The sequence below is a fragment of the Phasianus colchicus genome, chromosome 11 (genome assembly GCF_987193195.1).
Source record: "Phasianus colchicus chromosome 11, bPhaCol1.hap1.1, whole genome shotgun sequence".
Taxonomy (NCBI): Eukaryota; Metazoa; Chordata; class Aves; order Galliformes; family Phasianidae; genus Phasianus; species Phasianus colchicus.
The window spans coordinates 17,176,618-17,246,563 of record NC_143446.1 but is presented as its reverse complement, the minus strand read 5'-3'; the positions used below and the strand labels follow the sequence as shown (position 1 = coordinate 17,246,563).

The window sequence follows — 69,946 nt, the reverse complement described above, 5'->3', positions numbered from 1 at the left end:
GCCTGACCCCAGCCTTCCACGTACATCTCAGCTTGCAGGATGTCAGCCTGAGCGAGCACCTCGCTCTCCCAGTTTTGAAGCACCTGGGTTTGGTCTCTGGGTGAAACTGGAGCCAGTGGGAACTTCTGAAGGAAAGTACCACTGTCAGGTAGAGGCCAGCTGAGGTTTCTTATCATTCTGCAAGAAAACCACTTCTGTGTGGGACTCTTTTCCTATCCAAGGAGCCAACCCAATGTATCTCTAGGCTGAACTGCGGTGGAAGAGAGGACCCCCATGTATATTGTGAGTCCAAAGCTCACCCTGCTTTGGGAAATGCTTTTTTTCTACATGATTCCTTGGTGAGTTGAGCTGTGTTGGCTGCTGCAACATGAATAGAGGCACTGTTTGAGCTGCCCAGAGCATGCTGAGGCTCTGCAGGCTCATCTGATGAGCAGCAGCTCAACGGGGATCCTGTGATAACAAGGATGCTGAGATTAGTTGCTCCTGCTGCTCGATGTCAGTGTATTCTTCGTGCCTTGAGGACAGTGCTTGATTAGTGAGAGAATTCCAGAAATGGCAGATTGTACTCAACTGGTGATGTAATTAGTAATGTAATTACAAATTACCTAATGCTGGAAGTATACTGTGGCTAATAACTGTCCAAGGCAGGAGAAGGATGCTGGCTCTACAACCAGTTTTAGTGTGTGGCAGAGGTGTGACTGCCTTTCTGGAAGCATGTGGGGCAGAAGAGGAGGGAGTAAGGACCATGGTGCTTCTGGGTTACACCCAAAGCTGGCACTTGGACCTTTTTCAGCATTGAAATTTTATAGCAGGACATTTATGCTTAAATGAGGACCCACTGAAACAAATGAATCTGGCCATATGCCTCCCGTGTTGGACTGAGATCTTGGTTTAAAACTCTAGCATGAAGAGCATTCCTGTTTCTAACAACAAAAATATTTTCGGCCTTATGAGAAAAGATTATGTGAGAAACATGGCACTTCTTTGCATAAATATTAAATGATCATTACCCATAAGTGTAAGCTTCCAAATAGCTGACTTGGTGTCTTTTTAAAACTAACATTTGTTATAACTTACTCCAAAGTTCCCAGCACATGGCTATAGATTTCTGTAGCTTCATATTCTTCCACCACTCAGCTGAGTAATTAAATAGCTGGGCTGGAGATTTTATTATCCAGAAAATCTGCAATTGAGCATTTGTTGCACAGAAAATGGACACATTTCTTTTCTGGATGCATTTGGATGCAGTAGGAATCTGAATCTCTGGTGATTTTGTTAATAGAAGTTTTCCAAGTGTTAAGCGATATCAAATTAAGTGAAATGGAACACTCTGTGGCTAAATAATTTCACATCTCTGTACAAACGGCTGCTTCTCTTACTGAAGGCTGGGAGTTGCAGGCTGGCCCCTACATTTCCAGCATGGTGAGTGAGACTTCAGCCCTGGGACACCTATTAAGGGTGATGAGTGTCAGAGTGCCTTGTACTTCTTTTCCATCTGTGCAAGGTAAAATGCAGGCAAAGAGCCTTTTCATTTCTTCATCTCTGCAAAAATGCCTTGCAGCTTGTTTTCTCCTGGCCTAGCTGGAACTCTATGCTGTTGACACTGTAGAATAATTTTTCTTTCAGAAATGATTTGTGTTATAGGGCCTGGCACCATAACTCCAATAACCAAGCAAATAACACACTGCATTAGGGGCCGGTCGCCCAGAATGGGTTTGACTCAGCCCTGTTGTTTTTGGGTTTGGAGCTGGACGTACACTGATTGCAAGGCAGGGAATGAATGCTACCCAGGACAGGGATGGATGTGAGGAGCTGACCTCACCCACGCTTTGCCCCAAGACATGGCATATTGAATAGCACAGCTCCAGCCCACCTGTCCACCAGACAAACCTCAGTGCCAGATATTTGTTTTGGACCATCAACACTTCTGCACTGCAGGAACCTGCCCTGATTTGAGGAGAGGAATGGCATCTTCTCATGCATGGAATGATCAGGTCCTGCTGTGTGGGAAGGTCTGCAAGAGCCACTCCTTGCTGCTCTGCATGCAAGAGAGGCCGTTAACAGCTGGCACTCAAAGTCTGAACCCAGGCATTAGCAGGAGGTGGCAGGAAGGAAATCATGTTATTACACAAAGCTGATTGACTTAGTCTTGATTTTAAATGGTGTGGTGTGTGGGTCCCTCTTCAGGCTTGATCCACAGATCCATATGTTAGAATCACTAAAGGACTTCTGTGGATGTCAGCAGTCTTGGGCTCAGGCACTAATGTGATAATGGTGCCTTTGTTGCTCGGGGTACTTTCTCAGAACCTGGTTTCTATAATGCAACTGCTTCAACACAGCTTCAACAATGCAGAAATACCTGCCTTGATTTGCTTAAACTGCTTTTATTTAACCTGCCACTGAGCTCTCTCTTGAGAAGTACACTCCGTCAGAGTCCTAGCAGGGCCTCGCTGCATGCTGGCATACAGCAGGCTTCCCTTGCAAACCATGCTGGGGGCATCTGGTGAACGCCAACAGAATGGAGCCAACAGGAGTGCCATGGGTTTCTTCAGTGGTTGGAGCCCTTGATGCCACGCAGGCTGGTGCTCATTGCTCTTGGTTGTGAGAAGGCCCAGCAGCATGGACCTGCTTTGAGGCAGGTTTGCTGGCAGACAGAAGAGGCATTGCCTGGGACCTGCAGGAGCACTCATTGCATGCCCTGCCCACTCCCATCTCCTCATGTCTCCCCTTATTTGCAAGGGTTGGTGCTCCTTCAGTAGATCCAGCCATTAAACACAGCCCATGTGCTATAAAAGCAGACCTTTAAAAGCAGACCTATAAAACCACTGCCTCTGCTCAGATGTCTGAGTACCTGGAAATCTCTTGTGTATACAAGCTTTAAGGTTTGGTGGTTTCCAAGCCTCCTCATTCACTCTGATTTCTGTGTTCTGTGGTTTGGGGAGTCCCTGTCTTGGCTATTCTGCTTCAAAAGAGACATAGGAGAAAATCTGCTTCTTCCTAGGCAGAAACCACTGGTCTGTTTCCTCCTTTGAAGAGCAGCCACTGAGATTTAACAGTCCTTTGTTATTACTGCTGTTATCACCCGCTTGGCAGCAAGAGAAGAGTGCAGCTTTGTTCCCATTCTTTTGCCATAGCACCTACCAGCACACTGAGCTTTGTTTGAAACAATCGTGGTTTGCATTGAGAACTCTGTCTCTGAGGATATTTTTAGGGTGATAAAATTACAGAGATGATTTGGGGCAATGAATTGAATCAAAGGAGTGGCTTTTGGCTCCTGTTCCCTTGCCAGCATCTCGTGCTTTATTTATAGCCGCATGTATGTGCGTGCATTGCTACGTGTTCACCTCTTTCCCCAAATCAGATGAAATCTGCCTGGCACAGATGATATCCAGACTACGTTTCCTTATTCATCAAAGGACCGTTGCGTCATGCTTCATGTCTAAGTCATACCTAGAAGTGCATGAAGCGCAGCTTTTTGAGCTGAATTAAGATCAAATGAGTAGGCGGTGCAGCTCCAAGCCTTTGATGTAGACAAACCAGGAAAGCTCTCTCCATGGCGAGGAGCCATGCACAGCTCCCCAACAAACTGCTTAAACAACTAATAGCTTCCAAAGGTGCTCCCATGAGCGCTCACCCGCTTTCTGCTCATTCAGAACCATTTAGCATGTATCTAAGACCTTTTTGCTCTGCTTCCATCAAGCTGCTAAAGGAGTGGTGATAAAAATTAATAGCATGACAACCAGCTGTGTTTGATGACCGCCACTAAAGCTGGCCAGGGAGAAAATTATATTTGGATTTTGGCCCTCTTGTTATAATTGGGCTTCCAAGGTACTTTTCCTTGTATACATACCTGTGAGCTTTCACCTGAAGTAATTGTTTCTGTTAGTCATTAGAATCATGGAATCACAGAATGGCCTGGGTTGAAAAGGACCCCAATGATCATCTTGTTTCAACCTCCCTGCTGTGTGCAGGTCGCCAACCAGCAGACCAGGCTGCCCAGAGCCACATCCAGCCTGGCCTCGAATGTCTCCAGGGATGGGGCATCCACAACCTCCTTGGGCAACCTGTTCCAGTGCCTCACCACCATCTGTGTGAAAATGGATGCATTGCAGCTGATGATTGATCTGTGGTGTGAGCTGCATGGCTGGGGATCTGGCCTGAGATGTGCAAACCAAGAGCATCGTGATCAGCAATGAGTGCTGAGGGCTCAGGTTGAGCATAATTTCCAATGTGTTTTAGATAGAAGGGGGAAAAGAGAAGGAAGGAGAGGCCCAGAGTGGTGTGGATGGAGGGGAGTAGCTCAGCGTAGCTTTACGTGTGGGAACTTCAGGTCAAGGCTGGTCTGTAGGAGGGATGGGGCAGTGCTGAGTTCAGTTGGGCACGAAGCTCTTTGCCATTCTGAAGTAATGCAGACACACAAAAATAAAATCCCAATGCTGCCCTGACTTATGCTGGCCGTAGAGCTGCTTTCATGATTATCATGTTGAAAACTTTCATGTCTCAAGGTGTAAATGCAGCAGATAAATGGAGCCTTCCATCTCCTTCAGAAGGAAAAAAAGAATGACAACCATCATCACCAAAAACCTGGTGTGCTCTGACCAGCAAAAGGGATTTTTGCTGTTTTTCCTTCATGGAAGAGGTCTCTTTGCCTGTCTCAGTGATCCCTCAGGCCAGCAGCTCTGTGCATCTAGCAGGGGCTGCTTCACCTCTCTGTGCTTATCCTATGGAGCAAACAGGGCTGGATGAATGCTAGCAGAGAGGCGAGGCAGCTTTCATCTGCTGCTTCTCTGCCTCACTTGCCCAGAGCACTTCACAATTATAGGACTCAGACACTTAAAATAACATCTGGGTAAGGAAACAAAACAAAGTGTAACTTACAGTTCACAACCAGCTCCCCAGAAAAGAAAGGAGATTAACAGGTAATGACTTGTCTAAAGAAATCCATCTGTTTAATCGCCTTGAAACCTCAGACAGGCAAGGCTAGGCAAACGCACTGAGATGACCTCTTCTACCAGAGATGATGCTTCTTTTTTAGAAAGTATCATGAAACAAAGAGCTCTTTTGGCCCAATGGAACTTCCCTGAAGGACTGGCTTGATTTTTTTTTTTTTTTTCCAGACCAGCTCTCTGTTGGGTTTAGAGAAGGAAGGATCTGGTAGGAGGGTGAGGAGAAAGGCAGATAGATCCTCCTCATAAAGCTGAAGGCCAATTGCCTGGAGTCTGTCCTCTGCTTGAGCCCTGTAGCTTCCCTGGGGGTGAGAGAATAAACGCGAATAAATGTTAGAGGAACAGAAAACAGTAAGAGCCTTAGGCTGGAAGCCGTCTGGGAGGAGATACAGGGAGGTAGCAATGACTGCAGGTCCGGGTATCTCGGGTAGGAAACCAAAACAGGAACTTTCAGTGGACAGATGCTTTGCAGTGACCTGCTGTGTAGGAGACATCAGCTCTGCATGGGCCAGGAGCTGCTGGACAACTCTTGGCTTGTAGCTTGATCAATGCAATGTTTCTGGTAGTTCAGGTCCCAGCTGCTGTGATTCTGGTTCAAGCCAGCCCCATGATAACACATCCTGTCCCATGCTGTGAGGTTTGGATTCATCTCATTTCTCAGCTGTGGCTGTTCCTCCTAGCACAGAGGAGGATGCCCAAGTTAAAGCTGCTGAGCAAAAGTGCTCTCTGTACAATTCTATCAGAAGTTTCCTTGGTTGCCATGTTTCTGATATTATTCAGGCTCTGATGGTAACAGCAAGAGGTGCTGTAAGGTATTATGAGAGAGGACAGCATTGCAGCATCCCTTCCCCACTCCTCACCTTTGTTCCTGGGAGGATATCAGTGCTCTTTTGCAGCACCACTTGAAATGACAAATTATAAATGAGTCAATTTTTCAAACTTCAGATGCTGCAACGATTCAACATAAACAAATGCAACAAAAATAATTAAAGGTCAAATGAAAACTCGATATCGTTAAAGATCTGCCATCATATCCACGCAGACCCATTGTAATTATGATGCATGCACAGTAATAGAAGCCTAATGGTTGCAAAATGTTCTTTGGATTAATTGGCTTTGGCAGCTTACACACTCACATGATTTTCTACATTTTTGCCCATCCTGACAATCATTCTGTGCTCTAGGCAATCTTTGCCTGAGCTGTCTGTCTTTATAACCATCACATTATTCTGGCTTTTTGAACATCATAGTGCAGTAGTTTGCCTTTCAGCACCCAGTATGGTTTAATCATGTCCTTATTGTGCACCGTTGTGTAGAGGATAGTTGTTTCTTTCCTTTATAGACAAGGCAGTTTGCCCAGGGAAGGCAGTGGTGACCCTGGAGCCATGAAAAGTGAGTTGATGAGAGCTGTGGGTCTGCAGACAGAGAATTTGATCTCACTTTATGGCAGTACCAACACATGGAGTCACGACAGGAATAATGATACATCTTAGAATAAGTTAGGGAATTAATGCCACACCACAAATGGAGCAAGAGCTAGGAGAGTGGCTTCCAAACCCACTTCAGTTTAATAGACTCATTCCACAGGTTGCAGAAGCATAGTTGCAGCTGGGCAGCACCCATCCCCACTCCCCCAAAAGCCAACATGCTCACTGGGGCAGCTCTGGGTCAGTGAAAACATGACCCAGAGCCAGCACCTTCCCCTTGCAGTGGTACCACACCACATCCAGTCCTGCCACAGAACAGCAAGGGGATTTTGAAGCACTGTAATCCTGACTCAGCCAGTGCTACAGCCCATGCACTGAATGAGATGACACTTAAACATGTACTTAAGTGCCTTGCTGCATCAGGGTCCACATTGCTTGGAGTAAAGCAGGATAACTTGTAACAGACAGGCTACAGTATGGCAGATTAAGCCTGCCTTCCAAAGTTAAGGTTATCTGAGCAAATTGGCAGCAGTGTCAGCACTGAAGACAGCCTACATAGGATGAAGTTTTCAAGTGAATGGTGGAAGTTATGCTTTTTAACCTGCAGTCTGGGAGATTCTCAAATGCTGTTCTATGGTCCTACCAGTAAGACACAATCACATCAGGCAAGAATGATAGCATTGCTGCTATCTTGCAATATATCTTGAGAGAAATGAGCTAAAGTCTCCAAACGTATGTTCATGGAGGTCTTTGCCAGCTCTGCTTGTGCAAGTGACTGTTTAGCCCTGCATTGCATGGGATAGGGCGAGGACCATGCAGGGCTGAGCATCACTGCAGGAGTGCTCTGCCTCGCACGATCTGCATGCACACCAAAGTGTGTTGTCAGAGCCAGCTGAACTTTGAAAACTGGGCCTGACTGAAGCTGCAGCTTGAAAGCAAATCTCCAGGGAGAAACTAATGAACCTCTCATCTTTTTTTTTTTTTTTTTTTTTTTTTAAATATGGAAAATGCTGCAAACTACAAGCATTGTTCTGCTTGCAACTCCGGATGAAGGCTAGTAGATGGCCAAATCTCAGAAAAGTCTCTTGAATATTAGTTTGCTTATTTTGGTTCTCTCCTGCACACAAACACAGGGGTACAACTGGTGCTGCATTTTCCCTTTGTGAATGTTGCAGTGTTACTCTCAGCACTGCTAATCGGGGAATCATTTAGGATTGAAAAGACCTTCAGGATCATCAAGTCAAACCACAGTGTTTGTAGAAACTGCTCGAAGTTTTTTCTTAAATTCAAATTAAAGTCCATTGAGTCTAAAATTTGGGTTGTTATGCTTAAGAATACCCCACCCTGCACCATTTGGGCTTCTTCCAGCTGTCCTGCAGTTGCTAGCACAGCAGACAGCTTTGGGAAGGCGATGCTGTAGTCCCTCTCAGCATGTGTTGCCTTGAGAAATGCAGAAACCTTCTAAGAAACACATTCTTTTTCAGAAAGCACTGGAGATAAGGTCACATTTCTGACGCAGCCACACGTTACGGCATGCTGCCTGTTTGTGACAGTCCTTTAAAGAATGATTAAACAAACGTAATAGGCAGGCACAAGTACTGAGGCCCCATCTGTCTGAGGAAGAGTCGGAAGTTAATTTAAGTGACTTCTACAACATGTCGCCTAATTCCAGTGGCAGCAAAGCTAATTAAGATGGAGTTGGTCCAAGAGCACGGCGGTGTGTCAGTGGTTCCGAGGCTGCCACAAAGACACAATCAAACCCTTACGTTAACGAGGAAGTCGGGCTGGGCGCTCAGAGCCTGTGAGGAAGTGCTAAGCAGCATAATTAACTGGGTATCTCGGTGCCATTGATAACTTCATGAATATTTCATACTCTTTTCCCACCAATCTGTACTGACAACTTGTGACACGCAACTAGCTGGGGTAAAATGCACTTAGCATGCATTTGCTGTAGCTGTAAATTTATCATCAGACGTTATTTTCTTAAGGATGCTCCTCAAGGAGCCTAGCCAGCAACTCACCCGAGCTCCGAAGGCCAAAGAGCAAGCACAGCCCTTCTCTAATGACTGCTTTAACTCTGTTAGCACCGAGCCAGTCAGCCACGTGGGGCTGTAGCCCTTGTTAGAGAATGTTAAATGAGCAGGTCCCTGAGGAGGGGAGCTCAGCTTGGCGGGATCTTGCCTGGAGGCTGGGTGTAGCGATGCCTCCTCTTGCCCTGATAGGAGCTGGTAACTTCGTGCAACATTTGCCTGATGTTGTAGGGTAAGGGAGAGAGGATGTGGCTAGGGTTGGTTTGAGGCTGCATCTAACTTAACTTTTCCAGGATCTACAGGGGCCTGCTTTGTTACCAACCAGAAGTGACAGCAGTATCCAGGTGGTGGTGCATTGTATCTCCCAGGAGAGAGGAGCGAGGTCTGCTGTGTTTGGGTGCGATGCCGGGTCTGTGGGTTGCATGGGGAAAAAAATGAAAGAGAGGAAGGAATTGTGCACCTCAGACTGAAAGCAAGCTATATGCTTACGTAAACCTCCTGTTTTTAAGCCAAAGCCGTGATTCAAAGGGAGGATTTGGGCTAGCAGGAGGGAAAACGGATGCATCCCTGCTGTGCCTGGTTTCCTTGTCCAGTGAGCGCACTCCTCCCCCAGCCCTGCAGAGCTCCTGGGGCTCCCTGCGTCAGCTGTGCCCTGGGGAGCTGAGAGAGGGTACGGGGTGTGGAAAGAGGGGAGATGGCTCAGTCCTGCACCTGGAGCAAGCTGCCCCAAAGGCTCTCTGCCTCTGCATGCGCTCTCCTTCCTAGGGAAGGGGCAAGCATCCCTGGGGCCTCATGTGGCCCCCAGCTGGGACGGCTTAGGGTACGATGCCTGGGCTGTGGAGGCAAAGATGTGGGGGTGGCACCTGGGGGCACAGCTGGTGAGGATGCTCAGTTTTCAAAGCAAACTTGGACCGCCTGGACTGGCATGCACTTTGCCTCTCTGTGCAAAGTGATCGATTTAAAACTTGAAATGTGTTTAAATAGCACTTAATCAGAAGGGCCAAATGTTAGTGTTGCATAATTCATTTTGCCTTAGTTAACTTTTGGGCACCGTGCTGAAAAAGATTAATTTTGCATCTCTCCGTATCATCTGTGCAATAGGAGCAGCAGCAGCCTTGCCACAGATATTGCAAGCATGCTCTTACCTTTTATTCAGTTGAGTTCATTTTTATCTCTTTAATCGTAAAACTATAAAAACAAGATGATATTGGCACTGGTAATTGCGTAACAAACCATTGGGCAAGAAAGAGCACATTTAAAGTTGTGTTATAAGCAAAGAAGATTTGGGGGTATTAACGACCTTGAGTATTGAAACTGAGAGAGTGAAACAAATGTATGGGGTTACAGTGCATTTAAAATACAGGAGGGAAATAATAAATCAGATGAATAGTTGTAAGGAAATTGAAAATTGTGGGGAGAGAGTAGCAAAACTACACAGAGATTGAAGGACTTATGCCTCTTGCTAAGAATGGTAATGAGAATGTGCGATTTGAATAGGTCTAAACTGCCCTTGAAATATCATTATAACTTATTTGAAAAGACATTTACCATTTGTATGATTTTCCCAAATGTAATACATTTCCTTGCATCTTTGTTCCTTCAAAGCTCCTGAAATATGCCTGAAATAAACCCATATTGGAGTTGAAAATAACATAATGTTCCAGGAAGTCAAATTAAAAGCATTTTTTTAATCAGTGGGGCCTCCACAGGAAAGCACTGCTATGCAAGGAGACAGAGGCAGCGTCCAGGTTAATTTTCTTTTCTTTTCTTTTCTTCCTCCTAGAAATAAATGACCCAATGGAATGAGAAACATTGGTCACAAAACCAACCATCCCAGCAGTGTGCCCCAGCACATCAAAACACCGCACGTTAACCTTGTTAGCACTACTTTCTTTTTTAGCTTGCAGTTAGCTGTGAGCAGGGCCTGCACGCGTGCACTGCTGTGTTTGCTGCTGTTACACGAGGGCTGTCAGCACAGTGCTGGGAATGCTGGGGAGGCAGCGGAGAAGCTGAAGAGGTGAAGCAATTTAGGACACAACCCAAAGGTTATCCAAGCCGTCAGGAGGCTTCGTGTTGGTTCCTGCAGCCTTCGGCACAGGCACGGCTCCCCTCACTGTAACCACATCTGAGCCACTGCAACAGGCATTACTTAATAGCGCTGAGAAGAGAAACAGAAGAAAATTTCTTTGAAGATATGTGCCAATCTCCCAAGTAGCATTTCCAGCAAAAAGGCAACATAAGAGCTACCACCGCTGCAGACAGAAAAGGAAAATGCAGTCTTCTTCACCTCTCCAAAGCCGCAGTGCAACTGGTGCTGGTAAATGGCTCTGAAATAGAGGCTCAGACTTTCACCATTGCTTGCTCCATTTGTGAATATGTTCATCTTGATGAACTTAGAAGCAGTGTTGTAAATGTCTTCCAGTTAGCTGTATATTGGAGGTTATTGTAAGTCCCTTACCGAGGGAGGGTATGGTTTATTTTAAATGGTGATTGTGAGCACCGTTTTGTAAATAAAAACTCACTCCCAAGGCTGTTGTGTTTTTGAGGCAGCCTCCTGCCAAGGTCCCATGTGGATTGGGATTGTATGCAAAGATGCCATCTCTTCTTTTCAACAACTATTCCTCTCTGATTGTGTAAAATCCATAGTTTTACCTGGGCCTGAAGAGGCAGGAGAGAAGACAGTGGAAATACAGGCAAATGGAGGAGAGCCATTTGCCACCATCCAAACAGGTGACTTTTTTTTTCCCCCTTTCTTAAAGATTCAATGCACAAAAGTCACAAAAATCAAATTTACAGTTCCCTCAGCAGCCATAACTCTGCTTCTGGCAGAGCAAGAGTGAGGCATAAATATGAGCTCCTACCCAGCAGTACATGCTACATACGTGCAGGGAGCTAACTTATGGCTGCTGCGGGAGCCATGATTTTGAATGTCCTGACTTGTGAAGTCCAATATTCTGGGTAGTTTTTTTCCCTCCTTTTTACTCTGTGTAGTTATAAATTATATTACAGCTCTTGGTCTTCATCACGCTGGCACAGCAGTTTGGGTTATGTGATTGGCTGGAGACTCTTTTCTCCATGAGGAAGTGATCACAGTTATTATGCATAGAATTATCAAGGCTGGATCCATCTTCCTTTGTAGCACAAACTTTTAAGCTGAGCTGTGTCGCTCAGTTCTAACATTAATGATGGGACAGGGAAGCAACATTATTAGCAATCTACATGGGAGTGTAACCACATTGCACATGAGTGGTGATGCTGATCATACAGTAGGTATGTGAAGGGAATACATGTATGTAGAGATATGAAATGGATATATGGAGATATGCCTCATGTCTTTTTGATGTTTCACATTACCAGGTGAGTCTTTCCTGTGGATAACTTGCCAGGTTCTGATCGTGGATGTAAAACCTAAGCTCATACTGCAGCTAAGGAAGCATCTTTATTCTATCAGCTCAAAGCTAAAATATGTTTATGTTTCCAGGTCTGTTTCAACCACTTTTCTGTTGTGTATCTGCTTTTAGCCAGAGCTACTTGGTGCAAGCAGAGTTAGAGACCTTTGGGGCTAACACTAAAGGTAAGTTTTGATTGAAGCTGAAAGATCTTTAGCTGCATTAAAATTTATCCCTGCAAAGGACAGTGCCTGAGATTCATGTGTATAAGTGCTTTGCTGAATAGAGGTTCAGATATACTTTTTATTGATTTATGACCATGGTTTGTAAGGTTGAGCTTGTGCTATATCACTGCCTTAAAACCACATCCACATGACAGAGCATCATCTTTATATTCTGACTGCAAATCTTCAGTATTGAACTCCACGAACGTTCAGCTGCACCAGACTCTGTGAAGGCCTACGTAAGAAGGAATAATGTGGTATAAATAAACTCCATCTGACTTTTTTTATAACGCTTTGTGCAAACTTAACATGCAAGTCAGGTGTCACAGTGACTGTTGGAAAAATGTAATGCTGACAGTATTTAGTAATAAAATAATAATCGCTGCATGTATCTCTGATGGAAAGAGATTCACATCCTTTTGAATCCCTAATTGTGTGCCACACTACATTAGAGACAGATAGCTCCATTGTCTCCACCTTTCAGAGATGGGAAATTCAGAGCAACAGCAAGATGTTCTAGAAATAAGCCGGTTTAATGAAGCAGCAAATTAGACTCTTCTATCTCTTTATTTAACATGTAGTCCCTTGAATTTATCAGAGTTCATTACAGGGATGCAAAATAGAAAAGAAGCTGCAAAATTCATTTGCAATTAGAGCTAATGATTTTGAAAATGGCTTTTCATATTTTTATAGATAACGGCTATTATTCATTATTAAATTTATGTCACGTTTACTCTAATGAAATGACATTCTCTCCCTTCCCTTGTTTCTATTGTTTATGGCTTGGGCTCTATAAAAGGAAGAATCGTAAAGATGCTGTATGTTTCTTGCCAGCCTGTGACATGGCTCCTGATAGCTTACTTCTGTGACTCATGTCAGAAGAATGGTTTTAAAATTTCCTTCCCAATTTAATACTTCTATAGTACTTGACACATAACAATACCAAGTAAATGCACTGATCCATTCTTCCCCATAATTTCAGCTTCACAGGAGGAGTAATGGACTCAGGGCTGTAAAGTTAAGGGAGGAAAATACATTCAAACAGCAAAATGAAGACAGATTGAGCTGCTGCCCCTTTCCAACCTCTGTTCCCCACCCAGACAGCCCCTCACTGCTCTGCTGCCTGCCTTCCTCCTGTCCTTGCTCCTGTTGTTTCACAGATTTTTCATTAGGACAAGTGGAAAATATATTTGATATAGAGTCAGAGATGGGCAGGCAGAACAGAGCAGTGGATGAATTTGAGGTAAGAGATGGAATTTGAAAGAAGAGAGGGTCTCTCAGAAGTCATGGCCAGCCCTGTGCTACACACCTGCCCTGAGAAAATCTGATTTTGTTGTAGGTATGAGCACAGCATTCTGAAGGAGGGCTTCTGTCTTGCTGCAAGCTTATTAAGATGCTCTTTAACTGCTTAATAATAACCAAAGTTGCTGAAGATAATGTATTGTCAGTTCGCTTACCCGTGTAACATCATTTCTCTGCTTTCTTTAATGTCTGTATGTATTATTAATAGTTAACAGCCCTTTCTCTAGAATAACAGATATGGAATCACCATTTCTGACGTAGGAGGCGAAGTGAGCTGTTTATGTTATTTTTGAAAAGGATCTCCTGTCATGTTATTTCTAATGACTAACGCTGCTTTGCTCTGCTCTTTGTTTCTTTCCATCCCCTCTCCAGTTTCAGCCTTTCTTCTGTTTCTTCTTAATGTGATGAAACCTGAGTCTGAATGGGGAAAGTTCATTCGTAATGTGGCCAGCCCTGCGGTGTTGAGCTGAGAAAGTCTGCGGTTATCATTTCCTCCTCTGGGGCGTTTGTGGATGACCATTGCTGCCCTGAGAGCACCCGCCTGCTTGGCAGCCCCTGCCCAGTCTGCAGCCATGCAGCACGGCGTATCCCACCCACAGTGAGGCTTTGTACCAGCACCGCCTGGCTGGGGGTTACAGCCCCAGGGCTCAGCGCTGATACTTTTTGCCTCCCCATGCACAAAAGGCCAATGTGGGTCTCCCTGACTTGGTGTGCTACTACAGGAGCTTGATTGTAAATGTGTACAGTGAATGGCTAGGAATCAGCTGTAGCAATCTGCCCACAAAACTCAAGCAACACCAGAAAAACTCATTATTCAATGCCTTATTTCATGCTCTGGAAACAAGAGCAACAACCCCAGCCCTTCCTCCTCTTACAGCGGTGCGGTTTCCATCAGTCTTTTCAACTCCTAATGAGATTTAGCGCTGCGGAGGGATATTTGTGCCAGAAGGACCGAGGCTTCTGATCAAAAAGGCATTGAAGTGTGCAGAAAAGTTCCTACAACATTTGGAGAATGTTTCTGTATGGAAGAACAGAGTTAATGCCACCTTAGTGAAGGTTTTAGGAGCTGTCTCTCGGCTCCTATGTCAGGAATGTGTTTGTGGAAAGTCTGTGAGATCTTACCAAATGAACTCGTCAGAGATTCACCCTGTGCCAAAAGACACGTCGCCCCAGGGATGCTTGCACCAGTTCGTGGCCTCCTCTCCTGCCCCAGTGCAAAGAACAGCTCCTGCTGATGGAGCACAGGCTGCTGCCAGAGAGCTCAGCAGCATCTCGAAAAGCAAAACCCTCTGTGGCTCTGCTCCTCCTGCAGGAGATTAGAGCTGAAGGAGGGAGTGCAGAAAAAGTACATTTTCTGCTAACAAACAGAGCTGAAGTGACAGGGAAGTGGCACCGTGACACACACACAGTGTGCACCTTACTCTGCCGTTCCCCTGATGATCAGTGTTACCCGAGGCATTTTGCAGATGAGTGCAGTTACCTCTTATTCCAAGTAAGGATGCAATGTGAAATGCAAATACTCGAAGGTTAGGCTGCTGTACAGCGGTAATTACTCATGCAGCTATGCAGGAATAGAACAGCAGTAGATCTTTGAGTTTATGATAAAACAATCTCAAAAATATCCTGGCTGAAATCAAATGTTGTATACATGCATCTGTTTCCCCTAATTGTGACCCACCTGGATGCAGCCTGAGGCTTTGCAGAAGGGCCAGCAGCCCCCAGCCCTGACTTTGGCAGCAGCCCAGAACATCCTATCATTGACCTGATGGTCCCATCCTGGCTGCTACAGAGAAACACCAAGTGTGGGGAGTGGGAGCAAAAATACCCGCAAGCCACATCACAGCAGAGCTTCACTGGTTCAGTTCTTTCCTTCTAATTAAACCACTTTGATTGTTATCACAACAGCACAAGGGCCATGGAGGAGAGAACACGAGCACCTCAGGGCTGGCTGCAGGCTGCAGTGCCTGGAGCTGAGTGCTGGCACCACAGTGTCCCCAAGGGTCAGGTGGCACGGGAGCCACCATCAAACCCAGCCCCATACATTCGGATGATTAATTTCTGTGCCAGCACAGCCTTCACAGATACACCCGAGGCCCTGATCTTAATGAATCACATAAAATGTTATGCCCTTTGGAAAGGCAAATATAACCCAAGTAATTATGAGCTGCTTTCTTTTTTTTTTTTTTGTCTGTCTCTCAAGGTCCAACTTTGGCTATGCGATATGCTGCTGCTACATGCACATTTTGTGAATGAATCTTCACTGTTGGAGCTGTGGTGGGACATGGAGGGAGCTGAGATGCTGAGGGCACCCTCTGCACTGAACTGCCTGGGAGGATGCTGGGTGCTTGCCTTGATGGCACAGCCCGGCCTTTGGAGCTGCTGAAGCTGGTGCCACCCGTGGGAATAGCTGAGGATGGGATTTATTCTTTATCAAAGGCTTTATTCCCCTGACAGCTGAGCCTGAGCTGTGTGTCCACTGAATCCAGTCCTTTCATTTTCCCCCTTTAAGTTTCGAGCTCACACTTCTCATGCAGCGAGGGCAGGCTTAAGCTTGACTGTCAGTATAAAAGCCTTTTCTTTTCGTATCACTTCTCCTCCGCAGTTCAAACCAGCTCCAACCCCACTAATGTCAACTTCAAAGGCTTCACTGTGCTGCAGCCACAGCTTTTCCTGCGGAGCCCATCCTGGTGTCACCGATAGCTGCGTGGATGCCAGGCATCAGCCAGCATTTCTTTTGCAGGCATTGCTGTCCTGGCAGCAGCTGGGACAGGGCTGGGAGCTTGTCCTTGTGCACAGAAAGCCCCCAGAGCCTTTTTTTTTTCCAGCTGACGTTGGATCAGGAATGGAAACATAAATATGTGCAGCCAAAGTTCTAAGTTCCTTGGTTCCAAGGCCAAAGGAAAGCCCCAGCTCCCGCGGGAGGCAGTTTGTTCCTGGATGCTGCGGGATGAGCTTGCTCTTGCTGTCCTCATTCTGGGCAGCTTTCTGCTGGGGGAAGTTTAAGATGTCGATAAAGATGATAGTGCCTGGAGTGATTTCTTTAAATTCCTGATCTATTGAAACAAGTCGTATTTCCCTGGGTTTGTGTTTAACGTCATGTAATTAGGAGCATTCAGTTGGAGAATATTATGTGCATGATAGATAATGTTGAGGCGTTGAGTTTTATTTTGAGCAGAGTATCCTGTTTATGCTGCTAAGGAAAAGTAAAAGCCCCATCTATGAAAATTGCTTGTGCTTTTTTCAGATCTGTGCAAATTGTTGACCACGTTTGCTTTGAGCTGTATTCAGGAAGGGCAGAGAGAGAGTAGAGGAGGGGAAGTCTCAGCTATTTATGTTCATTCATATAGGAGGAGGATACTGCAGGAAAAGGTCAGCTGCAGGAATTCGGATCGGTGCTGTTGTGCAATGGAAGATGCAAAATGGAAGACCTTTTCTCATAGGCAATTATCACCATGATGTGAACAAGCATTTGGCAGCGTCCTGACCAAACAAGGGATGGGTATGGGTGATGATAGGTAAGTTCCTTGACACAATGCCTGTTAAACATAGAGCAGTTGCAGCTTAAAATGCCATCTCAGACAGGGTAGCAAAATGAGCTGGAAGTGTCCCAGCTCCAACTGCTGCCCTTGGCAAGACCAAGTGCAAGGATACTGTGATGGAAGCTGTCGCGAAGACTGAAATGGGAAAATGGAAAAGATTTCACAGTGGCTTTGAACATCCCCTAGAGCAGCCCCTGGAGAACCCATTGAGGAACCTTTGCCTTCCTGCTCATCACAGCATTCGGCAATGCCAAAACAAGGAATTGCTGGTTACATCACTGGCTGGGATTTAGGGTAAACTGAAGGAAATATTTCTTCATCTATAGTGTAGTCACTCCTCGTTGCTGCAGGAAGTTGAGCAACTCGGTTTAGAAAGAGCTGGTTTTAGAAAGAAATGGAGCACTACCTGCACACTGTGCTCCATGCATCCGTGAGTCTGACTGCACCAGTGGTTCATGCAACTGCATGCTGGGGGGCCTCGATCTGATGTCCCAGTGCTTCTCAGAAAAAGGACTCGAATCTCCAGCCGTGCAAGATGAGCCTGGCTGAGCTGTGGTCTTCTCAGTAAATCATAAGAATATCTGTTCCTCATTTATCTGCTGCACAGGCTGGCTGCAGGAAGAGCAGCATTAGGAAATGAGGCTCCGCAGGGACACGGAGTGGCGCGAGGTTAGGAAAACGTGATGGGCTGTTCCTTGCTGCTGCACGCGAACATCATGGCAGCAAGATATATTGGTCACCAAGGAGTTCCCGAATTAGATGGGCCATGATTGGAGTTAATAGCAATATGAAAGAGGTAACACTTGCAAAGCACAAATGGCAGCACTCCACCGGCAGCAGCCCACTGGTTGCTCACATTGTGCCTGCAGAAAACAACTGTGGGCCTTCTTCAGACTCAGCAGAATTTGGAGGAGGCTTTACTCAAAGAACACAAGCATCTTGAATGTTAGGGCTTATTTACGTCTTCTTGAACCCTATTTTCAATGCAGTGTGCTGAAAAGGGATTTGCTACACAGCACTTGAAAATGCAGCCTGTAGAGCAGGAGTGTGGCTGCTTACTGGCAAGTACCCAGCCCCTCTCCCAGGGCAAAGGGCCACTCACCCTGGTGATGCTACCGCATGTGTGAGAACGTGTTTTTGCAAGTATAGTGGCTGGACTGGTTTCCACCAGGATTTATCTGCTGCTATCATCCTAGCACAGGGTTAAAATAGAGCTGTAGTGTGAGTATATTCTCAGGTCAACAAGAAAGTACGCGATGCTCTCATTCAGTGATGGTCTCACTCAGCTGATCCCCATGACCACATTGCCTCAGGCAGCGATGCTTCTGTGGGACCTCTGGGGATAGGAAATGTTGGCTTTTGGTGAGCGGAGAGGCATGGAAAACATCATGGCCTTGTGCCCCTGGGCTTTACCCCCATCTGTGGTCCATCTCCCCAGATAGCTGGCTGCTGAAGGGATGAAGCACATCTTCCCAGCACGGCGCTCACCGCTGCTGCAGGGAGCCAGCCCCAGGCTGCATTGCTGGGGTTTTGCTCTCGTTTGATCTTTACCATAAAAGCAACCCATGTGAATTCCTGCAACAACGAGCTGCCCTTTGCACTAGTGGCTGTGGAAACGAGAGCTGGCAGGAGATCAGAGCGAGGAGGGTGAGTGGGGTCATTTGTCCTTTGTAGCATCTCGCCCGCAGGTGACGCAGGAGGTCGCACTCGTTCCTTGCAAGCTGGGTGGGAGCTGCACCCACAGCCTTCCACTGCCACCTCCCTGCCAAGCCCAGTGTCTCTGGGAGAGATGAGAAGATGCTAATCTCCTGGAGATGAGAAAGACACCACGGCTTTCCCTCATAGTAACCCCAATACACTGAGATCCAAGGTCCATGTCAGCGCTTTATTTTCTGTATCCTAACAATAACAGGAAAAAAAAAAAAAAGAAAAGCCCACAATAAAGCCCCAAAACTACCAAGCCAGGGTTTTAGTCCTTTTCCCATCCAAAGCTGTTCTTTAATGTGGGCCTGGGAAGGCAGACATTTGTTAGTTGTCACCCCAGCCATGGCTGGAGTGATTCAGGAGCATGTAATTTGCTCAGTACTCTGGAGTTCTTGGAGATGCATGTCACCAGAGAGATGTTAGAGTCCTCAAAGTTCACATTTAGAAGAAGGAGTGAAGTTTCCAGACTGGGGATGGCTCTGGTGAGGTGAAGCAGTTTGCAGCCGTCCCTGCAGGGCTTTCAGTGTGTGCTTTTTGCTAATGTGCCTTCTCGCTGGGATTTTCACCTTTCTGAGCAATCTCACTTACGGATGAAAAGGAGAAAAAGGAATTCAGTGGTACTGCAGCTCTGGCGCTGAGTGGAAGCCCTGCCTTTAAGCAGTGGTGGCAGGGAGAGAAAAGGAGGAGAAAAAGGACAGAAGTGAGAAAGATGGAAAAGATAGTACAAGAAAAAAATCTTGTGGTGGAGCTGAAGGCACAGGTCGGAAAGCAGGTGTGTCCTCTGGCCTTGAGCTGCCAATAAATGACCCATCCCTGGTGGGAGCAGAGCTGAACAGAGCATCCCAAGTCTGGCAGTGGCACGGCAGGAGCATCTCCATCCCCTTCCCACCAGTCAATTGCTTGCCTGCAATGAGTTGGGGCTGCCAGGAGGCTGTGCTGGTGTGCACTTGGAGGAAAGAAGCTTTCTCCCCAAAGCAATCAGTGGGAAGAACGAAGATTAAAAGAATGTTTCCCCAAAGTCCAGTGAGCTTCCCCAAAGCAACACTATGTTTTCTTGGCAAAAGGTCTGCATTTTTTAAAAAGACATACATGAAAGCTGCAGAAGGGCAGTGAGTCCCTGCCCGTCACATAAATCCCATTGATTCACTTGCAGTTGTGCCGCCCTGGAATGTGGAAATGCAGTGACACGAATGTAGAGGAGTAAATACGATCTGGGTATAAGTCAAAGGAGTCATTTCTCACGAGAAACAAGGAATTGGTAGTTCTGTTTGCGTGATTGCAGCTTTTTATTTTTATTTTTGGTCTATGCCACAGTTTCATGAGTAGACACTGTAATCTTCAACTCCGAGCTGATGGGAGGATGTGTGCTTTGCAATCAAAGTGATTCATGTGCTTACATGATCCAGCGCAGGGTAAGGGAGCAAGAATCCCTAATCTAGAACATTAGCACTTATCTGTGAAATGCTCGTTTTTAACAAGCTGCAGAACCATCATCTTGCTTCTTACATAAGGTTCTTCGCAGACTACTATGACAACGGCCCTGAAAAGCGGCGTAATGAGACACAAGGAGTGCGAGGAACACGCCGCTAGAACAGCAGCTCATCCCAACTATTCTTATCTGACCTCAGAAAGGAAAACATTTCTGGATGCTTTTTGGTGGCTAATGATGTTTTCAGCACTCACTTTATTCCCGTGCTCACAGGGCTGCTTCTGTCGGTGAGCTTGTGGCTCTGTGAAGCTCGCAGAGCAGAGCTGAGTGGCTGTTCCTCCACAGCGAAGAGCCTGCAGTAACACCAGAGACCTGGCGGAGTTTGTGGGTGTGCTGGGGAAGGCTGGGGGTGGGATGGGCTGAGGGTTGTGATGCTGGCAAAGCCTGGCTGCAGAGGAAGAGAATGAGAGGGCCCGGTGTCACCACTGAAGTGTTGTGGAACTTGTTCCCAGCTTGTATTTCTTTGCAGAAGGTGGAAACCTGTGGTGCTAGAGGGTGTGATATCACCTGCTGCTCCAAGTTGGTGAAATTCAACTGGAAATGAGGTTTTCAGGGTCAGAGCAGTTTACCATTGGAGGTGGTGAAGTCTTCACTGTTTTCAGTCCAGGTTTGATTTCTCTCAAGGTATGCTCTTGTTCAACAAAAAGTTCACTCTGCCTATTTAGCATTCACTAATGGCATTTAGAAACCCAGACCAAACTGCCCTCTTCTAACCCTAAAACCTGCAAATCTCTTAAGACTCATTTAACCAGTTGGTTTAATTGGTGCTGGAGGTGAGTCCGTGGTGCAGTAACCACATAACAGACGGCCGTGGCTCTGGCCTGCAGGCAGCAAGCTGTCCCCTCCTGGTGGCCAAGGCCCATGGTGGGGCAAATCCATGCTAACCTCACACTGCTGCCTGCAGGCAGCGCATGCTGGACCCCTCCTGCAGCAGATACAGTGTGCAGTAGAGGCAGTTTTTAGGGAAAAGCAGAGCGTGCTGCCCTGGGGAGGGCTGGTCATGGTCCTGTACCTGTCCATCGAAGCACTTGATACAGGTGATGCTATTCTTCCTGTTCTGGAGTCAGCAATCTTGCACTGAATTCCGCCCATTGCTTGACACATAGTGTGAAAGATCGAACAAATTACATGCTATTGTTATTAGGAGAGTTTTTAGGACAAGAAGTTAATTCTCCTGTCTCACATTGCCTGCTTTTTCTCAGTTCTTTTATGAGAAAATAGTCTTTTTCAATGGCTGACTTATTCCCATTCTTAGTTTTTTCAGGAACCTGTAAACTCTGTAGTGCATTATCACTTGAATAGGCCAAATAATTATCTGAATGCCTACTCACAGACAGTTGGCTTTCAGTGAAATTGAGGCTTCAAGGAGAATTAGAGAGAGCTACCAACCCCATTGGGAGCTAAAAATAGGCATCTTCAAGAGCTGAGGTCTTTTACGTGATCATCAATTTACTGTGTCAAATCTAACATAGCGTGGGTATTTCAGAATGGTATTTCCTAATTCTGATGTTTGAGTTTTTACAATAGGAGACATTCAGCAGATTTAGGAAGGTGATCTGAAAATTGGCCTTTTGGGGTTCCTTCTTTTGAAACTTAATCCTTCCTGAGCAGCCGAAGGTGCAGCTCCACAGAAGCCCTACATGTAACAGCACCGAAATATGGAGACTCACCTCCCAAGCTTCGACTTTTTTTAGAACATCAGCCATTTAATTGGACCCAATGTATTTTTCATAAAAATTTTGCAGTCACCTACAGGCTGTGTAGACGTGTAAGATCTTTTCAAACAGCAAACAAGCTCTAGCACGTGTTGGTTGTGAGAAGAATGGCATCATGATGGATGTTAAGTCCATTGCAGCCTTCCCAGGGTACAGCACTAACCTCCTGGGCTGGCAGCCTCTCACACATCACACCTGTGGTGCAAACAGCATTACAAGCAATGATGTCCACGATGTAGAGCTCCATAGCGTTATTTCCTCCTTTTTAATTCATCATTAGTTCTGCTATGGTTTTGAAGCTGAGAATGATCATTTGTACTTTTTTTTTTTTTTAACTTCTGGGCACCTGGGCATTATGGACATAATAATTCATGTTTTATATTTATTTATTTGTTGTTTGTTTCTAGGATACAAATAAGAATTCAAACACACTGCGCCCTTCAGCTGGCTCGGCTGGTGATGGTTCAAGCCAGCCACGTGGGCTTACAACAGGCACAAATCCGGCCTGGTTATTTTTAATACTTCTTGTGCGTCAAAATTGGCCTATCCCAATTTGCTTTTAAAGCATCCTTGGAGTGTGACTCCATTTACTCAGACCGTATTTGTCTTCAGTGCACTTTTACGAAATAGCCATAAGCACCAAAAAGGCCACGTCTGTAATGCAAACAGTGCCAGACAGCCCGACCCCCCCGGGGGTGCCGCCAACAAATCGATCCGACAGCTCCCGACCAGGGCGGAGCGGAGCGGGGCTGTGCCCAGACAATAAGTGCGTTATATGCTCCCCTTCAGCTGCACTTAGCCTCACTTCAGCCAAAGAATGAGACTGTTTCAGGAATCGTGTAAATACGGGCTGCGCAAAGACTCAGCCTTCCTGTTTGGAAAAAGAGAATTTGAAAAATCTGAGAAAACAGGGAGCTACGTGTGGGAAGGGGTGAAGTGGAGGGAGTGGGAGGGGGGGATGGGCGAGGTGAGGACAGGGAGGCAGAAAGGGGATAGAGATGGATTAGTGGAAAGGTGAAAAAGTATAGAGTTGAAAAATAAGGAAAAGAAAACAGAGACAAAAATACAGTGAGGGGCACAAAAGGGAGCTCTGCGTGTGTTTCACTGCTTCTCTGAAAGTTTGCACATTCATTGCACTTTGGTGTCTTCTCTCCAGAGGGGCTGGAGTTTCCCAAAGGCAGCACCATCAACCCTTCCACCTCAGCAGCCCACAGAGGTGATCAGCTATTGTGGTGTTGCTGGGGCTGCAAGCAGTGCCGAGGGTCTCCAACCTCACTCCTCTCATTTCTTCCTCCAAAGCTGGACTGGAGGGAACTGGAGAACCACAGAGCCTGCAGGAGCAAAAGCAGAGAGGACTCGGGCATTGATGTGAGGTGATTTTCAGGCTGTCACCAGCCACTCTGGGCTACTGCTAGCCTAGGATGTGCCCTAACCTGCAGCATGGTCTCCCACCTGCTGCAGGTCCCTTTGGACCTGCTGTGTGATGCTCCCTACATCTCGCAGGACGCCCCCTGGGATGTCCCCTGGATGCCACGCGATGCTCCCTACTCGCAGTAGGATGCTCCCTGGGATAGCCCTCGGTTACTGCGGGACGTCCTCCCAGGACCCACTGAGCGATGTCTCCGGGGATGTCCCTCGGCCGCAGCGGGACACCCGGCGGCTCGCCCCCCCGACGTGCCCCGGGCTGTCCCCAGCCGACCGCTGGTGCCCCCCCCGCCTCGCCCCGGCTCCGCGGAGGGGTGCGCACGGCGTCCCGCGGCGCTGCCAGGGCGGGGGTGACTCACGGCGCGGCACGGCAGCCCCCAGCTTTATAACGGCCGGGGCGGCACCGGGACGGCTCCACCGCGCCGCGCCCGCGGGGAGCGCAGGGGGCCGGGGGCCGGCAGCATGCGGAGCCTGCGCGGAGCTGCGCTGCTGCTGCTGCTGGCGTTGCTGCCCGCGGGGCGCGGAGCCGTCATCACCGGGGTGAGCGCCTTCTCACGGCACCGGGACGGCACCGCCGGACGCGCCGGCGGGCGGAGGGCTGTGCGGGGGTAAAGGGTGCCGGGCCGGGGGTCTCCGGGATAACCGATAGCGGGACGGGGGTCGCGGGGCTGTGTGGGCGCCGGAGTGGCGCTGGGACTCGTGTGGGTAAACGACAGAGAGACGTGCGGGGCTCCCTGGGGCTGGGGATGAGCGGAACTGGGGGTTTCCCTGCGCTGAGCGACACCAGAACTTAGGGGGCTTTTTGGGGTGAGAAATGTCCGGGTGGCGGCGGGACCCGCGGGGCGCTGCGCCGAAGGATGCGCAGCACGAGGTCTGTGCCCGGGGCGCTGCTCCCGGCGGGGCGGGGGCTCCGGCCCTCCCGCTGCCCCCGGCGCTGCCCGGCTCGCGGTCCGCGCGGCTCTTGCAGCCGTGTGCTGCCCGGCGGCACCGCTACTGCCATCACCGCTACTGCCATCACCGCTACTGCCATCACCGCTACTGCCATCACCGCTAAACGCTGCTTTTTTTTTTTTTTTTTTTTTTTTAAAGTATTACCGTGCTGCTTTTTTTTCCTCATTGCGAGCGAGTCCTCTGTTGTTGTTGTGTGCTTAGGCTTGAGATTTACTTTGCTTGTGATTTTTTTTTTTTTTCTTTTTCCCAAAGATATTATTTAACCCGAAGCGTTGCATCACTCCAAAGTAAAATGATTTTTCTCGTGTTTGCTTGCTTTGGGTCGGTGACCCAGCTCTGGCATTCTTTCGGCAGCTCACATGGCTGCTGGAAGCACCAGGCACTGCGGGGCCGTGCGGGCTGCGGGTGTCTCTGGACTCCAGAGCAGCTCCCGGGACGGAGCTGAGTGTCAGCAGGAAGGAATCTTTCCGTAGTTGAAAAACGAATGTTCCTTTTCAACAGAACTGTTTCGAGCAACGAGGACGGGTGAACGTTAGCCTGTCGTTAAGGTTGTGGCTACACCTCTAAAGCATAATGAATAAATTAAATAATTGCGAAGCTCTGAATCATAGATTAAAGACACACAGCGTTAAAAAATCAAAAACATTTATACTAAAAATGTTCCATTGGTAACTACTGCAGCGTGTTTCTGCTCAAGCTGCTCTGATGGGTTTTTGGCTTCCGAATGAAAAGGGAAATCTCAGGTGGAAGCTGACATATGTGTTCTCATCCACATCCTCTGAGACAAAGTGCAATTTAAGACTCAAACAGAACCTTGTGGCAGCTCACGTGCTGATTTCCGCTGGCTTTGGAGCCAGCATTTCTTCATGGACTTTTTCTCAGGCTGTGTTTTCCACAAAGCTGTGTGAAATGGGGCACTGAGGGGGGATGAGCTGTGCCCAGAGCACGGCGAGAGGGTTGGGGTGAACCCACATTGCGGCTCGCTGTGAGCAGCAGTGGGGATGCATACTTTAATAGCTCATCAAACATTTTGGAAGGGGGACCTTAAAAGCTCTGGCAGATGAATATATGTGTGTGCATGAAAGTGAGTTCTAAACCATAGCATTGTTCAACACTGCTTGCCTCTCCCCAAACTGTTCTGCACCCCTTGCACTGCTCTGCTGTGGGCAAAGCGACTCCAAGACCATCGGTCCTGTGTCTAGGGTAAAATTATACTATCAGAGGAACTGTTTTATTTTATTTTGAGAGAGAGAGAAGAAAGAAAACAAACATCACCTACCTGGAAGGCTGCATTGGTAGTTTTATGGCCACGCTATTCTTTTAAGTAAATACGCTGCGTGTTTGGGCTCGCTCACGGCGCAGAGCTCTGCTTCCTTACATGTATTGAGGAGAAGTGCTGGCCATTGGGTTACACACATACTGACAATAATTGCAACAGCTTTTCCCTAAATTACTCGCTGATCTGGCATTGCTGTTTGAAATAGTGCAATGTTTACTCAGCGGAGTGCAATCTATTGGCATTTATCACGTAGATCCCAAGGTGAGACCCGTAGGCATTGACTCAGTGACTGTCCTGCTGCGCAGCCTTCCTGGCTTTTAGGTGCATTTTTAGAAGCTGCCTCTTGCTGTGCCTCTGGCCTCTCAGCCCCACTGCCAGACATGAGAGCAGCAAGCTGCCTGACCCTACTGTTGGGGCATCATCAGAGCCTTTAACTAACAGAATTTCTCACTGCTTTGGCAATGAGTTCATATGATTGAGAGTCTGATGATCTTCTGGTCAACAAAAAGAAAGATGTGCCGTAACCTGTTCCAAGCCCTAATACGTTGATTGCACTTCATGGTTTCTGGTTTTTGAAATATACCCAGTAGCTTGTATTTTAGTTTGTGCTTATCTAGGCCACAAAATGCTTTGGATAAGTGACTAATAATTTAAGTTTCCTCTTGCAGGGTGTGTGCTACCACATTTTCTTGGGCATGGGCACTCACACAAATACATTTCATTTATACATTCGGGACCTCTTTTAGTTACATGTAATTCTTGGTAACAGCCATACCTTCCCTATTTAAACTTGTATTTTATCTACTTCCACTTGCAGTTGGCTAATAGAACTATCAAGCACTTGCATTTGAAAGGCACTCAACCATCAGACATTACCATAAGAAGCTATAAGGAATAGGTCTCTAGAAGTCTTTAAATTCATGGATAATTTCAATTCTTAGCTTCTCTGGAAGATGGGATTCCATTTGTCTGGTGCCCTGTGTCCTCGCATCTCCCTGAGCTCCCTTAGGCTCTGGCTATGGGTGGAAAGTATTTATGCAAACAGAATAAACAATTTCACTTTCTGGAACCGCAGGCCTGCGACAGAGACCAGCAGTGTGGAGGAGGGATGTGCTGTGCTGTCAGCCTATGGATCCGCAGCCTGCGGATGTGCACACCGATGGGCAATGTAGGAGAGGAGTGCCATCCTCTGAGCCACCGGGTGAGTAGGGCTGGGGTGCAGGGCTGCAAATGGTCATAGCCCCTGTGGTTATAGGCCCTGTGATGTGCAGAATGTAACAGCATCCTCACCCCTGGTGGGGATACAGGCAGCAGACCTGCAGGCTCTGGATCTTTCAGCTACATTCTGGTTGGGACAAGGTAGAACAGAGCTTTGTGTCCCCATCAGTGGTGACCCCATGGCCACACCAACACCTTGGAGACCTCCAAGGAACCTACAGATATCTGGCGATTAGCTCCCCCCCTTCTGCTTTCCTTCTCAGCAACTAGATGGTGTCAGCTTGATGTTGTTAGCAATCTGATGGCATCACAGGGCAGGGTCTGCAGCACGTCTGTAGGTGGCATCACTGCTATTATGCACCTTGCATATAGACCCTGCATCCCTCCTGTGTCTATGTGTCACCGTGCTGCTATCACCCATCCTAAACCCAGAGCTATGCATATGGAGGGTTTAGAACATATCACTTAGGCTGCTGGAGGCTGCTATGAGTCAGTCCTGCCAGCAGCAGAGCTGTGATTGAGAGGTGCGATTCCTGCAGGCTCTGCGGTTGGTGACCCAGGCTGGGCTGGGGTGTAAGGTGCAGGGAAGTGGGAAGGGGCACTGGGCAGAGACAGCCGGCCACTGTGGGACCCTATGGTGCCACATCCTGCCAGTGGCACAGGCTGTAGGGCACTGCTCTCTGAGCGCTCCTACCGCAGCTCTGCCGTGGCCGTGCCCTGCTGACACCCAAATTCCCTGTTTCAGGTTCCCTTCCCAGGGCGGCGGATGCACCACACCTGCCCCTGCCTCCCCAGCCTGGCCTGCATGCGGGCATCACCCAGCAAGTTCAGGTGTTTGCCGGACTTCAGGAAAGAAGACGTCTTCTTTTAGCAGGAGCTGCTTGGTGAGGAGGAGCCACCCGTGTTCTGTTTGTTGTTGTGATGAGCAAGGTACTCGCTGGGGACCCCTCTCCCATCCTTCCCTGCTTCACCAACATCACAGTGATGATGCCGTACTGTGCTGTAGCGGCCAAAGTTTTCTGAAGGACTTTCATTTTGGGGTGGGTGAAGCGGGATTTGCTGCGCAGTGCAGATTTCAGACATCAGGAGCTCTGTTGCTGGACAGTCCTGTTGTCTTTGTGGCTCCAGCTTAACCCCAGAATGAAACCAGCCACAATTGTTATCACCTTTGGAAAACTTTGGCTGCGTTTTTACACTTCGGAATGCTTGAATTGAACTGATATTTGAATAATTATACGGAGTGAAGCATATGACAATGACCAAAAACCCACCTTTCCATTTCACTCCTTGGTTAATATAACTATCTGTAAGTTAGGCACACCTCCATGTTAAACGTTTAACCAATAGATGTAGATTTTACACTTTTAAAAAGTGGCTGACAGAACCAAAGCACTTCAATACTCAAAGCATTACAAGACTCTGTTATTTTAATACTCTGAGATTAGGAAAAGTCTTTGTTACTGGAGTTGGTGTAAAACTACCTGATCATCCCAAACTATGTATTAAGATGTAGTTTATATTAAAAAAGGAACCCTGACATTTATTGTAATGGGCTGCCTGACTTCTTGTATATGTACCGAATTTGCTGTGTAAAAATTCTGTATCAGAATAATGGCAGTATATTATTTGATTTATTTTAATATTATAACATTATTTTGTCATTGTGGTTTTCAGTTTTTATTCAGTGTAACCTGTGATCTCATCCCTGTTATCACAACCAAGCTGTGCTCTGGGAGGTGGAGGATGGGGAATGTTGGAGGAGTTAATGTGAGAGGTTTGTCTTTGCACATGCCTCAAAGCCTTCAGCCTGTCAGACATGCAGTTGGTGGGTTCTCTATGGAGTACCATGCGACTCCATGTTTACTTGTGGCCTTGGAGATGGAATTCTGATAGTTTGTGTGAGGTTCACACATTTCTGCTCTCAGACATGCAAACATATGCTGACTCTGGGAAAGGGAAGCTGTTCATCTTTCAACAGTCAGAGCCTTTGCTGGTGGTGGTGATGGGATGGAGCAGCTCGCGTGCTACACTAGAGCAAACACCTGTACTGCTGAGAGGATACATGTCCCAGTGCATTCACCAGGCACCTGCCCCCATGGAAGCAGCAAGCAGCCATTGGAGCTGCTGCTTTGGCATTGGAAAAATAGCGAGATTTGGAGAGACTGGAGGAATAGCATTGCACCTTTCTGGCTCAGAGCAGACCAAGCCCAGGGCTCCTTTCCTGATGCCAGCATTGTGCTTTACCCTCTAAGACTTGCTCAGGTTCTCCCTGGGCTTCCATTTTTAGGAAGGAACACAGAAGCAGCCCAGATGTGTGTGTGTCCCCACCTCTCGCTCCATTTATCCCCACATGGTCACAGTGGATCACAGCAGCAGCTCTCAGCCCTGCTCCTGGCTGCCACTGCTGTGACCCTGCAGCAACTGCAGGCCTGGTCTGCATCAGCTTCTGGCTGTAGTGCTCTCCTTCATCCTCTCCACTTAGGAGATCCATGCTAATGCTGAGTGCAGTTTTATTAATATTGGAGAAATATTATTAATTATTAATACAAATATGTGCATTAATCTTTAATGTTATATTAATATTGATATTACAGGCGTGTTACAGAATAACGATGCTATCTCTTCAAGCTGGGAGAAGTTCCCTGTTTATCACCAGATTTTAGCTTAGCAAAAAGCCATTGTAGGAAAGGACACTGCAAAATATAACGAGCTGCTGCCTTAATTTGATTCCTTGCTAATTAGGTAGGCGAGGTGAGGTGCTTTGCAGGGCAGGCAGCACCTGTGAGCCTGAGGGATGGGGAGCAGTGCAAAGCCCAGCTGGAGTATGGCCTTGTCTGCCCTCTCCTGCATATAATCCCCCACTGGGAAATACTCCTTTTGAAAGCCTTACGAAGTCTTTGGGTGTGTAACAAATTCTCTTGGCTGCTTGGTCAGTGGGGCTGAGATCTGAGCAGGTGTTTGCCCTAACCAAGGCCTGCGTTGTGCAGGAGGAGCTGAAGTTAGTGCAAGGCTGGGGGTCATCCAGGTGGGCTGGAGAGCTGGGAAAACAGCCTGTGCCTGTGTGGGGCTGCTATAAGGTACGTGAAGTGGGGTATTTGTGATTTTACTCATGCTACTATGAAGGTGGGTTGGAAACCTTAGGCTTCTTGTTGTTTTGTGGCTGCGCCAGGTGAGAACTCATCATGTGCCCAACAAAGAGGCCTTTTGCTGATCTGCGCTATCAGCACAATGAGCCCTGATGCTGTGCAGCCCCAGTGAGCAGAGTGCAGCCCCAGGTCCTTGTGGACACCCTCCCACTCCAGCAGCACTCTGATTTGTTATTACTGCACAGATGGATATTCAAAAGAAACAGAAGGTGCTGAGAGTCCCTTGATTTAAACAAGATGTCTCAGGAATTTGATCTTGACAATGTGTAACATGTTTTCCAGAAGGAATTAGAAAATTGCAGGAGGAGAAAAGGCTGTGCAAATACAAGGGGATTTTGATAACAGCAAAATCAATGTGCTTCTCTCTATTAGATAGAAGTGAAATGCCAAAACAGCGGGGGTACAGCTGTTACTGATCAATGCTGTGAGCACAGGAATGGAGATGAGCTTAATGCACATCAGACTTAGAGAAAATCACCTACAATTTCCCAAACGGAGGGCTGGGTGTGTGCAGAACCAGCCTAGGGCAGGAGGCACTGTGTGGAACCCAATGCATGGTGCTGGGCTCCATCTCTCTGCCGCTGCCTTGCAGCAAGTGGAAGGGATCAAATTTGATTTAAATGTAGTGTGGCTTTGTAAACCCCACAGCTGGAACACTTCTCAGCAGCAGATTGAAAGGTGGCTGGCTCCCAGCGTGGTGAGCAGAACCAAGCCCTGCTTACTTCTCTTGCACGTATGAGCATGCTTTGTTGTGCTTCATGTGGGTATTTGAGGGTTCTTTCTCAGCACAAAAAGGAGATTTTCTTGTCTTGGTTTTTTTCCCCACTCACATGGATAAAGCCTTACCAGGAGGGTCTCTGAGCCCTCTTGGTTCAATGGCAAAGCTTTCTGGCTGCTGTGTTGTCATCATTTCACCCTCCACTCTGGTTCCTCTGAAGTCTCAAACAGACCTTTCACGCATTGCAACAGAGCCTTTGGTGACCTGGGGCTGGCTTACATCAGCACTTTTGCTCAGACAGAGATTGTGTAAGCGTAGAGTAAGGAAAAGTCGTCCTCTGAGTGTTAGGGAGCTGCAGGGACAAAGTGGGCACGCCTCCTTGCCCAGAGGTGGTATCACACCGTGGCTTCACACTGCCTTGTCAGCTCCTTGGCTTGGGTGCCCACGTTCCCCTTGGTCTGACTGTACATTGCGTGCTCAGCTGCCTTCCTCTGCACCCCGATGTCCTCTGCCCAGCTGGGTTTGGCCGTGCAGTGCTGTGTATGGGGTCCATGGAGGGGGAACAAGCAGGCGGGCCCCACTGATTCACTCAGCTACCGGGCTGCTCACTGCCTCCTTCAGCTCCCGGGTGACAGATGGGAACAGATTGAGCCGTTTGATGGAGGGAGGTTATATTTCACTAAATCATCCCTCTTTCTCTCACTGTCAGAAAGCACCCAGACTTCAGCTCCGCTTCTCATTCTGCCTGTGTTTCCCCCTTTTGGATTTTTTTTTTTTTTTAATGGCAAAGCCCTTTTGGCTCTACCTCTGCTAAATTTTCCGAGAGCTGCACCGGTGTTTATAAGGAGTGATAATGGATATTGTCAGGCAATGAAAGAAATGAACGAATTGCTGTGAGACAGACAGGATGTGGTGCTGTGTGCAAGTGCTCCTGGTTTTTGCCACCCCATGCACTCAGGCAGAGCCCTGGGCACAGTGTGGCTGCTGGCTGTGGGTGGGCACATGGGCTCCCGCTGTGCTGCTCACAGATGGAGCACCCTTCCTTCCCTGGATGACTTGTTCCAATGGTTAATCATCCTTCCACAAACACAGGACTGCATTTTTTTTTAATGGCACACCAGTAAATAATGCTTTAGGAAGGGTGTCTCTTTGCTGGGCGATCGCCTGATTGCTGCCTACTCTATCAGCACTGATGAGTGCCTAAAATTAGCTGGGACTTCACAGTTCGCTGTGTCCTTGCAAGACTCGCTTTGAACTTGAAAGCCTCCTACACAAAGTGCTCTGCGGCATCAACCTGGTCACAGCAAAGGCAAAAAACACAGTGCTGAAGAAAGTGGCCTTCCAATAAATGCATCCACAGTCAGACCATGCGTGACTCACGAGATCAAAGACACAGTGCAAGTGTTGAGGTCATTAAACATGAATAGAAATACAGAAATGCAACAGCTCGCATTAAAGGCTTAGCTTGACTTTAAAGCTGAGTGATGAAAGCTTCTGTAGTCAGTGATTGTTTGCCTGTGATAAAGGTCTGCTCCGGCCTTCAGTGGCTCTGGGCTTTACGAAGGTGAGCCAGAATAATTAATCATTTTTTTTCAGATAAAACACCGAGGCGTGGAGCAGCCAGTGACATGGGCCAAGTGAAAATGGGCTCGGGGATGCTCAGTATCAGCTCTAGGGAAAGACAGAGTTGTGCAAAAGGCCCACTGGAAATTCAGCCCTTAGTCACCAATTCTACAATTAATGGGCGAGTGGAGACCGCGTGAGGCCCTATCAATGACATTGCATCATTAGAGGGCACCAGCAGGGAAGGTGTTGGGGTAAGGCTTCTATCAGCCCCATCCCAACATTCTATGCCAGCTTTTAGGAGAGCTCCTTCAGAGATGGTCTCTCTTTGATGGCTCCATTGCTGTGGTTGCTGTGTACGTTACAATACTCCTGGGTGTACCAACACCACAGCATAGGAGATGCTTCCTAGTTCCTATCGCAGTGGCTAATTGTAGCCTTTGCGGTTCTTGAGCAACTACGAAAGAAGCTGTGCTAAATATGGGGATCGTAGAGGAGATCTATTAGCAAACAGCCCCCTTGTCATGTTTATTATGACACTTTGGTTTGAGATACAGCTATGTTGTATGGTTTCTGGGATATTCTGATGTCACAGAATCCCTCCTCTGCAGCATAAGTTGATGCAGTGCCTTGAGCCACCTGGCATCGTGTTCTGCCTGTAGGTGTGTATTGCTGCCCAAGCCACTGCTCTGCTGGGTGCTTTGCAGGCAACTCTGAGCAAATGCCAGCACTGCAAGGGGAAACGTAACTGTTTGTAACCATGTGGGCAGGTGGCAGAGATCCAGCCCAATGCTGAGCATCCTTTGCTTGGAAGGGAGGGACGGTGCCAGCTCTGAGCTGAGCTCGGTGTGTCCTGGGGCAGTCCTGCAGCATATGGCAGAGCAGCCTGCCGGAGGTGGAGCTGTATCACAGCCAGGTAGAGCCCCAGGGAAGAATTGCTGCTATAGGAATAAGCCAAATCCCTGCCCTTTTCCTCAAGGCAACTGACTTCACGCTGTTCTGGGAGGCAGTTTTGTCTCCTCTGGTGTAGACTTAGCACTGTCAGAGCAAACAGCAAGAGCCCATTGGCTACATGTCCCCTGCTCACCTCCACCACCAAATATGAGACCTTCACACATCAGTGTAATACGCAAGACTTAAATATTTCAGCTCTTTTCCCAGCAAACTTTCCAAAGCTGAACAACAGAGGCACCCTGCAGTATTCACAGGCTCTGAGTGCTGCGAAGCAGAGATGCCCATAAGGCAGTACTTGTTGAGATTTCAGATCAGTGTCACTTTTCACGCTGGCCTGATATAGAAATTTGTGCTAAAACCTCCGCTGACACAGCATAGCAAGATTTCTGCTGGGAACGCTTGCAAGGAATGTGTTAAATACCTGGGGAGTGAGGGAAGATGCCAGCAGCAATAAGATTTCCCAGTGCAGCACAGCTGCCACAGCAACTGCAACTCTTTACCACAGCCATGCAACAGCAAGCATGCTGTGAGCTCTGAGCCAGACAGTGGAAGTCTCCAGGGGGGATGATGATGGCATTTCATGTGATGCTGACTTCTGTTGCCCAGAGAATATGAAACCATCACAAATGTCCCGTTATGGAAAGGATTTGATCTCCATGCTGAATGAGCACAGGTAGGTGGGAGAGGTGAGTGCCCTGCTGCCATTCAGCCCACTGAGCTCACCATAGCTTTGCACTGTGGTTAGAGGGGATGGGAAAGGGTTCTAAGCATCTAAGTTTTTGCACGTGAGCCCAGCACTTGCACAACAAGCTGCAATAACTTCCCGTGTAACCGCAGGAGGTAATTATTGCACTCAGCTCCTGCTGAGCTCCATCCATTAGCACTTTGAAGCAGAGCACTGGTGTTCTATGGGCAGCCGAGGGCACAGAGCTCACAGCTGCTCCTCAGGGGTCCTACCAGCACCAGAGAGGGCTTCCAGGGCTCAGCCCATTCTACTTTGCTTTACTCCTCCACTTCACAGCAGGTGTCATCCTCTGACTCCCCTTCTCTGAGCACGGCCAAAGCAGTTAATCTCTGTGACCCACTTTCCCCATATCCAGACTGAAGGACGCTGTGAGAATGTGTTAATGCTGTGCCTTGGCGATGCTCAGCTTGGTTGTTTTTGTTTGTTTTTTGAAACTTCCTTATCTGTTCTCAGATTCCAGAAGGAATACTCATCCCCTGGTCCTCCCCCAGCCCTGTCTGGCCTGCACACTTCCTTGGCATGCTCAGCCCTAGGCTGGACTTGCAGAGCAGTGCTGGTCACTGAACACTGCTACATTTTCTGCCACCTATCTGTCCTTTTATACTTAGTTTCATGCTGTGTTTTTTGTTTGTTTGTTGTTGTTGTTTTTTTTGTTGTTTTTCTGGAATGAAGCTCTATTGTTCAACACCCATCTAAAGTCTGAATTAAAGCTACTGGAGTTCCTTCTCCCTTGTGCTGGTGAAGCTAGGATCATCATCAGTCTGGTATTAGAAGGACCTCAGGTACCAAATTAACTTTTGAAGGTCCCAAGGGAACTCCTGACAGGTCTCTGTCAAGCAAAAGGTACAGTAGAGATACTCATTTCACATCTCTCTGTATCTTTTTGCTATGGGTCTGGTTGCCACCAACGGTGACAGCAAGGCAGAGGTTCCATCCAGCAGACAGCAACCAGACCAACCCACCTAAAGGCGATTCATCACCCCCTGTACGTCCAACCAACTACACAACCTGTGCTTAATTTTCCTGGAAGAGAAAAATGTGGTCCTCGCAGCTTTTAGGGCTGTTTTAAAATAACTGCTCTCCCATCTCTGGGGTTTAAATAGAATCATAAGCACACTACTTATAGCTGAGATGCCAAAATATCTGACACTTTTAATAGCATAAGTGAGGAAACATGGGCTGTTTCCTAATTGGGCTGCATGAGAATGCAGGACTTCAGTTGGAGATCACAGTTCTAGGCCCCAGAGAGATGCTTTATCTGCACATGAGATTTCTTAAACTTTAAGGAGATGATTCTGCACAATTTGGAATCCCATAGAAAAGAACTAAACAGTAAAGTGGGCACACAAAGGACATCTGGAATGCCATTACTGGTAACAGTATCAATGCGTTGCACGTTCCTCTTCATAGCAGCTCTACCTGATTACTCATCCAGGTTTACTAAGCCACAATCTGGCACTTGAGGATGAAAACATGAGCAGTGCTGATAGCCAGCTTCTGCCATGACCTGAAGTTCTGACAGTGTTCCTGCTGTACCCAGATGCACTTTCACTACCAGATCTGGAAGCGATAGTCCTGCTTTGTTCTACCCTACCCAGGAGCACGGTCCTTAACAGGCACACTACAGCCATTGCTCAGCTGATGGCTAACAGCCTCCGACTGCAGAACTGCTTCCAGCTCAGGCGTGATTTCTTCATGGAAACGGAGCTTGTTGCTGTCACTGTGCGACAGGCAGCAGCGCGGCGCTGACTGATGTTTGCTGAATGCTGCACAACGCACCTGAAAGCAGCGCATCGGGCACAGCTTCCTCTGAGTCACGTCAGGATCCTGCCATCGTGCTGCCAGCTGAAGCACTTCCAAAGAAGTTTTTCTAAATGAAGCAAGTTAGGATGTGCCATGCTGAGTAAGTTTAAGTTACCCATTAAGAATACAGTTTGAGACCAGTATTACCCAAGCCATCACATTAAGGAATTGCTTCTCCAACTAAAACCAGTGATCCGCACAGTCATCTGCCCTACCATTGCGCTATAGTAACCTGTTGCCCATCATGAACTTAAGTCTCCTTAAAAATAGCATCAGTCATTTTTATTGGTAAAAACACCTAAATTGAGATCTAACAGCAAGTAAGGATTGTGCTTGTCCATAATAACCTCGGCTGTGAAATCTACTCAGACACAAGACATACAACCTTCCAGATACACAAGCTATTTGTCAGTAAAGCAGAATGCTGTCATTCTGAGACAATTACATACAGTAAAGGTTTTCAAGATTTTATTAAAGAAAACAGTCAAAATGTACAAGTGTTACCCAGGTTTGTAGATAACTTCCTATAAAGGCAGTAAAATATGAATTTCAATCTAGGTTTTTAAAAACTGCTATAGTTGATTAGTTTTAAAGTTGGTATTTTAAAATCACATTTCACAAATAGTTCTGAAATATTACCAAATAAATAGTGCAACGAGAAAATCGAAATTTGTTCTACACTGTTTGCATGTCAGGCAAAAGTTATAAGTAACTGCTTCAAATACTCAAACCATTTGAGAATGAATGAACCCACAGCTCCCACCAAAAACCGACTTCCACTAAACCACACCAGGAACGTCCTCTTCTTGTTCTTCACTGAAATCAAATGATAAGAAAACAACACCTCTTGAGGTCATCAAAAATAACTTTAGTATAAAATTGTCTTGGCTTTTATCAAATATTACATGAGTAAAATTGTTAAGCCTTTATCAAAACAGACAGGAATAGGAAAAAAAAAAAGAAAACGTCATGGCCTTAATCCGTATCTGTTGGAATCATGTCTAGAAACGTTAGAAGCAAGACCAGAAACTTGGAGCCCTGTTTTGTTGTTAAAAACCACATAATCACAAAGAGAAACAGCTTCGTACAGCCTAAGGTTTGGGGGTGTTCTGCTCAAGTACCTGTTTCCATACACAGCAACCTGTTATGTTCTGGAGAGCATATGCAGAGTATAGAAAAATAAATAAAATAGCTTCTTACAGCCTAAGGTTTGGGTGCCAGGTGGTGGCTCAGTACGTCCCCCACGGGTCACACTTTCTTGAGATCATATGCAGAAACATGGAAAACGGTATCCATCTTTCTTTCTTATAGGCTGAGGAAGCCCCCCTACATCCCAAAGCTCTTGAGATCGCACAGGATGGTGCCCTGGGTGCTCTGGATGCTTTGGCAGCACGGGAAGTGGGCTCGGAGGCAGACCCTGAGCTCCTTGTTGAAGATGAAGCAAAGGATGGGGTTGACCCCAGCCTGGGCAAATGTCATCCAGACAGAGGTGGTCAGGTACACCTGGGGGATGGAGCTGGCCTTAATGAAGACCCGCAGGTAGCAGGCCACAATGTAGGGGGACCAGAGGAGGAGGAAAAGCAAGGTGATCATGTAGAACATCTTGCAGAGCCTTTTCTCCATCTTAAACTCCTCCAGCACCAGCAGCCTCTTGATCTGGCTGTGGGTGGCCTGCCTGATGCCCACCAGGGTGGGCGGCGTGGGTCCCCTACCAAAGCCAGCTGTCCAGTTGGCCGCTGCCTGGCCCGTGGCCCCCGGCCCGTGGAAGGTCCAGTTCTGGCTGATGGCCGGGACCAGCTGGGCCGGCTTCATTTTGCGGTGGCCGTGGATGAAGAAGAGCAGCTTGATGTAGACCAGGTGGGTGGCGGCGATGACGGCCGCCAGCATGAGCATGAAGCCCAGCGTGTCGTTGGCCTTGACGTAGCGGTGCTCAAAGATGCACTGCTCCTCCTCCCGGATGAACTTGTAGGTGCCCACATCGAAGACGGGAGGGAAGGCCATGGCCATGGAGAGAGTCCACACCATGCACACCACAGCCAGGCAGGTCCAGCCCGTCATGCGCTTGGCATAGAAGCGGTGGTGGGCGATGGCCATGTAGCGCGTGACCCCCACGCAGAAGAGCAGGAAGGCGGCGTGGAAGCAGAAGAGCACGGCCAGGAAGGCCAGCACCTTGCAGCTGAGCAGCCCGTGGGGCCAGGCGGCCCCGCTGCGCACCGACAGCATGACGAAGGGGAAGCAGGCCAGCGAGCGGAGCCCATCGGCCAAGCAGAGGTCCAGCAGCAGGTAGTACGGGGCACGGTGCAGGTGTCGGTCCTTGAGGATGAGCCAAGCGAAGAGCACGTTGCCTGCCAGGCTCACGCAGAGGATCAGCCCCAGCGTGGCCAGCTTCAGCCCGGAGGCGCTCAGCAGGCCGCCGGCGCTGGGCAGGTGCGGGCTGCTGCTGCTCCCCAGCTCGCTGCTGTTCGCCATCGGATCCTTCCTCCTCCTCCTCCTCCTCCTCCACCTCCTCCTCCTCGCGGCAGGCCCGGGGGCTCAGCGCCGCGGCAGCGCTCCGGGGCCGCGGGCCCCGCCATCACCGCCGCCTTCCGCCGCCCAACCCGCGCCGCGCGGCACCCCCATCCCCGCCGCCGCCGCCGCTCTCCCTCCTCCGCCACCGCCGCCGCTCGGGCGAGGAGCGGCGCTGCCGCCGCACTCCCCGCGGGCCATGCGGCTCCGCGCCCCACTAGGGCCGCGCCCCGCGCCGCCGCCGCCCCATGGAGGGGAGGGATGGAGGGATGGAGGGATGGAGGAAGGAAGGGGCTCCGGGGGCGAGGCGCGGAGCGGCGCGGACCCCCCTCCCCCCTTACCACCGCCGAGCTGCTCCGCCGCCGCGCGGGGCGAGGGGCCGGCCGAGCCTGCGCACAGCGGCGGCGGCTCTGCCCAGCTCCCGGCGAGGACAATGGGGTAAATCCCCCTCCCTCCTTTCTTCCTTCCTTCCTTCCCTCCCTCTCTCCGCAACTGCCTCCGCCCCCCGCGCAGCCCGGCCCCTGCGGAGCGCGGGACCGAGGAGAGCGCGCAGCGGCGCGGAGCGGTGCGGAGGTTCCGCTGCCGCAGCGCGGCCCGGAGCGGAGCCGCCGGTCCCCGCCCCGCTCCCCTCCGTGGAGCCGAGCCGCCGGCGGTGTGCGGGAGGGGAGGGCACGGCCGTGCGGTGCCGCAGCACGGCGGCCTCGGAGAGGTGGGGGCGGAGGGGTGAAGTCATGGCTGGAGGTGCGTGCGCGGCACAGGTGGGTGCGCACCCACGGACGTGCCCGCTGAGAGCCGCAGCGTGCGGGTATCCGCGTGGCAGGGATATACCTCGCCGTGCCGCGGTCAGAAGCGCGCTGCCGCCGGATACAGCCATGCCGGAGCTCTCCCCGCGTGTGCGCGGAGGGAAGATGCCGCCTGTTGCTGCGGGTGTCCCCGCTGGGCAGGGAGTGCTTCGGAGGGTGCAGCTCTGCAGGGAGCTGATGGACAGACATGTCAGCGGGAACGCGGAGGCAGTTCCGCCTCTGCGAGTCAGAGCCTTGACATGTGGGGTCTGATGCACCTAAACAGGCAGAAAAGAAGGATATTTAGAGCAAGGCCCCTAGGCATGCTGAAGATGCTAATGCAATTATTGTGCTGCTGCTGAATTTCCATCATGGCCTCTCATGAAGGACGCATCCAAAATCCCTTTCAAAGGATTAAAAGCCATCAGTAAATTCAGTGTTATTCCAGAAACGATTGCAAATAAATCATCTGCATCACCCCCAAATGCTGGTTCTGGTGGAGCAGCCTTCAAGCAGGGCTTTGTGAGTGGTGTCGGAAATCTGAGCTGGGGCTGAGTGCTGACCTCAGACATCCGGAGCAGCCGTAGTGTTTGGACACTGGTGGAGCCTACAGCAGACTTCAGCCCAAAGGGTGGTTGAGGGCAACGTGTCCTTTGCCCGTGAGTCTGGATCTGGTATTTATTGAGAGCAAAGAAATTCTAAAAGCACACGCACACAAAAAAAGGCAGATAATTGAGGCTGCTTTTTGCTTTCTGCCAACACATCTGAGCTGTTCTCAGGAGTTAGGTTTCTCATTTGCACTGGAGTTGTGCTGTGACAGAGGATTGCCCACGGGTTGCTCAGTGCTCTCTGCAGTCTCCCACGCAGGCACTGCGGGCGGTGACAAGCTCTGGGTGTGTGGTGTCCTCTTCGCAGCGGCACTGGGAGCAGCTTTCTGTGGGATATGGGGGGACCTCGTGCCTGAGGCACTGAGGCCACCGCCAGCAGCCCAGGACTGGTTGCTCCTGGGCACACGTAGGAGCAAAGGAGACCTTACCTGCTATGGGAGCTCTGTTAGCAAGGCAGCAGCTCATCATCTCTCCTCTGTACCTCCCTGCACGCACACCAGTGCAGCTGAGCTTGCTTGGGCACTGCTGTAATTCACAGCTGTTGTGCCAGGCTCGCAGCAAACTGCTAGCTCATCTTTCTTCCACCTGTAGCTTGGAGAGAGCTTAAGTCAGAAGGAAGTGCAGGGACAGTCACAGTGTCTTCACCAAGTGTCCCTTGGCACCACTGCAGCAGCAACCAAAATGTTATCTCCTGGGTGATCCAAGGGAAGCAGGAAATGTCAGGATGTGCCTGAAGGTTAAAATCTGAGCTCCTGCCATAGCAGAGACACTGCTAGGAAGTAGGGTAGGTGGGAGCAGTCAGCCACAATGATTTTGCCATCACATGCAACTCAGACAAGGACAAGTTTTCAGGTATAGTAACTGAGGAATAAATAGAACCATTAAAGTTGGAAAAGATCTCTGTGATTCCTGAATCCATCCCCACTGACCATGCCCCTCAGTGCCACATCTCCACACTTCTGGAACACCTCCAGGGATGGTGACCACACCACTTCCCTGGGCAACTTGCACCAATGCGTTATTGCTCTTTCTGAGAAGAAATTTCTCCCAGCATCCAATCCAAACCTCCCCTGGTGCAACATGAGGCCATTCCCTCTTGTCCTATCACTGTTACCTGGGAGCAGAGGTCAACCCCCGCCTTGCTATACCCTCCTTTCAGGGAACTGTAGAGAGCTACAAGGTCTCAGTGAAACTTGGTGACAATGGTGGAATGAAAAAATGACACATTAAGGTGATGTTCAGATACTGGCTAATGTGAAAATAAAATGAGAGGCTCTATGTCTGTAAAATTTATGCTACTACCTCGAATGCTTTGTACAGGAGTCATGCTTGCCTTCTAAGCATGGCACAGCTGTGCTACATGGCAGCAAAATGAGGGAGGGGAGCTTTGAAGCAGCTTTGGGAAAGCATTGTACAGGTGTTGGGGCAGGGCAGGCACAGAGTGCTGCCATCGGGCTGAGTGTGATTCCTTGGTCAACAGGGCAATAACAAAGGGTTTGGATGTGACTTTGTTCACAGAAGTGTCAGCACAGATGCACCAAATGAACAAACGGTGGCAGAGCAGATGGAGCATTAGTGTCACTGCTGAACCCAAAATTGCTTTGCATGCATTTGGAGAGTGGCATCTGACAGCCCTCGCATCTTCCAAGGGCTTCTCCCCGGCTGTGCAATACTCCATGTGCTCTCCTGGGGAGGGAGGAGAGAAGAGTGGAGGAGTGCAGTTGGCACAGCGGGGAGCAGACTCGGGTCTCCTCCATCCCTCAGAGATGCGCTGCTGCAGAGCAGCACTCCTTCCTGCTGCACTGATCCTCCTCCACAGCAGCAGAACGTTTTGAACTCCAGCAACTCCTCTCATTTTTCCCCCATGTGACTGTGAGTCAGGCTGAGCTCCTCTATTCTTCTCCATAATTGAGTAGGAGATTATTTTGACTGGAAATAACCAGACGCAGGTATCATGGCTGTGAGTGCCTCCGTGCCACTTGCTGGAAGTTCTGAGCGCCCTGCAAAGGGAGCGGGCCTTTAAAGTGCACTCAATGGAGATGGAAGAAAGCAGAGGGGAAGAATAGCTGCCTCCTGCTCACTTCTCTCACTGCCTCTTCTCCGCTGAGCCGCTGAATGGCCAGGGACATCCTGCTCTTCTGAAGCTTTTGCTGCACTCCCCTGCTGCAGGGCACAGCCCCAGCAAGGCACAAGCTGTCCACAGCATTGAGCCTTTCTGCTGCTGCTCCAGGCCCACAGCAGTGCTGAGCAAGCTACAGAAAGTCCTTGCTCTGAGGTCTCAGAAGCATCTCCCCATGCACAGATTTTCCTGTTTGTTCTCTTCCTTATGGTGTTACAGCCATCTGCCCAGTCTGTGCTTCACACCTTTGTCTTAGTGGTACATGTGATGCATTTTGCTTTTTTTCTCCCCTTTTATATATCACCTAGGTATAAATTAGCCCAACAGGGTATAACAAGGAGCATAACTTGGGATGAATCTCTAAATTTTTCATTAGTGATTACCTTGGAGCACTTTGGGGATAAATCTAATTGTCAGGAAGAACTATTGACTTATTTACATTGGCTGGAGGTACTTGAGTGGGATCCTGTACCATTGGTGACATTAGTTCAAAGGTTGGTTTACCAGAGTCTTTCAATGTAATCTATACTGAGGAATACAAAATAATGACTTCAGTTGCAATTATAAAGTATAGGTTCTTCTCTTCTCTTAGAGAGCCTCTAACACTTCTGTGCTCCTAAATTGCTGCTTCAACAGAGGCACTCTCTTGGTTAGTTTTGAACTACAGAAATAGCACATAAAAGGCTTATGCAGTTTAGAAGTGTTCGTGAGTCTCAAGGAACTTTGTGGGCCAAGTAAAACACGAGAAGCATTTTTTGTTGTACTGTTCTATCAGCTGAGCTTTTAAGGCAGCCTCATGAAAAGGAATTTATTATTTTAATGGCACTTTCTCTCTGCTAAAATGCCTTGCTAACTTACTGAAGCTGAGCTTGAAATAATAGAGAAAAACTATCAGAAAAGCTGTGATGTAGTTTGGAGCTGAGTGAAAATTGCACCAAAATCTGAGCCTACCCAAACCCCGAGCTAAATGTAAAATGCCCCCCAGGATTGTTTGGATCATCGTGCAAGCTGTTATGGACAACGAGCAGCCGATTTCTCTGTTGTTGGGTTTTGTTGCTGTTGCTACTTGGTTTTTGCTTGATTTTTTTCTCCTTTATCTGGTAATGTGCACAGTGCAGAGCCCCAGCATACCGTGTAAATGCCATTTTAGCTTCCCAATAAGAACATGACGATTAGAAGAGCCGTGGGGAGCTGAATGGGTTTCAGCTGAGCAATGGATGAGTCCAGCCTAGGGAACAGCTCCCATCTGCCAATCCCCATTCGCACCTTTTCTTCCCTTCAGTGGGACCTGGTTCTCTTACAGACGAATAAAGTGGAGATTTTGATGCTGATTTCAAAGGATGCTAAACTGAGCTCCATGAAAAGGCAGTGCTAGCATGCAAAGCTCCTTTTCTTCTTTGCTTATTAATGCGACTAATTAAATGTTTGTATTTTTTAAGCACTAACTGGTTTTTGATGGTCGTTTAGAGACTTTGAGAAAGTCAATAATTTTGATGAAATAAGACTGTAGGCTCCAGAACAAAGTCCACAAGGAATGTGTGACGTTGCTAGGATACAGCTATTAGTATTTTCAGTGGCTGGGGTATTTTTTGGTGTGGTTTTTTTCATAGGCTGGGTCTCACCTCTCTTACAAACAGTAGGATATGTGACTGCCTGATCCCATTTACACAACGCTCTCCCACCTTACAGTAATAAGGCAGACTTGAACTATTCGTTTCATCCACTTTTAGTTGAGAAGAAGCCGCACACGAGTAGTTTTGACTTGAGCTATTTGGAGCGCATTTGATCTGAATCTGGCGTTGGAGGTGCGGGATCGATGTCACAGTATGAAGTCAGTCTCCCTCTAGTGGTTCGCTTCCGGAGGGGCCTTTGGTTTCACTGCCTTCAATGGGTACAATTTGCCGGAGTGCGATGCAAAGTTCAGCGACCCTCTGAGAGTGGTATTGAACTCCTAATGTGCATGCGATGAGCATCAAGTCAGCACAGATGAGTTTCTGTGTTCTTTTTTTCTGTTTTGTAATTCTTACATTTCTTGCAGTATCAATACAAGATGAAGCTTCCACCCGTGGCTCACTCTGCAGTACAGCCCAATGTGTTCTGCTCAGCGTGTAGGATGTGACTCTTCCATATTATTTCCCTCAGCTGTACACCGGGCTGCCTGTCAAAAAAAGATCAGTATTTAAGCTCATGTTCCACATCAAAGCAATTGCCAGATGTGGTGCCAATAATATTCCTTTGAATTTAATGTAACACATTGAATAGCATGGTGGATGATGCTATTTTGAGATCCCTGTGTTTGGGAAGCAATATCTAAGTGAAACACTATGCAGATATTTTGCTAGGAAATAAGCAAAGGAAAGCTGTTTGGAAGTTGTGCCCACTGTATAATTCAGCTCAGATTTGAGGTCCACAGGTTTCTTGCATTTCTGCCTATGATCTCATTTTCACTAGGCATTGTTTCTTTAGGTCCTAGGATAAGTGTAATACCTCCCATGCATGGGGAGCAGGAAGGGATGAAATCAGAAGCCTGTTATCCAAAGCTGTGTCAGAAATTCAGGTCTCCCAAAGCCTGCTGCAGGGGTTGGATATTATGCCAGTTCAACTCCCCAAAAGCAGCTGGGTCAAAAAATAAAGATAAGGGCTTTGGGTCCGGCTGAAACTTCATGAGCAGCTGTGACCAAACAGCAGTGATTCTGCAATGCAAAGCACTTGGAAGGGCTGATGTTCTTCAGATTGGTGCACTGAGCAAAGGTGAGCAGGGACTTTATACTGTTGTCTTCATGAGCATGTTCGCTTATGGCAAAAGAAAAATCTGGGTTTTACTTGCTTTGTTATAAACCGGAGTTGCTATTTAGTGTTGGTTTTGCTTTATAAACAGTAAGGAAGAGAAAGCTGAGAAAAGTTTAGTACCATCTGCCCTGGAGTGAGCAAACCCCCATAGGATTTCACAGGACCCTGGAACCAGAAGCTGTGATGTGTTGTCGCCTCTCAGAGCAGTTCTGCAGTTCTGCAAGGACTTTAAGCATAAAGCCTTATTTCTCTTTAACTTCTTCCTGACGGTCAGCTTCTTGAGCAATCAGGGCTTCTCCACCTCTCAGGAGATCACCCCAAGTACTTTCCTTTGCACACTTCTGTGTAAAAGTTGCACTTCTTTTGTACTTCTTAATAGTGGAAAAAAAAGTGGATGTAGGAACTCAGTATCAGAGTCCTGTCTAAGATTTGCTCGTCATTCACAGACAGAAAGTAAATAGTAGGCTGTGTTTGCAAGGAGGTGATGGACACCTGTGGGATGTCCACACAGGCATGTGTTTGGTAGGTCTGTGCCCCCTGCCTCTGTGGAAGGCAGTTTCCAGGAGGCAGAGGGGAAAAGCCTGTCCTGCAGAGCACTGCTCGGTGCTGCTCGCTGTCCCAGGCACTGGCTCATGCCTGCCAGAAAAACAGGGGGTGCGAGCCAGTTAGTTTTGAACAAAACAAAGTTATGCAATATCATTTAGTTCTGACATGTTCCCAACATGCAGCAAATGAAGAACTCCCTAAATGCAGTATATCTCTGGCCATATCATTTGAATATAACTTGTTTCCATGACAACCTCTGCTTAACAGCTTGGCTGATATGAAATCATTCCTAGATGGGGGAGCTTTTGCCAAAAGCATTTGGATTCAATTCTTTAATATCATGCTTTAGGTTTTAAAAAATGTTTGTTTAAGTCTTTGGAAGCAAATATCAAATCAAATCCCTTCATCCTCACCTCTGCTTTGGCTTTCACTTGATCAGTTTATCTTCCTGAGAAGCGATCAGAAGCAGCTCCTGCATTACTTAATATGCTTCTGAAGGCACAGGCAGTGTTTCAAGAGCCAGTGATCATGACAGCAGCCTTTGGTACAGGAATCACATTTCATGGCTGTTGGCTCTGTATGCCAGCAGGGCACCAGCAGCAGCTGGGCACAGCAGAGAGGGCTTGTGCTCCAGCCAGCAATCAAGGCCAGGGAGGTTTATGCTGCAGCAAGCTCTGGCTCCAAGTAAAAAAGAGGAGCAGCAGCTAGACAGAGGTCTTTCTCAACATCTCACAAAGTTCCTTTTTTATCAGGAGAACCAAATAAGCAAAAGCTGGTTATCAGCTTGATGTTCTCCAAGGTGTCATACCTACTGCCTCGGAAATAGCTGTGGAAGGCTTCCAGTGTGGCAGTACAACATGACTGCTCAGATGGTGCTTGTTCTCTTCCTCGCTTGCAGGTGCTAAACAGTGTTAAAACATAGCTAAAATAAGCCTAATGCTTTCCTAATATTTCTCATGTGTGCAAGCACTGTAGTTGCCACAGTGATGTTATACAACTGCCAGCAAGGGGAAGGATGGTCCTAAATGCTTTAAGAGGCTGTCTGCCCCTTCCAGCCTCTGCTGCTTGTATTGCAGGAGTCTTCTGCTCTAGCTGGGAGCAGGAGCTATGAGAAAACCCACCCAAGCAGGCAGATAATGCCTGGAGCATGTGTTGCTGCCAGGCTTGGAGATAATAAGGGCAAGGCTTTAAATGTCAAGACCATGGAAGGAGTTACAGTGTTTTTTTCCAGCTGCAGTGTGCCTGCTTCAGTGCTAGTCAGCTCCATGCCAAAGTGCTGGGCCCTTATAGCAAACAGGTGCTTAAACTAGGTGCAGGAAAGCAGTGCTAGGAGCATGCAGAGCAGGCCTGAACTGCTTTTCCCACTCTACCTCACTTGTTTGTTTTCTTTCTTCCCAATCCACCTTGCCAGTGCATGGCTGGAAAAATTCAGCTGTTACCAGTCTGCAATCAGCTGAGCTGACCTACCTGCTGGCACCTCCTCTTAGCCACCCAGTTCTGCTGTATAAGAACTTTTCACGGCAGAAAATCATTGTGGTTTTGTTTGTTTGTTTGTTTGTTTTTGTTTTTTGTTTTCACCTGCAGTGGTGAGCTGTGGTCGCCTCATCTTTGCACAGCCTTGGAGCACGGAGTTGCACACTAACACAGTTTGTGTGTTGCAAATCTGCTGGGGAAGGTACGGAGGCACAGGAGATGGCATCAGCAGGGTTTCTTTACAAGTGAACATTCTGGGTATGCGGCAAATATCAATGAAACACATTGTTAATTAAAGCCTATACATCTCTCTCTCAAAGTGCTAGCAATTTCCTGGGACTCCTAATCTCTGAATTGGTTTTGTTCAGTGCAAGGAGGCTGAGCAGGATCAGGACGCTCTCTCACCTTCGTTTCTCCTTGTGAGATCCCCCTCAGGAGATGTGTTCTTGCTTCTGTGTCACGACTTCTTGGAAATCTCTGTAGGTGTAGGATGTACGTGCTAATTCAATGCATCCTGTGATTGCCCTTCCTCCCAAACCAGATTAATTTACTGTTATCTGAGATTCCCACGACAAACCTCGTGCCCCTGCAAAGCCTGCTATTTACTGCTGTAAACAAGAAATAAATGGAGGTTTACATGTCTCATTTGGCATAATGACACAGGATGTGCTGCCTGCTATTTGCTGTGTTGGAAGTGTGGGGGTTGTGCTTTGATATTGTTCCTTACAGCTCAGGTTGTTTGCAACAAAATCATTTGTTTTCAGCCTCAGCTGTAATGTTCTGGAGGATGAGCGGCTCTCTGGTGATGGGATCTGAAGGCTTTCACTGAAGTGTGTTTGTCCCATCAGAGGTGGCCTCAAAGAGATTTAGTGCTTGTAATGTGTGCTGCTGGCTCTGGCCTTAGTTCCAGAGGGACTGTGCAGCATAGTAGAAAATTAACACTTCATTGGCAGCTTCAGCAGAGGGACAATAAAAACATCACGTGTGAGGGCTGTTGGTGGCCCAGAGGAGAGTGGTGCCCCTTTAGGTCACAGCAAATCGGTGCTCTCCTACTTTCTTCTCTCCTGATCAAACCCAGGCTGCTGTGCCCAGATACGGCCATCTATTGCAGCACTTTGCTCAGGATTAACATCTTGGATGGCTCACTGTTGAAACAGAGAGCTTGCTCAGGGTGGGCACACCAATGAATTTCAGACTTCGAGCTCTCCCAGTCATTATCTTGCCTTCTATTTAAAGAGCAGTAAATTAAATTGCAGGAGATGGTGCAACTGGTTTTCCAGACCTTATTTAATTTGGCTGAGCAGTTAGCATTTTCCATCTGCACAACATAATCATTAACTTTTTTTGTTTCTTCACTGTCACTGTGCAGATTGCTTTTCACGGGCGATCTCTGTCCTTACTTACTGCCACATTTCATTTCTTTGCAGGAGTGCAGCTCCATTGATTCTTCTTTTAGGAAGGAGCACGTATAAAATTATTCATCCTACTAACGGTGCTTGCAAAGAATCCTATGTGATTCACGGTCTTTGATCCTGCTATCGCTTATGTGGGTGTTTAACTTTACTACAGCCCCACTGGGGAGAATCTTAATTTAAGAAAACACTATTATAAAAATAACGTGAGTCTTTTAAGCACACGCCCATGCTGGATGATGAGAAACACCTCCCTTTAAACAAGCATGCAAATTAAACAGGTGGTAGAGAAGATGAGAAGAAATTAAAGAATTAACTTCTTCAAGTCTGGAAAGCTGTGCCAGGGGAGGGCGGGCGCCGTGGGCTCACGGAGCGCCCCGACAGCGATAGGATTGGGTTCGTGCGATGCCGTGCGGAGCAGCCGGGGGTTGGACTCGGCCATCGCGGTCCCCACCCCGCGCCTCCCCCGTCCCGCCCCATCCCCCGGGGGCGGTGCTGCGGGCCGGCCGGGCAGGACATGGAGCTGAGCGCCCCGGGCCCGGAGCCGCTGCGATCACCGGGAGGTGATGAGGACGGGGCCGAAGCTCCGGGGCTGCCGCTGCACTCGGCGTGGACCTTCTGGCTCGACAAGTGAGCGGGGCGGGGCGGCTGGGGGTAAATCGCTGCTCCCTGTGGCTTGCTGGTGGGACAGTGGGACTCGGTCGCGTGCTGCGTATAGGAAAACTTTTGGTGTAACGCGCCGGGTTGCGGGGCTGTATTTCACGCAGCCGCTCGACGAGCCGCTTCTGTTGTCGTTCGACAACCGCACGTCGGTGCGGGCGATCTCCGCGCCCCAATTTTAGCCGTGACGCTGCTGGGGGCAGCGGCCGTAGGGCCGTAACCCTTCGTACTCGGGCCGGGGCTCCTGCGGGTGGGAAGAGAACAGTTATGAGGGTGAGCAAAACTGCGTTATTGCAGCGCTGTGCCTCCGTGCGTACTGCAGATCTGTGCCTGAACTTTTATCTCCCATCTCCAGCGGTCACAGGGAGCTCCCCCGTGCTGCACATAAGCACTAGAAACCGAAACAGAAAGCTTGGATCCTTCCCTATTTATTTGCTTTGCTGTGCATTTGTTGTCTCGTTATTAATCTTCTGTATTCCCCTGTTTTCTGTTTCTGGTGTTTCTTCTCTCCCCTTGCTCAAGAGCACTCCTCTGCTCTGAAGGCCTTTCCTCACTCTGCGAAGCTCTGCTCCTTCAGGTTGTATCTTTCAAACACGGTGACAGAGAAATGGAGCAGGTTCCTTGCAGGGCAGTTGGACTGGATGACCTTTCAAGGTTCCTTTCAACTCAGACATCTCTGTGGATGCTGTGGAACCAGTGGAAGCATGCAGGTGATCTCAGGTCCTGCAAGTCGAGTCTTACAAGTAACGCCAGCAGTTATTTCTGAGCTCCTGATTTGGTTGCAGATAGGGTCAGGGTCTGAGCTGTGCTTTTGGTTTGGTTACTGTGCTTTTGGTTTGGTTACTCTTAAACACTGCTGTGTGCTGCTGAAGCTGCTGTGCAGGTGTGCTGTGTCCACAAGCCAGGTAGGGAGGAGCAGCCTGGCTGTACAACCGCTGCTGGAAGTTAAAGGCCACTTCAAGTTATTGAAGTGTATCATGATTTATTTTTTTTTTCCTTGTGTCTTGATTCTGCTATATTTTAGAGTCTTAGAATTCATGATCTTATTTTATCTGTCATTCTGATCCCTTCTAGGTACATTTAATTAGGTAGTGTTGTTCTTCCTTATCTTAAAAAACCATATAATATATTAAAAAAGTGGCACTAGGGGTCTGCACACAACACTGAGTTGTGTTTACCACCAACAGTAATGGAATGATGGCAGAGAACAGGGATAAAAACAAAACAGAAGAGGTGTTCCATGCATTAAAATAAATACCTAAGGCATTTAAAAGCACACAGGAGATATGTTTTATTGCATGGCCAAGAACTGCAGCGTGAGGAGGTTGCTGTGTCAGTACAGGGTCTGTAATGTTATTGGTGCACCTGTGTAGACTTGCTGATGAGGTATTGCTTGGGCTCATATGTGATGAACACACCACAGAGTACAGCTGGGTGCTGTTACTGAACCTCAGTAACGCCTGGTATGGAGCAGTGCTGGTAGCTATGAGATGGTATTGATTTTGACTGCAGCTGTGTGTTACCTGGTATTTGGGCTGATGTGCAGAAGGAGGTGACACTGTAGGGTAAATACAAGTTGGAAGGGGTATGTAGAGATGTGTATTGTTCTGTTATACTCTAGTGAGAGATCCATGGCATATGTTTTAACACCACCACCATGTGTCTTTTTATTTAGTCGCACTTAAAATATATACCCAAAAAGCAGCACTTCTGTAGCAGCTAGTGATGTGAGTGATTCACCTGGGCTCAGCCGCCTCAATTTTATCATGGCTTCCCTGGCTTTTTTTCCTTCTGTGGAAAGAAATGAGATTTCCTTCTTCAATTGTTAAAGTGCTTCAAGGTCAAGATCTGCAGGTTCCCAGGCTCATACTGGCATGACATCTCTGTAGTGCTTTGCATGCAGTGCCCTGGTGACGTTGGAGGCCTGGGCAGTGTCAGCAGGGTTTGCAGATGCCTTTGGTGTCACACTAGGAAGCAGATTCCTGCTGGTGGCTGGTCACACGCCTGCTTGTCACAGCGAGGGATTGGTGTGGGGTTCTGCCTTTTAAAGGAAAGGTTGTTTTTCTGATTTTTGCAATACTGTGGGTTGATATATATATATATATCAATATATACATTTAACACTGTGATTATGCCTCACAAAATGTAATGATGTAAAAGCAAAGATTAGAAATCTGGTCACTATGCTCATATTGAACAGTGTATTCGATGTGAAGATTGCACAAGTGGGAATTGAAGTGAAATGGCAAAAGGCTCGGATGTCGTGGATAACAGGACAGGCTGGCAACTTGAAACCATCCCTTAATGGGAGCTGGGGTTGCACATCTGTGTAAATATATAGATGGTGAAACTGATTTTGTTTTTTTGATGTGTATGTATGGGTGTGATCCAAACTGTCTGCTTGGTTCAGTGTGCCCTTAAATGTTTACAGCTATGCTAGGTAAGTCCTTCCCTGCTGAAATAAGAAGGTACCAGAGCTGCTCCCTGCCTGCTCTTTCCCCAGGGGAAGCTGCAGGTTTTGGCAGCAGCAGCTCTTGGTCCACAACGTGTGTGCGCTCAGAGGGATGGAGATGATGCGCATGCTTGCAAAAAGGCATCTTTGGAAGATCAGAGTGCATCTGAGCTGCCAGCTTTGCTGGCATGCCACTTCCAGCCAATAGCAGAATACCAGCAGCCTTCTTTACAAATCAGTGCTACCAGAAATTGAACAAAGCTCACTGCAGAAGTCTCAATTCTAGATAAACTCTGTCAAAGATGCGTTCCTGCCAGTGGCTGTGTGTGTGTGCACAGTGATGCAGGTTGCACTGCAGGGCTCTGACCCAACTGCTTTCCTTCTCGCTTTGCTCCTGCAATGCTTTTTGGGTCATTTCCTTTCTGTTGTAACTTTCGTGTAACTTTCAGGGGAAAAATATGCTAATAAGTGTTGTCAAATGTAAAGTAATGTTTATAGACAACTGGAGGAAAGAGTAAACATTTTCAGGTAAATGTATCCTTATATACTGCTTTTTCTCTCCTCAGGTTATATTGATGAGATCCATATAAATGTCATTTAGTAGATAAATTCTGATAACCGAGCCGTTTCCATAATAATTGGGAATTGTTATAACTGAGCACATCAAATATTTGAAACTAAGCTTAATAATTTCCCTTTTTCCCTATAGCAAAATCCTATTTATCTAGAATCATCTATTTCATCTATTAAAGCTCATGAGTAGGTGGCTTACAATGAAAAATGATGGTTAATATTATAAAAACGTTCAACCCAGTAAATGCATTTTGACAGGCTTTGATGGCTTGAAATCAGTCTTTGTCTGCGTTCAGAATGGATTGCCGGATTTATTTAGTTGCCACAGCATGTTTTTGAGCTTATGCTTTGTAAGTAAATATTTTGCTTATTTGTAGCAAAGCCATTGGGGCTGAATACTGACAGTGGTGTCTCCAGAAGTGCTCAGTGGCTTTTAAGGCTCTGGCTAGAGGCAGGGATTGATTCCCACTGGGAAACAAAGGGCAGTGTGAGCACGTCTGAAAACAACTCCTATCCTTGGTTCTGTGCAGGGAAACAGAAGAGCCACAGTTCAGCAGTAAGCATTAACATCAGCACAACCACCTGGAGGTTTATTCATGGGTAAAACAATGGAATTTATCTTTGTATGTTTTGTTCTTTATTCTTGAAGCTGGCAGCAGGGCTCAGTTTGGGTGGTTATTCCTGTTTCCATGCTTTGCTTTGACCGAACAGCCTTATGAGATGTGGGATGGTGGGTCTGATCTGCTTGGGCAACCCTGAAGTAGCTTTGAAATGTCACCTGAAAATATTCAGAAGGTGCAGGAAAGTGGCTCTCTGTGGGGAATCCAGATGGGCAACTCCAGTGGGCCACCAACCCATTAATGCCCATCTCCAGCGGAGCTTTCTGTGTCCAGCAGCTGCTCCTGGTACGGCTGGCTGGGCCATTCCCTCCTGCTCATGGCTATTTGCAGTGCTTGTTGAGTTAATTCAACACAGTGACAGTAATTGAAGTTCAGTATGGATGTATCAGCTGAATTCTGTTGTTGACAGCAGTAAAATTATCCGAAGTGGAAAAACTCCATAATAACCTGCAAGTACTGACCCTTAAACGAAGCTTCCTACCTTGTGTATGGAGCCTTTCAGCAAGGTGCACAACTGCCTGACTATTCCTAGCTTAGGAATAGGAATAAATGAACAGTCCATCACCTTAACTTCCAAAACCAATAATTTGATGGTCAGGTGGGGTTTTCTTTTCAGCTGATGGTTCTTCAACATTAAAATGAACCACCTGGCCTGGGAGTGAAATATTCTGTCTCTCATTTTTAGCTGATCTTGAAAGTGGCATTAAATAGCTACATGACTACTGCAATTACACAGATAACCTTTGAAAGCTGTTGTTACAGAGCACATAATCTGTTTTTAAGAGAGCAGCCCTTACCACAGCAGCATCAGTGTGATGGAGGGAAGATGCTGCAGAATGGTTGGGTTGGAAGGGGCCTTAAAGATCATCCAGTTCCAACTCCTTGTCCATATCCCATCCATTGTGGCCTTGGACATCTGTGTGGGACACAGAGCATCGCCGGGCCGTTGTACTGCACAGCTGCCCCCAGGCAGTGGAGGCTCAGAGATTTGCAGGCTGGTAGCGAGACGTGGCTCATTTCTTGCTCAGTGGTGTGAGACATAAAGGAGCAAAGTTAGCTTGGATTTTGCCCACTTATGGACAATCATATGTGCTTTTGTAGTTCTTGAGCCACACAGATTTCTCTCTCTCTTTTCCCTCTCCTCTCTTCCCTTTCTCTTCCCTCTCTCTCTTTCCTTTTCCCCCTTTTTTTTCTTTTTTTCCCTCCCCCTTTTCCCCCTTTTTCTCTTTTTTCCCTCCCCTTTTTCTCTTTTTTCCCTCCCCTTTTTCTCTTTTTTCCCTCCCCTTTTTCTCTTTTTTCCCTCCCCTTTTTCTCTTTTTTCCCTCCCCTTTTTCTCTTTTTTCCCTCCCCTTTTTCTCTTTTTTCCCTCCCCCTTTTCCCCCTTTTTCTCTTTTTTCCCTCCCCCTTTTCCCCCTTTTTCTCTTTTTTCCCTCCCCCTTTTCCCCCTTTTTCTCTTTTTTCCCTCCCCCTTTTCCCCCTTTTTCTCTTTTTTCCCTCCCCCTTTTCCCCCTTTTTCTCTTTTTTCCCTCCCCCTTTTCCCCCTTTTTCTCTTTTTTCCCTCCCCCTTTTCCCCCTTTTTCTCTTTTTTCCCTCCCCCTTTTTCCCCCTTTTTTCCTTCCCCCTTTTCCCCCTTTTTTCCCCTTTTTTCCTTCCCCCTTTTCCCCCTTTTTTCCCCTTTTTCCCCTCCCCCTTTTCCCCCTTTTTCTCTTTTTCCCCTCCCCCTTTTCCCCCTTTTTCTCTTTTTTCCTTCCCCCTTTTCCCCCTTTTTTCCTCTTTTTCCCTTCCCCCTTTTCCCCCTTTTTTTCTCTTTTTCCCTTCCCCCTTTTCCCCCTTTTTCTCTTTTTCCCTTCCCCCTTTTCCCCCTTTTTCTCTTTTTCCCTTCCCCCTTTCCCCCCTTTTTCTCTTTTTCCCTTCCCCCTTTCCCCCCTTTTTTCCATTTAAGCTCACAGCAGAATTTCAGAACGTGAGGCTGTTTTTGCTACGCCCGTCACTCAGCCTCGCACCCGGCGGTTCTCAGCGCGCTGCCCCGTGCTGGACGTGTCGCTGTGGTTCTTTCCCGCGCCCCGTGCCGTCCCCTCAGCCGGGACACGCTGCCACACACTGCCACCTGGCGGCGGGACGGGGCAGCGCAGCGAACGCGGCGGTGCTGCCTGAGGTTCAGAGCGGGGAGAACAGCCGGGCGCGTGGGGGGCGGGTCGGGTTTGCACTAATTGCAGTTACTCAGAAGTTTGCTGGGAGACGCGATGCTCGAATTGGACAGCTTTGTTTTTCTTTCTTTCTTTCTTCCCGCAAGGTCCCTTCCTGGTACCACAGCAGCTGAATGTGCCTCAAACCTGAAGAAGATTTACAGAGTACAAACAGTGCAGGTGAGGTACTGGAATTGTGTGCTGGAAACACGAAACGTAAGGTGTGAAGTTACCTGAACGCCCATCTGGGTGAGACACGCTTGGCTTTGCTTCCCCACGGTGGGAGATGTGCCTCGTGCTGTGTGCGGGGTCCCTCAGTCGCTGTTTGAATTGCCCTTGGCTTTGCCAACCAGGAAGGGGATGGAGGGTCCTGGTGTGAGCAGACGTGCCTCTTCCAGTTCCCACTGGTGCCTGTGCTGCACTGTTATACTTGGTGATTTCCAGCGTGTTTTCTTCTTTTCTCAAAGTTTGAATGCAGCAAATCGTTACGCAGAGGCAGAGTATTACAGCCCGTGCTCATTTTTCTCTCTGCCCTTGAGCAGAAATTTTTCTGATACTTCCATCAAGCTGTCTTGCATTAAAGTGCTCTTACATCACAGAGTGCTCACAGCAATGAGGAATTCTGCATGTCTGTGTCATCTGTTGGTGCCAATCAGTGGGCATCTCTTGCAAGTAAATCAGGTTTCTCTTTTAATACCAGAGTTAGTGTGAAATTCAGAAGATTACTCTTTGTCTTACCGTGGTGCTCAGTTCATGAAGCCTCAGTAATGCAATGAAGTAGGGATGGTTTCCACTGGGCTTCCTCATCGATGACTGTCAGCCCTGCGCTGTGTGTGATGCTGTTTCCAGCAGCAGCCCTGGGAGACAGCCTGCATGTAGGAGGTGCTGGACGAGGCTGTTACACTGGCACAGGGCATGGAGGCTGTTTGCAGGCCCTGGGTTTGGGACCAGAAGTGCAGGGAGGCAGCAGGGGAGTGTGAGAGGGAAACTGGAGTGACTTTTCCTTTTCTGCTAGTGAAGGTAATGGCTTTTAGAGAGAAGAGCCAAGGGCTGTGGAGTTTTACCATATAGCATTGCAATCTTTGTTTCTGAAGTTGTGCTAATGATTAAATATTAGATGAACTAACACTTAATTAGTTGTACTAATGTCAGCGTTACATCTCTGCATGTCGGTGCAACACAAGTCTCTAAAGGTCTTTCTTCATCCCAACTGCTGGATGAAGAAGAAAGGGAATTAGGATCTCTTTACTCTTCCCTCCCTGTTGCTCATTGCTGCTGTTAGTGTGCTTTTATCCACCCAAATGCATCACAGCTTCTGCTTTTTTTCAGCAGAAAAGTTAGAAAGTGAGCTGATGGATCCTGGGTCCTTTCATTCTCCCCCATTCCTGCACTAATGCATGCGTCTCAGCTTCATGGTCTCATGAAACTTTTTATTGTGAATCTAGGCAGAGGATCTGGATTATAGTTAGGCACTTGGCTCAGCAGAATTATTGCTGGGTTTTGTTTATTTGTTGTAGTTCAGGCTGGTGCCAGTGAAGTTTTAGATGAGTCCAAATTGATGCAAAGTGGAGAGTTTTTACATAAAATACATTTAAGTGTGTACTTTTAGTATGTTTAAAAAGTTTCCTGTACTGGCTTGTTCTGACACACCTCAGCGTAATTCTGATTTTGATATTTTTTCTCTCTATTCCTACAGACTTTGGCTCTAAAGCATATGGAAAGCAAATTAAATAACTACAACATATATTTGCCACGCACTGGGGCACAGCGTTCAGAGTTACTGATAGATGCTTGGTAGATTTTAGGTCGTTGGTATCCTTCTTTCTACCTCCACCTTAAGCAGGATTGGATCTTCCCCACCCTCCCCTGTGAAGTTGCAATCAATTGACTTTGGAGCTTTTTCTTGTAGTATAGAAGGCGATGGCTCTCTGGCAGTAAGGTGCACAATAGTTGTAGAGAAAATGGCCACAGAAGTAAATTTGCACGGAATCCATTCTCTTAATGCAATTAGTATTTCTGTGTGTTTGCTCGATGAAGGATTTCTGGAGCGTCTACAACAACATCCCTCCCGTGACGAGTTTGCCCCTGCGCTGCAGTTACCACCTGATGCGTGGAGAAAGACGGCCCCTGTGGTGAGTGCTGCCATGTGGTGCTTCTGGGGATGGGCAGGGACAAACTGTGCGTGGAGAGAGGTGGTGGGCATGGGCAGGAGGAGGGCTGTGTTTCTGCTGCCAGCCAGTGCCAGAACGTGAGAGCTACAAGGAGTGTTCTGGGGTCGTGTCGAGCTAAAAGAGAAGCTTCCTTAAAAATGCAGGCTGGAATTCAATTGTCCACTTAGGAGCGTAAAGGTCAGAAAGAAATTAAATTGTGAATTAACAGTTAAGAAATGTGGCTTTGAAATCCAGTTTGGGAATACACAGAACGTTACTTGTATCTGAAATACTCTATTGCTTTTTTCTCTTTGCACTGATGCTGGTTTAATCGTGATGCAAATGACTGCATCCTTAACTGTTCTTCACCTGTACAAAAGCAGAATGCATGCATAAAGATGTGAATACAAGCTTAGGTTAAAAATAATTTAAGGCATCATGAAGTGATGCATTGCAGCAAATTCCCACTTGATTGTGGGACAGTAATGAAGTAATGTATGAATCACTGATGTTTTCCTTTCGGAAATTGAGTTTAGCATGCCTTCTTCCTGATCCAGTTCCTTCACATCTTAATTAGCTGAGCCATTTACCGAAGAGACTTGATCTCTTGGACATCATTTGCACCAGATTGTGATTGGATTAAGGTTTCCTAACCGGATCATATCTCAATAACTGGATGTTGAGTTACTCTGGGAGGTTTCTGGCCTACCCTGTGTTAAAAGTAAATGCTTTTCTAAAGGGAAATGCATGTGAAGATCAGTGTTGCTTTTCAAGCAGTGTTGTGACTGATCAGAATAGCTAAGTTGATTTAGAGAGAGATGTTGGTGTCTGTATAAGCCTTTGTGTGCAATAGTTGGGAACTTTGGAAGGGTGAGTGAGAACACTTCTGGTTTTCCTCTAGTTTTAGTTTTGGTTTGGTAAGTCCCTATTAGACAAGTAAAACGCAGAATCCTTTCTTGATGGTGCTGCATCTGTGTTAAGGCTATCAAAGGAAAGGTGCTGCAGTTTGGAAAAGGATTGCAGGAGGTCAGTGCCATCAGTAGCCCAGACAAGCTTTCAGGCTGTTTTTTTTTTTTTTTTTTTTTTTGGTAAGAATAGGGCAATTAATTTCTGATTGTCACAAAGCTGAAATGAAGTGTGCTTGTTTGTTGTTGTGTTTTTTTTTTTTATTTAAACTGGGTAAACTGGAGAGTAATAAGCTGCTTCTGTGAAAATAGGCCTGAGTTTTCCAAAATAAAAGGTTACCATAGTAAGACATGAAATTGCTTTGTGGCTTGTTCCCATGCTGTGTGCAGCCACTTCAAAGCCCGTCTGTAGCCAGGGAAAATGTATATATTTTCCAACACACAACCTTAGGAGAGAGATTAGGTGTTGAGAGATGCAGTTCATATGAACAATGAAAGAATTATATCTGATGTCAGAAGTCATAACTTGAGTCATGCTACCCGGAGTCAGTAATTGCATTTCAAAAGGGAATTTTCTGGGCAAATTAACCCCCAGACATAGGTTTATCTAGATGTGCATTTCAGTTCTTATTTTACTGATCTATTTCCCATAACTAGGGAAGAGGAAAGCAATGCCAAAGGAGGTATATGGAAAATGAAGGTCGCTAAAGAAAGTACGGTATGTAATACTGGCTCTTTATTTAGAAATATTTAATAAGGGGGTTTCTTTTAGTTCCACGCAAAGTAGCTGTTGTAAAACTTTCTAGGTTTGACATTACCCAGAGTAACAACCAAACACCATCTAAGTCTACAATGTTTTGCTTTAAGGTAGTGAGCAAAAGTTTCTTTTCAGATGATTCAGTATTTTGCACTTTCAGTCACATTTGTTGATGTATTACAAATCAAATGAAAGCTGCAGCATTCTATTCCATTTCCATTTGGCAAACATGGTATTTTCTAACCAACTGCATCCACAAGACTTGGTTTGCCTGCAGGCACTCAAAATATACAAACATCTCCTTCTGATTATAGCCAGAACCTCAACAATGCTCTCAAGACTCCACACACACAATTCAGCACAAATGCCAGAGTTTCACTGAGCACCAACTGCTCCCAAACTATCCAACTCAATAGGAGTGTTGTGCTTGGCACTGCCTGTGCCCACCATGTGTGGGGGTGAGGGGTGCTGTGCCTTGCTGTGCCAACAAGGACTGATGTTCTCCATGGGTGGTGGGTCTCACCCAATGTCTCCCACTGGTAGGGAAGGATCTTGCTCAGTCTCTTTTCCCAATCCCTCCTGTGATGGCTCTGCTGCTTATCAGGCTGCTTGTGATGTCATAAAAAGCCATTCATGCTTATTTGTAATATGATTGTGTAGCCAGGGGAGGTTGTTTTTTTTTTTTTTTTTTTTTAAGTGTATGGGAGTAAAGGAGAGAAGAGTGATGACCCCTTGGGCAAGAGTTGGTCGTCTATCACTGTGTGTACCTCTTGTGAAACTGCAGTGTTTGAGTTTTCTTTCTGAAATTTGGAAGCACGAAAGATAAGATCTGTTCAGACATGTTGTTGTTCTATCCCTACTGAAACAAGTGGCTGTGTGCTGGGTGTTGTGCCCCTATCAAATACGTGCTGAGTGACTTTCCCTGCAACTTGTCACGAAGGGAAGGACTGAGCTGTTCACATGTGTTATTTGTGTGTGAGTGGGGGCTGGGTCAGGCCTTCAAACAGTGAACGTGAAGTGTAAGAAAAATGTGACAGCCTTGAGGAAGGCATTAGATGCTGAAAGATGGCACTTGAAACTTCAGCCAAAAGCTAATTGGTTTTGCCTGTGGACTTTCTTCTGCATGTGAATTGCAGCTTTCTTCCCTCCAATCCCAAGTGATCACAAAAGATTCTGAAATGTTATTTTCTTTATTATAATCCAAGGTGTGAAGATGGTCAGAGGTGACAAATGGTTTTGGGAGCTGCATTGCTGGGTGCTGAATTTAGGGAGCTCAGAGAAGCCACGTGTTTCAGAGGCTGAATGATCACCACTACTTGAGATGAGGATGCTTTGTGATATCTCAAATGATAAATACCCCTGCTTGCCCCTGAAAGGTTTAACTGAAAGAGAACCTGGCTTAATTTTTAATACTTTTGTAAATAGCATAAATAATAACCCATGCCCATTTCTCCATTTTGTCTCTGTGCTTCTAACCATCACAACCCCCCACGGCACCTCTTTGGCCAGGAAGAACTACCTTGTACAGCCCTCGTTGGAAAAGCTGATATGCTTGAGCAAAGTTTGGTGAGGGTGGGAGGGAAAGGCTGTTTTTCTGAGGAAATCAGACAAAATACTGACACTTAAATGTTGTTGCATGTGTACAGTGCTTCTGTATGCTGGTTTTTAATACAAAAACTAATACTTTTTAGATCCTCATAAGCCTGATCCTGCAACTGCTTACTACTGGATGAAGTGCTTCCTGCCCGTGAGGCCATTAGGACAACTCAGTAGTGAGCACTGTGCCTGGTAACAAGAGTGCATGGTCATCCCACATTCATGTCTGGGCTGGTGGCTGACAAGGACATCGGCCCACATGCTGTCCCACCTCTAGAGCATCAGTTGTCCCATAGCCTGACTATATGTTATATAGGATGAGATGATGAGTTACAGAAATGTGCAGCCCTATGTGTTCCCAAAGATGGTATAGCAGTGCTTGGAAACTTCTTAAAGCAGTTTATTGGTTTGTTGTCTTTGTAGCTGCTTGCTTTTTGCTTTAACCTCGGTGCGTTTAGTTGCTGTTTCTTTTTAATAGCACTAAATCTCAAGTTAAACAGCAGAAAAGACATTCTTTTAAGGCAGCATATATTATGGTGATACAGTCAAATACAGATGTTGATATATTCTTTATATATATATATATATATATATTCTGTCACTCAAAATGCTCATCTTGGAGCATATTACTATATGTGTTGGTCCAGAGGCATTCCAGGTTTTGCATGGGCTTTGACTTAGGTGATAACAAATGTCAAAAGGAAATTAGAGTGTAACTGATCTAACAGAGCCAAAGAAAACTGCAAATGGCTGTTCCCCCTTATTTGAACTCCCTAGTGAGCATTCGTACTGTTGAAAGACAGGCTTATTTCATAGGCAAGGCAAATCAGATGTGATGCTTAAATATACATCCATTTCATTTACTGGTAGGGTTTTTCTGGCACCTCTCTTAGCACAGACAGTGATTCCTTTCCACAGAAACAACCATCAAAATTAAAGCCTTAGGGTCTTTTCTTATGGGAAATTCTTGGGAGAATTCAGTATGCAGTGAGACATGGACATAGTGAAGGTAAATTTATAGTTTAAATATTAAACAATTTTTCTTTCTAAAATATATTTTTATCAGTTTTTATTTTCAAGGTCTAAATTCTTGTTCTAACTGTACTGAAGAAATTATGTAATACAATGTGTACTTGCTACAAACATTCTTTTCTGTCTGGACAACCTCATAATGAGAATGTACTCAAAACTGAGCTAACAAAAGGAACTTTTAAATTGAGATAGTAGGGCAAAAGTAACTGCTACTACTTCTTCTTCTTCTTAGGCAGCAGTTTGGAAAGAGCTCCTCTTAGCAACTGTTGGAGAGCAGTTCACAGACTGCTGTGCTGCAGGTAACTTGTAATGATTGCTGCTGCTGTGTCTGTATGACTACCTGGAGGAGGAGGACAAGGCGTTCAGGTGTTGCAGCACAGAGCTGCCTCTGGTCCCCCGCTCACCAGCCTGTGTTCCTGGGAGGACGGCAGGTTATCAGGGTTGTAAACATCTCTTAGCCAGCATTGAAATGGTTGGTATTAAATTCCACAGTGCCACAATTCCGGAATCCCAAATTATGTTTCTATACCATTGTACTGTCACAGTTGGAAGAAGCCAAATTGGATAGATGTCCCTGTTAGCCCTCATGGGCTCTTGATTCCCTTGTAGGCAAGGATAGAAATGACATTACAGGTGAATTATTTTTATGGCACTTCATTAAAGCCACTACGAGGTAATATTTACATAGTACAACAGTTTCTGTAAATACAGTGTTTGTTTCTTTCTGTTAACTGTTTTGTCTGGTTTGAGCATTGGTATTCTCTTCATTGGGGATTGCTCTTTCATTGCTTCAGTTTGTTCAACTTTTGGGCGCTTTCACAGCACATAAGTATTGAATTAGACATGTCTCATTTAAAGTAGTTTTTAATGATGCTTCCTGTGCTCTGCAGATGATGAAGTCATAGGGGTGAGCATCAGCGTTCGTGACCGTGAAGATGTTGTACAGATCTGGAATGGGAATGCCTCCTTAGCAAGTGAAGCAAAAGTGTTAGAAAAGATGCATAAACTTCTGCCTCACACCTCTTTCAGAGCCGTGTTTTATAAACGTGAGTATTTTCTACTGGCTGATCTCCACCTTTGTTAGAGAGACAAGGTGCTGGTGGGGTATTTCCATGGGAACAACCTCTCTGGTTTCTCATCAGCTATTTGGAAATGCAACATCTCTCACTGCACTGAAATTATAATTGGGAATTGAAGAGATCTCTTTCTTTAGGCTCTATTTAAATGTGTATTTAAGTAGTGCATTGCAAAAGATTGCTCAGCACACTGTGTCTTCCTAGGCTGCTTGGACATCGTTGTCTTCTGTTCATCTTTTCAACTCCTTGGCAGAATTTATGTTTTTTGTACATCTTTCCCCTTCTCTCTCCCCCAGCACACAGAGAGCACCATGCCTTTGAAGGCCGACGTGGGAGACATTAAATGCAGCCTTATGTTTGTTGCTCGCAGTGTGGTGAGATGTCTGAGTGAGAAGGACAGCAGGAGGCCCTGCAGAAACACTACATGTGATGGTCCTCTTGAATTCAATGCTTCTCGTTGGGCTGTTGCTACTGAAAATGAGGAAACGCAGTTGCCCTGACTGCTAAATGTGTCATTCATGACTTTTTGCTTGGTTGTGATTTTAATTTGTTGTTTTTTTTTCTTTAAAAAGTTATTTGGCCACTAGTTTTTTCAATCAGATCATATTGATTCCTATTAAGATACAACACTTTGGATTTTTCTGAACTGTTGGTAGTTAAATGCAAACATGCACAAATGTTGGATGCTGCTTTTTTGAGATGGAGGAACACTGCCTTGGTGAAATGTGTTTTCAATTTTCTTTTTGAGACATTCCTATCATATGAAGATTTACTCCCTGTCTTTGTCTCAAGGAGATGAAGGAGTTGCATGGCATTATCCTAACGGGCTGTGTAATCTGCTCTTGCACTGACAACTGCAAAAGTAAATAGGAAAGCACTCACTGAATGGGCAACTGAAGAGATGCACTTATATGGGTCTGACCCTGGGTGAGATGATGTTGAATGTTTAAAGTGTGGTGACTCCCAAAGGATCCTGGTTCAGGCTAGAATTTAGAGATTTTGCAGTAAGAAACCCTGTGAACCCCCCACCTCCAGTTTATTTAAGAAGAGATGATGGTTATAATCTTTTCAGCTTATGGTCTTTCTCTGTACGTTCATGACAGAAGTCACAGATTCTTTCTAACCCATTTGCCTAACTGATTCATCCCTCGTACTTCTGGAGATGCTAGGCCTGCACCTGTAGAGGCTCAGAGAAGAAGTGCTGTTCTCTTCAGTACAAAGGAAGAAATTCTGTCACTCGTACTTTCAATCTGTCATGGCTCTGTAGGTCATCTATTTTCTTTAATTTACAGGACACAAATGGATTTTGTTTTACGGCATGAACGTGAATATTAACTGCGTTAATCTGTAATGTTTGTATTCATTGAGGTGTTGGTTTGCCTTACTGTTCTACCAAAGATTAATTCATCTCCTTGTGCAAGAAGAAGCTATAAGATAGAGAAGGATTTGCACTCTGCTCAGCATTACTTTGTGGGTAAGAGTTCTTGTTTGGCAACAGGTCCAGTGGCGCTGATCTCCACATGTTTGGTGTATTAAGAAGCAGCCATTAGAATCAAATGTAGCAGTAAGAATTACACATAGGAGAGGAGTGTTTTTTATGTTTTTTTTTTTACAACTTTGTATTTATGAATTCAAACTGTGCAGTTAGTGAGCATTATTAATTAAACACAATTTTGAAAATCCAATGTCTTGCTTCTGTGATTGCTTTCTGAATCATCATAGAAGCATAGAATGGCCTGGGTTGAAAAGGACCACAACAATCATCTTGTTTCAACCCCCCTGCTATGTGCAGGGTCTCCAACCAGCAGACCAGGCTGCCCAGAGCCACATCCAGGCCTAGCCTTGAATGCCTCCAGGGATGGGGCATCCACAGCCTCCTTGGGCAACCTGTTCCAGTGCCTCACCACCCTAAAAACTGCGTTTCTGGGACACCTTGAAAACTTGTCAAGTTTTCCTTATTCTGTATCCCTAGTGTAGTATGTAAAATTAAGTTATGGTTTGGGGTTTTTAATTTGTTTTGTGGATTTTTTTTTTCCTGTGCATCTTAAAACTCTGATAATAATTAATACCTGGTTTGATGAATGATGACTAAAATTCAGCATGTATGCCACAGTCTGAAACTGAGCTTGTATCAAAATGTGCAATACAAGTTTCCAGGTACCAGACAAATGGCATTTTGGAGTTTAGCAAGCACTTAATTTAAAAACCATGCAGAATGTGTGCAGCTCCCTCCCATCCCTTGCTGTGAACGCCCACCTCCGTGCTGCGCATCTCCCCAGGCTGTGGCACAGCTGTGCCCATGGGGATTAGCTGGGAATGCCACTTAGTGGGGATGAAGGGCTGCCTTCTGGGCCAGGCTAATTAGCAGGATTCTGCTCTGCTAATTAAATGGCAGTTTGTTGAACATAGCTTATTTGATGAAATGCATGGAAGACCTAAGAGTTAGCAGGCAAGGATAGGCAATGCTGCCTCGAGAGCCCGTACACAAGCAGCTGCTTCTGGCCACAGGGCTTTGTTCTTTCATTCTCCAGCAGAGACGTGTGACTCAGCCAGCTTGGGTTTGCTGCTGTTTTTTTTTTTATTTATTTTCTGTTGTGCAGTGTGCCTTAGGGATGCTGCCTGGCTGTGAAGGAATGCATCAAAGCATCTTCAGTCTAAAGCCACTTTGTGCTATGGGTCTTGCTGGGTCCTCTGTGGGCCTTTATTGCAGCCTGGCAGGCTCAGGGCAGGATGACATGCTCTCCTCAGTAGTAATTAATCGACTCAGTACTTGAGAACACAAAGCTCTGCAGGGCAGGAGGGGCTCAGGCAATGCTCTGCTGTAGCCAGGTAATGGCACAGAGAAATAACAATTTCTGTTTTTCCTATGGTGGGATTGATATTCCTATGACTGGAGGAGATAAAGCTGAAAAGGTAAAACTGTGCAAGAAGGGTTTCCACTAGTGCTGCTCCATAAATAAGCAAATCAGAGCGGACTGAAAGCGGAGCCCAAAGCAGGCATCATCCATCATGTGCAGGGCCTGGACTGCGTTCAGCTTGTAATGAGTCCAGGAGAGCACTGTTATGAATAGGCACGGGATGAACCCCCTTCTTCTTGGATCATGATTCTGAGCAATAAACATGCGAGACAATTTGTATAAAATAGTGAGGATTCTTTCCTAGAGAAGTCATTTAAAGCTATATTTGCATGCTGAGGAGTAATTTGAGGGAATGTTTTGTAGTTATATTTCCATACAAGTGTGCAAAGGAAAAACAAGGCATCCAACAGGTGCCAGGCAGTGTGTGTAGCCCTGTGCTGTACTGCAGTGTGCATTGCCTGGCGCTGTGCTGGGTGAGCAGAGCACCATTGAGTCATTGAGAGTTGGGTGGTTGGTTCAGCAGCGGAGCTGTGTAAACACAGGGTTTTTCCAAAGAGGGACTTATTGGTGTGGTGGGGTTGGTCAGAGATCTTCTGGAGCTCTGAGATGTAAAATGGGAGGAACTTACATTCTTTACTGCTGTGCCTGGCTTTACTGTAGCCACGTGTGGTGCCAGGCTGCCTCCAGCCACCTTCCAGGCTGAGAATTCTCTGTGGGTTGGGCTGGCTTTGCTCCCCACTCCTTGCATTGCATCTGTGACTGGGTGCTGCTCCATGGAGGAGATGACACCCATGGTGCCCTAGGATGGATCCTGTACTCAGGTCCCAACTCTGTGCTGATGTCCCATTTCCCACCACGGTTTTGTCCTTTGCAGTAGGATCCTGAGCTGTTGGGGAAAAAAAAAAATTAAAAATCTAGTTTTGCTGGGCTTTGCTGTTCTGGCAGCTGCCCCCTGCAGCACTGTGCTCTCGTAGCACAGAGCTGAGCCCTTCCTTCCGACTGCATCTAGCCCTAATCCCTGGATTAGGCTTCCTCTGATCCTCCTGCAGGCACAGGGAGAGCTGAAGCCTGGGAGGAAAGCTCTCTGACAGCATGGCTTTCCTGGCACACCTCTGTGGCTCAGCAGCATGCTGTGGGACGGGGAGTGACAGCTTTTTGGGTGGCTGCTCCTCCTCCTCTGAACAGGGGACCAAGGGCTCCCACCGTGCACCCAGAGGCGCAGCACGTGGTGTCCCTGCAATGGGGAGGTTTTACTGCTGGGAACTCCTTGGAACCACGAGGAAGTTGTGATGGAAGTTCCACATTTGCGATAGCTTTCCTTCTCGAAGGCTGCAATGGCTTCCAGATTCTGGTCTAGTTTTACCTCCTTTTTTTTTCTTCTTTCCCTCCCTCCTCCCTCTTCTCTCCTGAAATAAAGGAGCCATTAGAGATGGACCGTAATGTGGAAGGCACATGTTTGGATAGTGTTACATGTATACAGCAGTCTGGACGGGATGTCTCGCAAGGAGATAAATGAGCTCTGTGCTGCTGTGCTCCATCCCAGAGCCGCCTTTGAAGGCTTCTAGGTTTTGGACGGCGAGCTTTCGGTAATTAAAAACTCATTTACTCTCCGCTTTTTGTTTGAACGTATAGATCTGAAACCATCGCTGAACAACTGAATCAAACACTTGCAAAGAGTTGAAAGAAAACGGATGGGCTCAGCGCGGGCCCGGAGCTGCCATGAGATGGCAGTGCGAGACCGGGGATGAGCGGCACGGCCCGGGGCTGCCCGCGGCTCGCGGGGGGTGGCTGTGCCGTCACTCCGTGCTGCCGTGTCTGGACCGGACTTTTCCTGCTTACACAGAGCACATAACGCTCTAGGAATTCGCGTATAAACAGTGCAGTAAAGGGGGAAGCTATCTGAATTATGAGCAGCAACAAGGAAATGGGTTTTCTTTAACCGTTCCTGGCAAATTCAGAAAGCTTTTGGTTGCTGGGGGCGTTTCTGAGTAGAAAAGCACGTTAAGAACGGTCGTGGCATCGCTTTCTGCCGGGCTCCCCCTCTCTCAGCGCACACCAGCCTGAGGTGCTGCCCTCCCCAGGCCGTGCTTGCAGCACTGCTGATGTATTTGATACAAAATGTTCTTGAGAACAACTTTTGCCAACAGTTCTGCCCGAAGCCATGCGAGAAGCAGCGCGACAGCTACGATTTCTAATTAATTGTAATTAGAAAGCCTAAACCACGGAGGGCTCCTCTTTATGTGAAGCAGAGGGACTGCTTTCTGAATCACTGCCTCCCCCCTCTTCCCTTGCCCAGAAACAACACGAGCAGCGCTCAGACAGGGCCTTGGCTCTGCTGTGCTCCCAGAGCAAACAGCGGCACATCAATGGCTCCGTGCCTTCAGAAGGAGAGTGGGATGCGCCCACGTGTGGAGCTGACAAGGTCAGGAGCAATTCTGGCAGGGCCCAGCACAACCCACACATTGCAGCAGCCTTCCCTCTGCCAGCACGTAGGCTGTGGCATTTCAGAGCCTGCCCCGTGGCACATGGAGGGTTTGGTGATGGGACCAGCAGTGGGATTTTTCCCTGCTGATGCTCCCGGTGGTGGTGATGCTAGGAAAACATTTGGTGAAGCATCCCGTGAGCAATATGAACCTTGACTGATGGTACTCAGTGCACATGGGCCAATGGTTACATGGCTGAGCCTCCTAATGCCATTTGGGATATTATTTTTTTGTGCCAGTCGCAGCATATTCATCAAAATAAAATGCCAATAAGTAAAGCATTACAATGCTTTCAGAGGGGAATGGGCGAAGGAAAGTGGGTGAATTCTGCCCCCAAATGGATATTCAATCTTATAACAAGTATTGTGGATTAACAAAAAGGGACTGCCTTGGCTCCTCGCCATGCACCGATCGCAGAGCTAATGCTCCAGCCCCATTAACTTCCCACTGCGCTCCTGCCTCCCTTGTGTGTGGGGCACTTCAATGAAACAACTCATGGTGAGCTCATCTGCATCTATTTCATTACCTTGGCCTCTAAAGGCAGTACTGTGTCCAGAGTGGGGACAGGAGCAGGGATAGGAGCTGGAGGATGCCCTGGGGCAGGCGGCTGTCCCCCTTTGGGGTCACCCTGGGGGTTTTACTGGGGGATCAGGCAAGGCAGGGATGCTCAGAGGTTCACAGGGAGCAGCCACACCTGTATGGCTGTGAGGAGCATCCATATGGGACCATGGGTTTATGCTTTAAAGCAAGCAGAGAGCCTGCAGCCACAAAGATGCTCTGGGACACCAAACCAAAACCACAGGGCTTTAGGACAGTAGGACAGGAGAGCTCCTTCGCATTGATCCACAGCGAGGGGCTCTTGGTACCTGCACGGTAGCTGTTTTTTGGTTTAAACCATTACACATGTAAACGATCCTTCTCAATTACAAAAGCCTCTGCAAACTGGCACCTGTAAAGGAAACTCTGAAGGAGCTCCTGGCACGGTGCTGCTTCCAATGCTTGGAAGTTTTGCTGAGTCTCCTGAAACAAAGGCAGATGCAAGGACAGAATTCGTGCTCGCCACCTCCTTTCTCCATGAGTTTCCCTCCCGCCGTTCCTGCTCTCCCCCTGCTGCACTACCCTGCCCCATTTCCATCATCCTCCCTCCACACAGCTGTTCCTGCAGTGAGGGTCCCCACACGGTGCAATGCAGCAGTTGATGGGTGCTTGTGCTGCAACGCTGCATACGAACAGTTGGAAGTGTGGTTAGCCAGACCCGGCCAGGAGCAAAAGGAATGGCTAAAGAAATGCTGGGGCCACCTGTGTGCAACACGGCAGCACTTCCAAAACAATGAAACATATTATTTCAGATTTGATATGTGCTGCCAATTGAGTTTGAAGTTATTGATCTGGGCTGATTGTTAGGGACAATCAGAAAGTGGAAGGGTAATTGGCTGTCGTGTCCCTCATTGATCGGGCACCACGGTTCACAGCTGTGAACATTATTTTGAGTACTTTGCAGCATCTCCTCTAATAGAGGAACACAGAAATTAAGTAACAAGGTGACCTGCATGCTCTGCAAGGGAGGAGGCTGCTTTTAGCCAACACGCCAGTGCTGTAACCAAACGGAAAGGTGTTGTCAAATGTCATCACTGTAACCAAACAGAAAGCTGTTGGCAAAGGCAAGAGTGCCAGGGAAGGGAAGCGTGGCTCTGTGCCTGTATGTGTGCATGGGGATGGCAGCCCCAGCTCGCTGCTCCGGCTGCTCGGCTGCAGCAGTGAGTGAAGCAGAACAAGAAGGCGCAGCGCGTGGGCTGTGTGCCAGGAGAGCGTGACCTTGTCTCTCTAGGTTGTTTAAGATGTTAAAGCAACAAATACTATATACCATGTGTTCCACCAGGGCTCGATGGCAGCTGATCCAGAAAGAGCGTCCTGGGAGAGGAGCAAATTGGGAAGCGTCCCAAGCTGCTGCAATCAAATCCACAAAAAGTGCATATAAAATTTTTACATATAATCAAGAGGATGGAAAAATTACCTTATTCCCTGCTGTGCACTTTGGATTAATATAGCCAAACATTATTCAATCCTAATACTTATGGTGACCACGAAACCTCTTCCTGTGCTTACCAGGAACAGGCAGAGAGACTGGCTTTTCTCCTGGAGGAGGTGCATTTGGTGTTGGTTTGTAGCAGTCTGCTGTGTGTGCTGCTGGTTTTCACTAATCCCTGCTGCCTGCCTCCTGCTCCTCACCCTTTTGGGTGGGGACTGAGAACAGAGGTCTGGTGACATCAGTGGGATTTGGTTAGCAGTGAGGTTTTTGTGCCTATACCCCAACGAACCCGGACTGGTGCTGGAATGAATGTCCTGATCTTGGCTGCTGCCTGCACACCATATCCATTAGGGTGCATTCTGCGTCCCTGCCCTGCTGCTCAATGCCTTAGCAGTGTTTCAGGAGCAGTGTATTGGTGGGGAACCATATGCAGGAAGAAGCCAATGAATGTCATACCCATGAACAGTACCTGGCAGTGCATCACTGCCTCTGCTCCAGGGCACTCATTGGGTGGATTCTCACTTGTAGATGAAGCCCAGTGATCTGCCCCTATCTGTGCCCGAATTTCCAATTTCTTTCCCAATTTTCAGATACCCAAACCCCATTCTGGCAACTTTTGGGCATGTCCCACTGCTGAAGGTTGCTGAATTGAGCCCATTGGATGATTGAGAAGGAAGAAGAGGAAGGCTGGCTGGGCCAGCAGCTAACACTTAGAGACAGAAAAATCAAAAATAAAAAGTCGCAGCACTAATTTTCACACAAAAAGA

General features: G+C 47.3%; 3 protein-coding genes across 6 annotated transcripts; 2 read left to right on the top strand and 1 right to left on the bottom strand.

Annotated features, from left to right (window-relative positions):
* Positions 1 to 23,571: 23,571 nt before the first annotated feature.
* On the top strand, positions 23,572 to 28,297 carry PROK2 (prokineticin 2). The gene is made up of 3 exons (XM_031609476.2): positions 23,572 to 23,730; positions 26,496 to 26,621; positions 27,384 to 28,297. Exons 1-3 carry the CDS (start codon positions 23,653 to 23,655, stop codon positions 27,507 to 27,509), a joined length of 330 nt encoding a protein of 109 aa, XP_031465336.1. The 5' UTR covers positions 23,572 to 23,652; the 3' UTR covers positions 27,510 to 28,297.
* Positions 28,298 to 36,013: 7,716 nt separating this feature from the next.
* On the bottom strand, positions 36,014 to 38,165 carry GPR27 (G protein-coupled receptor 27). The gene has a single exon (XM_031609485.2). It carries the CDS (start codon positions 38,034 to 38,036, stop codon positions 36,894 to 36,896), a length of 1,143 nt encoding a protein of 380 aa, XP_031465345.1. The 5' UTR covers positions 38,037 to 38,165; the 3' UTR covers positions 36,014 to 36,893.
* Positions 38,166 to 46,482: 8,317 nt separating this feature from the next.
* Positions 46,483 to 63,494, top strand: EIF4E3 (eukaryotic translation initiation factor 4E family member 3). Of its 4 annotated transcripts, none has more exons than XM_090148443.1 (7): positions 46,483 to 46,648; positions 54,401 to 54,473; positions 56,331 to 56,425; positions 58,006 to 58,066; positions 60,966 to 61,032; positions 61,624 to 61,779; positions 62,106 to 63,494. In XM_090148443.1, exons 3-7 carry the CDS (start codon positions 56,400 to 56,402, stop codon positions 62,150 to 62,152), a joined length of 357 nt encoding a protein of 118 aa, XP_090004569.1. In that variant the 5' UTR covers positions 46,483 to 46,648; positions 54,401 to 54,473; positions 56,331 to 56,399; the 3' UTR covers positions 62,153 to 63,494. The 4 variants fall into 4 exon arrangements, with proteins under 4 accessions (XP_090004569.1, XP_031461676.2, XP_090004570.1 ...); XM_031605816.2 differs by lacking the exon at positions 46,483 to 46,648 and adding an exon at positions 48,151 to 48,432; XM_090148442.1 differs by lacking the exon at positions 46,483 to 46,648 and adding an exon at positions 48,365 to 48,456.
* The last annotated feature ends 6,452 nt before the right edge of the window (positions 63,495 to 69,946 follow it).

Bases quoted from the DNA above. Each gene is read 5' to 3' on its own strand.
- GPR27 (XM_031609485.2), bottom strand. From the start codon at position 38,036: ATGGCGAACAGCAGCGAGCTGGGGAGCAGCAGCAGCCCGCACCTGCCC.
- EIF4E3 (XM_031605816.2), top strand. From the start codon at position 48,320: ATGGAGCTGAGCGCCCCGGGCCCGGAGCCGCTGCGATCACCGGGAGGT. The intron at 58,067-60,965 runs GTATGTAATACT...TCTTCTTCTTAG, and splicing joins AGGTCGCTAAAGAAAGTACG to GCAGCAGTTTGGAAAGAGCT. The intron at 61,780-62,105 runs GTGAGTATTTTC...TCTCTCCCCCAG, and splicing joins CAGAGCCGTGTTTTATAAAC to CACACAGAGAGCACCATGCC.
- PROK2 (XM_031609476.2), top strand. From the start codon at position 23,653: ATGCGGAGCCTGCGCGGAGCTGCGCTGCTGCTGCTGCTGGCGTTGCTG. The intron at 23,731-26,495 runs GTGAGCGCCTTC...CTGGAACCGCAG, and splicing joins GCGGAGCCGTCATCACCGGG to GCCTGCGACAGAGACCAGCA. The intron at 26,622-27,383 runs GTGAGTAGGGCT...TCCCTGTTTCAG, and splicing joins GCCATCCTCTGAGCCACCGG to GTTCCCTTCCCAGGGCGGCG.